The following is a 72,089-nucleotide window of genomic DNA, read 5'->3' as shown; positions in this document are numbered from 1 at the left end:
ATGCTGAGTCTGAGTCTGCAGAGGGTCCCAGTGCTGTGGAAGACATCATGCCTCATCCCTATACGAAAGACGCCACGTCTCAGTGGGCCCCAGGATTACATGCCTGTGGCACTGACCTCCCACATCATCAAGACCCTGGAGAGACTCATCCTGGGCCAGCTCCAACCCATAGTCAGACCACATCAGGATCCTCTTCAGTTTGCTTACCAGCCCCGTCTCGGTGCTGAGGACGCCATCATCTATCTGCTCAATCGTGTCTACACATCTGGACCAGCCGGCTAGCACTGTGGGTCGTGTTCTTTGACTTTTCCAGTGCTTTCACCATCAGGTCAACCCTCCTGGGTGATAAGCTAACAGCGATGCAGGTGGATGCTTCTCTGGTGTCCTGGATTATTGATTACCTGACAGGAAGACCACAATGTGTGCATCTTCACCTTGTCAGACACACAATGTTGATCAGCAACACAGGAGCACCACAGGGGACTGTCCCCTCCCCCTCCACACCTGACACCACAGACTTCAGCCACTGCACAGAGACCTCCATCTGCAGAAGTTTTCTGATGACTCTGCGGTGGTTGGATGCATCAGCAGGGTGATGAGTACCGGGCTGTGGTCGACTCCTTTGCCATGTTGAGCTACAGATGATTCTGCTCACACCACGTGACAAAGACCAATGAACGGATTTTAGGAAGCCCAGGAAACCCTTGACCCCCGTTGCAGTCAACAGGGTAAACGTGTACATTATGGAGGACTATAGAATACTTAGACTTATTTACAGACTTACGTTTGAATTTTACCCACTTACGTTTGATTTTTACTGACTTACTTACTGACTTACGTTTGATTTTTACTGACTTACTTACTGACTTGCTGACTTACTTACAGACTGACTTACTGACTTACGTTTGATTTTTACTGACTTATTTACTGACTTACTGACTGACTTACTGACTTACGTTTGATTTTTACTTACTGACTTACTTACTCACTTACTCACTGACTTACTTACGTTTGATTTTTACTGACTTATTTACTGACGTACTGACTTACTCACTGACTTACTGACTTACGTTTGATTTTTACTGAGTTTTGATTTTTAATGACTTACATTTGACTTTTACTGACTTACTTACTGACTTACGTTTGATTTTTACTCACTTACGTTTGATTTTTACTCACTTACGTTTGACTTTTACTGACTTATTTACTGACTTACGTTTGATTTTTACTGACTTACGTTTGATTTTTACCGACTTACTTACTGACTTACGTTTGATTTTTACTTACTGAGTTACGTCTGATTTTTACTGAGTTTTGATTTTTACTGACTTACGTTTGATTTTTACTTACTGAGTTACGTTTGATTTTTACTGAGTTTTGATTTTTACTGACTTACGTTTGATTTTTACTCACTTACGTTTGAATTTTACTGACTTATTTACTGACTTACGTTTGATTTTTACTGACTTACTTACTGACTTACGTTTGATTTTTACTGACTTACTGACTTACTCACTGACTTACGTTTGATTTTTACTGAGTTTTGATTTTTACTGACTTACGTTTGATTTTTACTCACTTACGTTTGACTTTTACTGACTTATTTACTGACTTACGTTTGATTTTTACCGACTTACGTTTGATTTTTACCGACTTACTTACTGACTTACGTTTGATTTTTACTGACTTACTTACTGACTTGCTGACTTACTTACAGACTGACTTACTGACTTACGTTTGATTTTTACTGACTTATTTACTGACTTACTGACTGACTTACTGACTTACGTTTGATTTTTACTTACTGACTTACTTACTGACTTACTCACTGACTTACTTACGTTTGATTTTTACTGACTTATTTACTGACGTACTGACTTACTCACTGACTTACTGACTTACGTTTGATTTTTACTGAGTTTTGATTTTAATGACTTACATTTGACTTTTTACTGACTTACTTACTGACTTACGTTTGATTTTTACTCACTTACGTTTGACTTTTACTGACTTATTTACTGACTTACGTTTGATTTTTACTGACTTACGTTTGATTTTTACCGACTTACTTACTGACTTACGTTTGATTTTTACTGACTTACTGACTTACTCACTGACTTACGTTTGATTTTTACTTACTGACTTACGTTTGATTTTTACTCACTTACGTTTGACTTTTACTGACTTACTTACTGACTTACGTTTGATTTTTACTGACTTACTGACTTACTCACTGACTTACGTTTGATTTTTACTTACTGAGTTACGTTTGATTTTTACTGAGTTTTGATTTTTACTGACTTACGTTTGATTTTTACTTACTGAGTTACGTTTGATTTTTAGTGAGTTTTGATTTTTACTGACTTACGTTTGATTTTTACTGACTTACGTTTGACTTTTACTGACTTATTTACTGACTTACGTTTGATTTTTACTGACTTACTGACTTACTCACTGACTTACGTTTGATTTTTACTGACTTACGTTTGATTTTTACTCACTTACGTTTGACTTTTACTGACTTATTTACTGACTTACGTTTGATTTTTACTGACTTACGTTTGATTTTTACCGACTTACTTACTGACTTACGTTTGATTTTTACTTACTGAGTTACGTCTGATTTTTACTGAGTTTTGATTTTTACTGACTTACGTTTGATTTTTACTTACTGAGTTACGTTTGATTTTTACTGAGTTTTGATTTTTACTGACTTACGTTTGATTTTTACTCACTTACGTTTGAATTTTACTGACTTATTTACTGACTTACGTTTGATTTTTACTGACTTACTGACTTACTCACTGACTTACGTTTGATTTTTACTGAGTTTTGATTTTTACTGACTTACGTTTGATTTTTACTCACTTACGTTTGACTTTTACTGACTTATTTACTGACTTACGTTTGATTTTTACCGACTTACTGACGTTTGATTTTTACCGACTTACTGACTTATTTACTGACTTACTGACTGACTTACTGACTTACGTTTGATTTTTACTTACTGACTTACTTACTGACTTACTCACTGACTTACTTACGTTTGATTTTTACTGACTTATTTACTGACGTACTGACTTACTCACTGACTTACTGACTTACGTTTGATTTTTACTGAGTTTTGATTTTTAATGACTTACATTTGACTTTTACTGACTTACTTACTGACTTACGTTTGATTTTTACTCACTTACGTTTGACTTTTACTGACTTATTTACTGACTTACGTTTGATTTTTACTGACTTACGTTTGATTTTTACCGACTTACTTACTGACTTACGTTTGATTTTTACTGACTTACTGACTTACTCACTGACTTACGTTTGATTTTTACTTACTGACTTACGTTTGATTTTTACTCACTTACGTTTGACTTTTACTGACTTACTTACTGACTTACGTTTGATTTTTACTGACTTACTGACTTACTCACTGACTTACGTTTGATTTTTACTTACTGAGTTACGTTTGATTTTTACTGAGTTTTGATTTTTACTGACTTACGTTTGATTTTTACTTACTGAGTTACGTTTGATTTTAGTGAGTTTTGATTTTTACTGACTTACGCTTGATTTTTACTGACTTACGCTTGACTTTTACTGACTTATTTACTGACTTACGTTTGATTTTTACTGACTTACTGACTTACTCACTGACTTACGTTTGATTTTTACTTACTGAGTTACGTTTGATTTTTACTGAGTTTTGATTTTTACTGACTTACGTTTGATTTTTACTTACTGAGTTACGTTTGATTTTTAGTGAGTTTTGATTTTTACTGACTTACGTTTGATTTTTACTGACTTACGTTTGACTTTTACTGACTTATTTACTGACTTACGTTTGATTTTTACTGACTTACGTTTGATTTTTACTGACTTACTTACTGACTTACGTTTGACTTTTACTGACTTATTTACTGACTTACGTTTGATTTTTACTGACTTACTTACTGACTTACGTTTGATTTTTACTGACTTACTGACTTACTCACTGACTTACGTTTGATCATTACTTACTGACTTACGTTTGATTTTTACTTACTGAGTTACGTTTGATTTTTACTGAGTTTTGATTTTTACTGACTTACGTTTGATTTTTACTCACTTACGTTTGAATTTTACTGACTTATTTACTGACTTACGTTTGATTTTTACTGACTTACGTTTGATTTTTACTGACTGAGTTACGTTTGATTTTTACTGAGTTTTGATTTTTACTGACTTACGTTTGATTTTTACTTACTGAGTTACGTTTGATTTTTACTGAGTTTTGATTTTTACTGACTTACGTTTGATTTTTACTCACTTACGTTTGAATTTTACTGACTTATTTACTGACTTACGTTTGATTTTTACTGACTTACGTTTGATTTTTACTGACTGAGTTACGTTTGATTTTACTGAGTTTTGATTTTACTGACTTACGTTTGATTTTTACTCACTTACGTTTGAATTTTACTGACTTATTTACTGACTTACGTTTGATTTTTACTGACTTACTTACTGACTTACGTTTGATTTTTACTGACTTACTGACTTACTCACTGACTTACGTTTGATTTTTACTGAGTTTTGATTTTTACTGACTTACGTTTGATTTTTACTCACTTACGTTTGACTTTTACTGACTTATTTACTGACTTCGTTTGATTTTTACCGACTTACTTACTGACTTGACTTTTTACAGACTGACTTACTGACTTACGTTTGATTTTTACTGACTTATTTACTGACTTACTGACTTGACTTACGTTTGATTTTTACTTACTGACTTACTTACTGACTTACTCACTGACTTACTTACGTTTGATTTTTACTGACTTATTTACTGACGTACTGACTTACTCACTGACTTACTGACTTACGTTTGATTTTTACTGAGTTTTGATTTTTACTGACTTATTTACTGACGTACTGACTTACTCACTGACTTACTGACTTACGTTTGATTTTTACTGAGTTTTGATTTTTAATGACTTACATTTGACTTTTACTGACTTACTTACTGACTTACGTTTGATTTTTACTCACTTACGTTTGACTTTTACTGACTTATTTACTGACTTACGTTTGATTTTTACTGACTTACTGACTTACTCACTGACTTACGTTTGATTTTTACTTACTGACTTACGTTTGATTTTTACTCACTTACGTTTGACTTTTACTGACTTACTTACTGACTTACGTTTGATTTTTACTGACTTACTCACTGACTTACGTTTGATTTTTACTGACTTACTGACTTACTCACTGACTTACGTTTGATTTTTACTTACTGACTTACGTTTGATTTTTACTCACTTACGTTTGACTTTTACTGACTTACTTACTGACTTACGTTTGATTTTTACTTACTGAGTTACGTTTGATTTTTACTGAGTTTTGATTTTACTGACTTACGCTTGATTTTTACTTACTGAGTTACGTTTGATTTTTAGTGAGTTTTGATTTTTACTGACTTACGCTTGATTTTTACTGACTTACGCTTTGACTTTTACTGACTTATTTACTGACTTACGCTTGATTTTTACTGACTTACGCTTTGATTTTTACTGACTTACGTTTGATTTTTACTGACTTACGCTTTGACTTTTACTGACTTATTTACTGACTTACGTTTGATTTTTACTGACTTACGTTTGATTTTTACTGACTTACTTACTGACTTACGTTTGATTTTTACTGACTTACGTGACTTTTACTGACTTATTTACTGACTTACGTTTGATTTTACTGACTTACGTTTGATTTTTACTGACTTATTTACTGACTTACGTTTGATTTTTACTGACTTACTGACTTACTCACTGACTTACGTTTGATTATTACTTACTGAGTTACGTTTGATTTTTACTGAGTTTTGATTTTTACTGACTTACGTTTGATTTTTACTCACTTACGTTTGACTTTTACTGACTTATTTACTGACTTACGTTTGATTTTTACCGACTTACTTACTGACTTACGTTTGATTTTTACTGACTCACTGACTTACGTTTGATTTTTACTGACTTACTTACTGACTTACGTTTGATTTTTACTGACTTACTGACTTACTCACTGACTTACGTTTGATTATTACTTACTGAGTTACGTTTGATTTTTACTGAGTTTTGATTTTTACTGACTTACGTTTGACTTTTACTGACTTATTTACTGACTTACGTTTGATTTTTACCGACTTACTTACTGACTTACGTTTGATTTTTACTGACTTACTGACTTACTCACTGACTTACGTTTGATTTTTACTTACTGACTTACGTTTGATTTTTACTCACGTTTGACTTTTACTGACTTACTTACTGACTTACGTTTGATTTTTACTGACTTACGTTTGATTTTTACTCACTTACGTTTGACTTTTACTGACTTATTTACTGACTTACGTTTGATTTTTACTGACTTACGTTTGATTTTTACCGACTTACTTACTGACTTACGTTTGATTTTTACTGACTTACTGACTTACTCACTGACTTACGTTTGATTTTTACTTACTGACTTACGTTTGATTTTTACTCACTTACGTTTGACTTTTACTGACTTACTTACTGACTTACGTTTGATTTTTACTGACTTACTGACTTACTCACTGACTTACGTTTGATTTTTACTTACTGAGTTACGTCTGATTTTTACTGAGTTTTGATGTTTACTGACTTACGTTTGATTTTTACTTACTGACTTACGTTTGATTTTTACTGACTTACTGACTTACTCACTGACTTACGTTTGATTTTTACTTACTGACTTACGTTTGATTTTTACTCACGTTTGACTTTTACTGACTTACTGACTTACGTTTGATTTTTACTGACTTACGTTTGATTTTTACTCACTTACGTTTGACTTTTACTGACTTATTTACTGACTTACGTTTGATTTTTACTGACTTACGTTTGATTTTTACCGACTTACTTACTGACTTACGTTTGATTTTTACTGACTTACTGACTTACTCACTGACTTACGTTTGATTTTTACTTACTGACTTACGTTTGATTTTTACTGACTTACGTTTGATTTTTACCGACTTACTTACTGACTTACGTTTGATTTTTACTGACTTACTGACTTACTCACTGACTTCACGTTTGATTTTTACTTACTGACTTACGTTTGATTTTTACTCACTTACGTTTGACTTTTACTGACTTACTTACTGACTTACGTTTGATTTTTACTGACTTACTGACTTACTCACTGACTTACGTTTGATTTTTACTTACTGAGTTACGTCTGATTTTTACTGAGTTTTGATTTTTACTGACTTACGTTTGATTTTTACTTACTGAGTTACGTTTGATTTTTACTGAGTTTTGATTTTTACTGACTTACGTTTGATTTTTACTCACTTACGTTTGACTTTTACTGACTTATTTACTGACTTACGCTTGATTTTACCGACTTACTTACTGACTTGCTGACTTACTTACAGACTGACTTACTGACTTACGTTTGATTTTTACTGACTTATTTACTGACTTACTGACTGACTTACTGACTTACGTTTGATTTTTACTTACTGACTTACTTACTGACTTACTCACTGACTTACTTACGTTTGATTTTTACTGACTTATTTACTGACGTACTGACTTACTCACTGACTTACTGACTTACGTTTGATTTTTACTGAGTTTTGATTTTAATGACTTACATTTGACTTTTACTGACTTACTTACTGACTTACGTTTGATTTTTACTCACTTACGCTTGACTTTTACTGACTTATTTACTGACTTACGCTTGATTTTTACTGACTTACGCTTGATTTTACCGACTTACTTACTGACTTACGCTTGATTTTTACTGACTTACTGACTTACTCACTGACTTACGTTTGATTTTTACTTACTGACTTACGCTTGATTTTTACTCACTTACGCTTTGACTTTTACTGACTTACTTACTGACTTACGTTTGATTTTTACTGACTTACTGACTTACTCACTGACTTACGTTTGATTTTTACTTACTGAGTTACGTTTGATTTTTACTGAGTTTTGATTTTTACTGACTTACGTTTGATTTTTACTGACTTACGCTTGACTTTTACTGACTTATTTACTGACTTACGTTTGATTTTTACTGACTTACTGACTTACTCACTGACTTACGTTTGATTTTTACTTACTGAGTTACGTTTGATTTTACTGAGTTTTGATTTTTACTGACTTACGTTTGATTTTTACTTACTGAGTTACGTTTGATTTTTAGTGAGTTTTGATTTTTACTGACTTACGTTGATTTTTACTGACTTACGTTTGACTTTTACTGACTTATTTACTGACTTACGTTTGATTTTTACTGACTTACGTTTGATTTTTACTGACTTACTTACTGACTTACGTTTGACTTTTACTGACTTATTTACTGACTTACGTTTGATTTTTACTGACTTACTTACTGACTTACGTTTGACTTTTACTGACTTATTTACTGACTTACGTTTGATTTTTACTGACTTACTTACTGACTTACGTTTGATTTTTACTGACTTACTGACTTACTCACTGACTTACGCTTGATCATTACTTACTGACTTACGTTTGATTTTACTTACTGAGTTACGTTTGATTTTTACTGAGTTTTGATTTTTACTGACTTACGTTTGATTTTTACTCACTTACGTTTGAATTTTACTGACTTATTTACTGACTTACGTTTGATTTTTACTGACTTACGTTTGATTTTTACTGACTGAGTTACGTTTGATTTTACTGAGTTTTGATTTTTACTGACTTACGTTTGATTTTTACTTACTGAGTTACGCTTTGATTTTTACTGAGTTTTGATTTTTACTGACTTACGTTTGATTTTTACTCACTTACGCTTTGAATTTTACTGACTTATTTACTGACTTACGTTTGATTTTTACTGACTTACGTTTGATTTTTACTGACTGAGTTACGTTTGATTTTTACTGAGTTTTGATTTTTACTGACTTACGTTTGATTTTTACTCACTTACGTTTGAATTTTACTGACTTATTTACTGACTTACGTTTGATTTTTACTGACTTACTTACTGACTTACGTTTGATTTTTACTGACTTACTGACTTACTCACTGACTTACGTTTGATTTTTACTGAGTTTTGATTTTTACTGACTTACGTTTGATTTTTACTCACTTCGCTTGACTTTTACTGACTTATTTACTGACTTACGCTTGATTTTACCGACTTACTTACTGACTTGCTGACTTACTTACAGACTGACTTACTGACTTACGCTTGATTTTTACTGACTTATTTACTGACTTACTGACTGACTTACTGACTTACGCTTGATTTTTACTTACTGACTTACTTACTGACTTACTCACTGACTTACTTACGTTTGATTTTTACTGACTTATTTACTGACGTACTGACTTACTCACTGACTTACTGACTTACGCTTGATTTTACTGAGTTTTGATTTTTACTGACTTATTTACTGACGCACTGACTTACTCACTGACTTACTGACTTACGTTTGATTTTTACTGAGTTTTGATTTTTAATGACTTACATTTGACTTTTACTGACTTACTTACTGACTTACGTTTGATTTTTACTCACTTACGTTTGACTTTTACTGACTTATTTACTGACTTACGTTTGATTTTTACTGACTTACTGACTTACTCACTGACTTACGTTTGATTTTTACTTACTGACTTACGTTTGATTTTTACTCACTTACGTTTGACTTTTACTGACTTACTTACTGACTTACGTTTGATTTTTACTGACTTACTGACTTACTCACTGACTTACGTTTGATTTTTACTGACTTACTGACTTACTCACTGACTTACGTTTGATTTTTACTTACTGACTTACGTTTGATTTTTACTCACGTTTGACTTTTACTGACTTACTTACTGACTTACGTTTGATTTTTACTTACTGAGTTACGTTTGATTTTTACTGAGTTTTGATTTTTACTGACTTACGTTTGATTTTTACTTACTGAGTTACGTTTGATTTTTAGTGAGTTTTGATTTTTACTGACTTACGTTTGATTTTTACTGACTTACGTTTGACTTTTACTGACTTATTTACTGACTTACGTTTGATTTTTACTGACTTACGTTTGATTTTTACTGACTTACGTTTGATTTTTACTGACTTACGTTTGATTTTTACTGACTTATTTACTGACTTACGTTTGATTTTTACTGACTTACGTTTGATTTTTACTGACTTACTTACTGACTTACGTTTGATTTTTACTGACTTACGTTTGACTTTTACTGACTTATTTACTGACTTACGTTTGATTTTTACTGACTTACTGACTTACTCACTGACTTACGTTTGATTATTACTTACTGAGTTACGTTTGATTTTTACTGAGTTTTGATTTTTACTGACTTACGTTTGATTTTTACTCACTTACGTTTGACTTTTACTGACTTATTTACTGACTTACGTTTGATTTTTACCGACTTACTTACTGACTTACGTTTGATTTTTACTGACTCACTGACTTACGTTTGATTTTTACTGACTTACGTTTGATTTTTACTGACTTACTTACTGACTTACGTTTGATTTTTACTGACTTACTGACTTACTCACTGACTTACGTTTGATTATTACTTACTGAGTTACGTTTGATTTTTACTGAGTTTTGATTTTTACTGACTTACGTTTGACTTTTACTGACTTATTTACTGACTTACGTTTGATTTTTACCGACTTACTTACTGACTTACGTTTGATTTTTACTGACTTACTGACTTACTCACTGACTTACGTTTGATTTTTACTTACTGACTTACGTTTGATTTTTACTCACGTTTGACTTTTACTGACTTACTTACTGACTTACGTTTGATTTTTACTGACTTACGTTTGATTTTTACTCACTTACGTTTGACTTTTACTGACTTATTTACTGACTTACGTTTGATTTTTACTGACTTACGCTTGATTTTTACCGACTTACTTACTGACTTACGTTTGATTTTTACTGACTTACTGACTTACTCACTGACTTACGCTTTGATTTTTACTTACCGACTTACGCTTGATTTTTACTCACTTACGCTTTGACTTTTACTGACTTACTTACTGACTTACGCTTTGATTTTTACTGACTTACTGACTTACTCACTGACTTACGTTTGATTTTTACTTACTGAGTTACGTCTGATTTTTACTGACTTTTGATGTTTACTGACTTACGCTTGATTTTTACTTACTGACTTACGTTTGATTTTTACTGACTTACTGACTTACTCACTGACTTACGCTTGATTTTTACTTACCGACTTACGTTTGATTTTTACTCACTTACGTTTGACTTTTACTGACTTACTTACTGACTTCGCTTGATTTTTACTGACTTACTGACTTACTCACTGACTTACGTTTGATTTTTACTTACTGAGTTACGCCTGATTTTTACTGAGTTTTGATGTTTACTGACTTACGTTTGATTTTTACTTACTGACTTACGCTTGATTTTTACTGACTTACTGACTTACTCACTGACTTACGCTTTGATTTTTACTTACTGACTTACGTTTGATTTTTACTCACGTTTGACTTTTACTGACTTACTTACTGACTTACGTTTGATTTTTACTGACTTACGTTTGATTTTTACTCACTTACGCTTGACTTTTACTGACTTATTTACTGACTTACGTTTGATTTTTACTGACTTACGCTTGATTTTTACCGACTTACTTACTGACTTACGTTTGATTTTTACTGACTTACTGACTTACTCACTGACTTACGTTTGATTTTTACTTACTGACTTACGTTTGATTTTTACTCACTTACGTTTGACTTTTACTGACTTACTTACTGACTTACGTTTGATTTTTACTGACTTACTGACTTACTCACTGACTTACGCTTTGATTTTTACTTACTGAGTTACGTCTGATTTTTACTGAGTTTTGATTTTACTGACTTACGTTTGATTTTTACTTACTGAGTTACGTTTGATTTTTACTGAGTTTTGATTTTTACTGACTTACGTTTGATTTTTACTCACTTACGTTTGACTTTTACTGACTTATTTACTGACTTACGTTTGATTTTTACCGACTTACTTACTGACTTGCTGACTTACTTACAGACTGACTTACTGACTTACGTTTGATTTTTACTGACTTATTTACTGACTTACTGACTGACTTACTGACTTACGTTTGATTTTTACTTACTGACTTACTTACTGACTTACTCACTGACTTACTTACGTTTGATTTTTACTGACTTATTTACTGACGTACTGACTTACTCACTGACTTACTGACTTACGTTTGATTTTTACTGAGTTTTGATTTTTAATGACTTACATTTGACTTTTACTGACTTACTTACTGACTTACGTTTGATTTTTACTCACTTACGTTTGACTTTTACTGACTTATTTACTGACTTACGTTTGATTTTTACTGACTTACGTTTGATTTTTACCGACTTACTTACTGACTTACGTTTGATTTTTACTGACTTACTGACTTACTCACTGACTTACGTTTGATTTTTACTTACTGACTTACGTTTGATTTTTACTCACTTACGTTTGACTTTTACTGACTTACTTACTGACTTACGTTTGATTTTTACTTACTGAGTTACGTTTGATTTTTACTGAGTTTTGATTTTTACTGACTTACGTTTGATTTTTACTTACTGAGTTACGTTTGATTTTTAGTGAGTTTTGATTTTTACTGACTTACGTTTGATTTTTACTGACTTATTTACTGACTTACGTTTGACTTTTACTGACTTATTTACTGACTTACGTTTGATTTTTACTGACTTACGTTTGATTTTTAATGACTTACTTACTGACTTACGTTTGACTTTTACTGACTTATTTACTGACTTACGTTTGATTTTTACTGACTTACGTTTGATTTTTACTGACTTACTTACTGACTTACGTTTGATTTTTACTGACTTACTGACTTACTCACTGACTTACGTTGATTATTACTTACTGAGTTACGCTTTGATTTTACTGAGTTTTGATTTTTACTGACTTCGTTTGATTTTTAATGACTTACTTACTGACTTACGCTTGACTTTTACTGACTTATTTACTGACTTACGCTTGATTTTTACTGACTTACGTTTGATTTTACTGACTTACTTACTGACTTACGTTTGATTTTTACTGACTTACTGACTTACTCACTGACTTACGCTTGATTATTACTTACTGAGTTACGCTTGATTTTACTGAGTTTTGATTTTTACTGACTTACGTTTGATTTTTACTCACTTACGTTTGACTTTTACTGACTTATTTACTGACTTACGTTTGATTTTTACCGACTTACGCTTGATTTTTACCGACTTACTTACTGACTTACGCTTGATTTTTACTGACTTACTGACTTACTCACTGACTTACGTTTGATTTTTTACTTACTGACTTACGCTTGATTTTTACTGACTTACTGACTTACTCACTGACTTACGTTTGATTTTTACTTACTGACTTACGTTTGATTTTTACTCACTTACGTTTGACTTTTACTGACTTACTTACTGACTTACGTTTGATTTTTACTCACTTACGTTTGACTTTTACTGACTTACTTACTGACTTACGTTTGATTTTTACTCACTTACGTTTGACTTTTTACTGACTTACTTACTGACTTACGCTTGATTTTACTGACTTACTGACTTACTCACTGACTTACGTTTGATTTTTACTTACTGAGTTACGTTTGATTTTTACTGAGTTTTGATTTTTACTGACTTACTGACTTACTCACTGACTTACGTTTGATTTTTACTTACTGAGTTACGTTTGATTTTTACTTACTGAGTTACGTTTGATTTTTACTGAGTTTTGATTTTTAATGACTTACGTTTGATTTTTACTGACTTACGTTTGATTTTTACCGACTTACTTACTAACTTACGTTTGAGTTTTACTGACTTACTGACTTACTCACTGACTTACGTTTGATTTTTACTGAGTTTTGATTTTTAATGACTTACGTTTGATTTTTACTGACTTACGTTTGATTTTTACCGACTTACTTACTAACTTACGTTTGAGTTTTACTGACTTACGTTTGATTTTTACTGACTTACTGACTTACTCACTGACTTACGTTTGATTTTTACTGAGTTTTGATGTTTACTGACTTACTTACTGACTTACGTTTGATTTTTACTGACTTACTTACTGACTTACGTTTGATTTTTACTGACTTACTTACTGACTTACGTTTGATTTTTAATGACTTACGTTTGATTTTTACTGAGTTTTGTGTTTTACTGACTTACTTACTGACTTACGTTTGATTTTTACTGACTTACTGACTTACTCACTGACTTACGTTTGATTTTTACTGAGTTTTGATGTTTACTGACTTACTTACTGACTTACGTTTGATTTTTACTGACTTACTTACTGACTTACGTTTGATTTTTACTGACTTACTTACTGACTTACGTTTGATTTTTAATGACTTACGTTTGATTTTTACTGAGTTTTGAGTTTTACTGACTTACTTACTGACTTAAGTTTGACTTTTACTGACTTACTTACTGACTTACGTTTGAGTTTTACTGACTTACGTTTGACTTTTACTGACTTACTTACTGACTTACGTTTGATTTTTAATGACTTACGTTTGACTTTTACTGACTTACTTACTGACTTACGTTTGATTTTTAATGACTTACGTTTGACTTTTACTGACTTACTTACTGACTTACGTTTGATTTTTAATGACTTACGTTTGATTTTTACTGAGTTTTGAGTTTTACTGACTTACGTTTGACTTTTACTGACTTACTTACTGACTTAAGTTTGACTTTTACTGACTTACTTACTGACTTACGTTTGAGTTTTACTGACTTACGTTTGACTTTTACTGACTGACTTACTGACTTACGTTTGATTTTTACTGAGTTTTGATTTTTACTGACTTACGTTTGATTTTTACTGAGTTTTGATTTTTAATGACTTACGTTTGACTTTTACTGACTTACGTTTGATTTTTACTGAGTTTTGATTTTTACTGACTTACGTTAGATTTTTACTGACTTACTTACTGACTTACATTTGATTTTTACTGAGTTTTGATTTTTACTGACTTAACGTTGGATTTTTACTGACTTACTTACTGACTTACGTTTGATTTTTACTGAGTTTTGATTTTTACTGACTTACGTTGGATTTTTACTGACTTACTTACTGACTTACGTTTGATTTTTACTGAGTTTTGATTTTTACTGACTTACGTTAGATTTTTACTGACTTACTTACTGACTTACGTTTGATTTTTACTGAGTTTTGATTTTTAATGACTTACGTTTGATTTTTACTGACTTACTGACTTACGTTTGATTTTTACTGACTTACTTACTGACTTACCGACTTACTTACTGACTTACGTTTGATTTTTACTGACTTACGTTTGACTTTTACTGTCTTACTTACTGACTTACCGACTTACTTACTGACTTACGTTTGATTTTTACTGACTTACGTTTGACTTTTACTGAGTTTTGATTTTTACTGACTTGCGTTACATTTTTACTGACTTACTTACTGACTTACGTTTGATTTTTACTGAGTTACTGACTTACTCACTGACTTACGTTTGATTTTTACTGAGTTTTGATGTTTACTGACTTACTTACTGACTTACGTTTGATTTTTACTGAGTTTTGATTTTTAATGACTTACGTTTGATTTTTACTCACTTACGTTTGACTTTTACTGACTTACTTACTGACTTACGTTTGATTTTTACTGACTTACTGACTTACTCACTGACTTACGTTTGATTTTTACTGAGTTTTGATTTTTAATGACTTCACGCTTGATTTTTACTGACTTACGCTTTGACTTTTACCGACTTACTTACTGACTTACGCTTGATTTTTACTGACTTACTGACTTACTCACTGACTTACGCTTGATTTTTACTTACTGAGTTGCGCTTGATTTTTCTGAGTTTTGATTTTTAATGACTTACGCTTGATTTTTACTGACTTACTTACTGACTTACGTTTGATTTTTAATGACTTACGTTTGATTTTTACTGAGTTTTGAGTTTTACTGACTTACGTTAGATTTTTACTGACTTACTTACTGACTTACGTTTGATTTTTACTGAGTTTTGATTTTTAATGACTTACGTTTGACTTTTACTGACTGACTTACTGACTTACGTTTGACTTTTACTGACTGACTTACTGACTTACGTTTGAGTTTTACTGACTTACTTACTGACTTACGTTTGAGTTTTACTGACTTACGTTTGACTTTTACTGACTGACTTACTGACTTACGTTTGATTTTTACTTACTGAGTTACGTTTGATTTTACTTACTGAGTTACGCTTGATTTTACTGAGTTTTGATTTTTAATGACTTACGCTTTGATTTTTACTGACTTACGCTTTGATTTTTACCGACTTACTTACTAACTTCACGCTTGAGTTTTACTGACTTACTGACTTACTCACTGACTTACGTTTGATTTTTACTGAGTTTTGATTTTTAATGACTTACGCTTTGATTTTTACTGACTTACGCTTTGATTTTTACCGACTTACTTACTAACTTACGCTTTGAGTTTTACTGACTTACGCTTGATTTTTACTGACTTACTGACTTACTCACTGACTTACGTTTGATTTTTACTGAGTTTTGATGTTTACTGACTTACTTACTGACTTACGCTTGATTTTACTGACTTACTTACTGACTTACGCTTGATTTTTACTGACTTACTTACTGACTTACGTTTGATTGTTAATGACTTACGTTTGATTTTTACTGAGTTTTGAGTTTTACTGACTTACTTACTGACTTCACGCTTTGATTTTACTGACTTACTGACTTACTCACTGACTTACGCTTTGATTTTACTGAGTTTTGATGTTTACTGACTTACTTACTGACTTACGTTTGATTTTTACTGACTTACTTACTGACTTACGCTTGATTTTTACTGACTTACTTACTGACTTACGTTTGATTTTTAATGACTTACGCTTTGATTTTACTGAGTTTTGAGTTTTACTGACTTACTTACTGACTTAAGTTTGACTTTTACTGACTTACTTACTGACTTACGTTTGAGTTTTACTGACTTACGCTTGACTTTTACTGACTTACTTACTGACTTACGTTTGATTTTTAATGACTTACGTTTGACTTTTACTGACTTACTTACTGACTTACGCTTTGATTTTTAATGACTTACGCTTTGACTTTTACTGACTTACTTACTGACTTACGTTTGATTTTTAATGACTTACGCTTGATTTTTACTGAGTTTTGAGTTTTACTGACTTACGCTTTGACTTTTACTGACTTACTTACTGACTTAAGTTTGACTTTTACTGACTTACTTACTGACTTACGTTTGAGTTTTACTGACTTACGTTTGACTTTTACTGACTGACTTACTGACTTACGTTTGATTTTTACTGAGTTTTGATTTTTACTGACTTACGTTTGATTTTTACTGAGTTTTGATTTTTAATGACTTACGTTTGACTTTTACTGACTTACGTTTGATTTTTACTGAGTTTTGATTTTTAATGACTTACGCTTGACTTTTACTGACTTACGCTTTGATTTTACTGAGTTTTGATTTTTACTGACTTACGTTAGATTTTTACTGACTTACTTACTGACTTACATTTGATTTTTACTGAGTTTTGATTTTTACTGACTTAACGTTGGATTTTACTGACTTACTTACTGACTTACGCTTTGATTTTTACTGAGTTTTGATTTTTACTGACTTACGTTGGATTTTTACTGACTTACTTACTGACTTACGTTTGATTTTTACTGAGTTTTGATTTTTACTGACTTACGTTAGATTTTTACTGACTTACTTACTGACTTACGTTTGATTTTTACTGAGTTTTGATTTTTAATGACTTACGCTTGATTTTTACTGACTTACTGACTTACGCTTGATTTTACTGACTTACTTACTGACTTACCGACTTACTTACTGACTTACGCTTGATTTTTACTGACTTACGCTTTGACTTTTACTGTCTTACTTACTGACTTACCGACTTACTTACTGACTTACGCTTTGATTTTTACTGACTTACGCTTGACTTTTACTGAGTTTTGATTTTTACTGACTTGCGTTACATTTTTACTGACTTACTTACTGACTTACGTTTGATTTTTACTGAGTTACTGACTTACTCACTGACTTACGTTTGATTTTTACTGAGTTTTGATGTTTACTGACTTACTTACTGACTTACGTTTGATTTTTACTGAGTTTTGATTTTTAATGACTTACGTTTGATTTTTACTCACTTACGTTTGACTTTTACTGACTTACTTACTGACTTACGTTTGATTTTTACTGACTTACTGACTTACTCACTGACTTACGTTTGATTTTTACTGAGTTTTGATTTTTAATGACTTACGTTTGATTTTTACTGACTTACGTTTGACTTTTACCGACTTACTTACTGACTTACGTTTGATTTTTACTGACTTACTGACTTACTCACTGACTTACGTTTGATTTTTACTTACTGAGTTGCGTTTGATTTTTTCTGAGTTTTGATTTTTAATGACTTACGTTTGATTTTTACTGACTTACTTACTGACTTACGTTTGATTTTTAATGACTTACGTTTGATTTTTACTGACTTACTGACTTACTCACTGACTTACGTTTGATTTTTACTTACTGAGTTGCGTTTGATTTTTTCTGAGTTTTGATTTTTAATGACTTACGTTTGATTTTTACTGACTTACTTACTGACTTACGTTTGATTTTTAATGACTTACGTTTGATTTTTACTGAGTTTTGAGTTTTACTGACTTACGTTAGATTTTTACTGACTTACTTACTGACTTACGTTTGAGTTTTACTGACTTACGTTTGACTTTTACTGACTGACTTACTGACTTACGTTTGATTTTTACTGACTTACGTTTGACTTTTACTGACTTATTTACTGACTTACGTTTGACTTTTACTGACTTATTTACTGACTTACGTTTGATTTTTACTGACTTACTCACTGACTTACGTTTGATTTTTACTTACTGAGTTACGTTTGATTTTTACTGAGTTTTGATTTTTAATGACTTACGTTTGATTTTTACTGACTTACGTTTGACTTTTACCGACTTACTTACTAACTTACGTTTGAGTTTTACTGACTTACGTTTGATTTTTTACTGACTTACTGACTTACTCACTGACTTACGTTTGATTTTTACTGAGTTTTGATGTTTACTGACTTACTTACTGACTTACGTTTGATTTTTACCGACTTACTTACTAACTTACGTTTGAGTTTTACTGACTTACTGACTTACTCACTGACTTACGTTTGATTTTTACTGAGTTTTGATTTTTAATGACTTACGTTTGATTTTTACTGACTTACGTTTGACTTTTACCGACTTACTTCCTAACTTACGTTTGAGTTTTACTGACTTACGTTTGATTTTTACTGACTTACTGACTTACTCACTGACTTACGTTTGATTTTTACTGAGTTTTGATGTTTACTGACTTACTTACTGACTTACGTTTGATTTTTACTGACTTACTTACTGACTTACGTTTGATTTTTACTGACTTACTTACTGACTTATGTTTGATTTTTACTGACTTACTTACTGACTTACGTTTGATTTTTAATGACTTACGTTTGATTTTTACTGAGTTTTGAGTTTTACTGACTTACGTTTGACTTTTACTGACTTACTTACTGACTTAAGTTTGACTTTTACTGACTTACTTACTGACTTACGTTTGAGTTTTACTGACTTACGTTTGACTTTTACTGACTTACTTACTGACTTACGTTTGATTTTTAATGACTTACGTTTGATTTTTACTGAGTTTTGAGTTTTACTGACTTACGTTAGATTTTTACTGACTTACTTACTGACTTACGTTTGATTTTTACTGAGTTTTGATTTTTAATGACTTACGTTTGACTTTTACTGACTTACTTACTGACTTACGTTTGACTTTTACTGACTGACTTACTGACTTACGTTTGACTTTTACTGACTGACTTACTGACTTACGTTTGAGTTTTACTGACTTACTTACTGACTTACGTTTGAGTTTTACTGACTTACGTTTGACTTTTACTGACTGACTTACTGACTTACGTTTGATTTTTACTGACTTACGTTTGACTTTTACTGACTTATTTACTGACTTACGTTTGATTTTTACTGACTTACTTACTGACTTACGTTTGACTTTTACTGACTTATTTACTGACTTACGTTTGATTTTTACTGACTTACTCACTGACTTACGTTTGATTTTTACTTACTGAGTTACGTTTGATTTTTACTGAGTTTTGATTTTTACTGACTTACGTTTGACTTTTACCGACTTACTTACTGACTTACGTTTGATTTTTACTGACTTACTGACTTACTCACTGACTTACGTTTGATTTTTACTGAGTTTTGATTTTTAATGACTTACGTTTGATTTTTACTGACTTACGTTTGACTTTTACCGACTTACTTACTAACTTACGTTTGAGTTTTACTGACTTACGTTTGATTTTTAGTGACTTACTGACTTACTCACTGACTTACGTTTGATTTTTACTGAGTTTTGATGTTTACTGACTTACTGACTTACGTTTGATTTTTACTGACTTACTTACTGACTTACCGACTTACTGACTTACGTTTGATTTTTACTGACTTACGTTTGACTTTTACTGAGTTTTGATTTTTACTGACTTACTGACTTACGTTTGATTTTTACTGAGTTTTGATTTTTAATGACTTACGTTTGATTTTTACCGACTTACTTACTAACTTACGTTTGAGTTTTACTGACTTACTGACTTACTCACTGACTTACGTTTGATTTTTACTGAGTTTTGATTTTTAATGACTTACGTTAGATTTTTACTCACGTTTGACTTTTACTGACTTACTTACTGACTTACGTTTGATTTTTACTGACTTACTGACTTACTCACTGACTTACGTTTGATTTTTACTTACTGAGTTACGTTTGATTTTTACTGACTTACGCTTGACTTTTACCGACTTACTTACTAACTTACGTTTGAGTTTTACTGACTTACGTTTGATTTTTACTGACTTACTGACTTACTCACTGACTTACGTTTGATTTTTACTGACTTACTTACTGACTTACGTTTGATTTTTACTGACTTACTTACTGACTTATGTTTGATTTTTACTGACTTACTTACTGACTTACGTTTGATTTTTAATGACTTACGTTTGATTTTTACTGAGTTTTGAGTTTTACTGACTTACGTTTGACTTTTACTGACTTACTTACTGACTTAAGTTTGACTTTTACTGACTTACTTACTGACTTACGTTTGAGTTTTACTGACTTACGTTTGACTTTTACTGACTTACTTACTGACTTACGCTTTGATTTTTAATGACTTACGCTTTGATTTTACTGAGTTTTGAGTTTTACTGACTTACGTTAGATTTTTACTGACTTACTTACTGACTTACGTTTGATTTTTACTGAGTTTTGATTTTTAATGACTTACGTTTGACTTTTACTGACTTACTTACTGACTTACGTTTGACTTTTACTGACTGACTTACTGACTTACGTTTGACTTTTACTGACTGACTTACTGACTTACGTTTGAGTTTTACTGACTTACTTACTGACTTACGCTTGAGTTTTACTGACTTACGCTTTGACTTTTACTGACTGACTTACTGACTTACGTTTGATTTTTACTGACTTACGTTTGACTTTTACTGACTTATTTACTGACTTACGTTTGATTTTTACTGACTTACTTACTGACTTACGTTTGACTTTTACTGACTTATTTACTGACTTACGTTTGATTTTTACTGACTTACTCACTGACTTACGTTTGATTTTTACTTACTGAGTTACGTTTGATTTTTACTGAGTTTTGATTTTTAATGACTTACGTTTGATTTTTACTGACTTACGTTTGACTTTTACCGACTTACTTACTGACTTACGTTTGATTTTTACTGACTTACGTTTGACTTTTACCGACTTACTTACTGACTTACGTTTGATTTTTACTGACTTACTGACTTACTCACTGACTTACGTTTGATTTTTACTTACTGAGTTGCGTTTGATTTTTTCTGAGTTTTGATTTTTAATGACTTACGTTTGATTTTTACTGACTTACGTTTGATTTTTACCGACTTACTTACTAACTTACGTTTGAGTTTTACTGACTTACTGACTTACTCACTGACTTACGTTTGATTTTTACTGAGTTTTGATTTTTAATGACTTACGTTTGACTTTTACTGACTGACTTACTGACTTACGTTTGATTTTTACTGACTTACTTACTGACTTACGTTTGATTTTTACTGACTTACTGACTTACTGACTTACGTTTGATTATTACTTACTGAGTTACGTTTGATTTTTACTGAGTTTTGATTTTTACTGACTTACGTTTGATTTTTACTCACTTACGTTTGACTTTTACTGACTTATTTACTGACTTACGTTTGATTTTTACCGACTTACGTTTGATTTTTACCGACTTACTGACTTACTCACTGACTTACGTTTGATTTTTACTTACTGACTTACGTTTGATTTTTACTGACTTACTGACTTACTCACTGACTTACGTTTGATTTTTACTTACTGAGTTACGTTTGATTTTTACTGAGTTTTGATTTTTAATGACTTACGTTTGATTTTTACTGACTTACGTTTGACTTTTACCGACTTACTTACTGACTTACGTTTGATTTTTACTGACTTACTGACTTACTCACTGACTTACGTTTGATTTTTACTTACTGAGTTACGTTTGATTTTTACTGACTTACGTTAGATTTTTACTGACTTACTGACTTACGTTTGACTTTTACTGACTTACTTACTGACTTACGTTTGATTTTTACTGAGTTTTGATTTTTACTGACTTACGTTAGATTTTTACTTACTTACTGACTTACGTTTGACTTTTACTGACTTACGTTTGATTTTTACTGACTTACGTTTGATTTTTACTGACTGACTTACTGACTTACGTTTGATTTTTACTTACTGACTTACTGACTTACTCACTGACTTACTGACTTACGTTTGATTTTTACTTACTGACTTACTGACTTACTCACTGACTTACTGACTTACGTTTGATTTTTACTTACCGACTTACTTACTGACTTACGTTTGATTTTTACTTACCGACTTACTTACTGACTTACGTTTGATTTTTACTGAGTTTTGATTTTTACTGACTTACGTTAGATGTTTACTTACTTACTGACTTACGTTTGATTTTTACTTACCGACTGACTTACTGACTTACGTTTGATTTTTACTTACTGACTTACTGACTTACTCACTGACTTACTGACTTACGTTTGATTTTTACTTACTGACTTACTGACTTACTCACTGACTTACTGACTTACGCTTTGATTTTTACTTACACCGACTTACTTACTGACTTCACGCTTTGATTTTTACTTACCGACTTACTTACTGACTTCGCTTGATTTTTACTTACCGACTTACTTACTGACTTACGTTTGATTTTTACTTACCGACTTACTTACTGACTTACGTTTGATTTTTACTGAGTTTTGATTTTTACTGACTTACGTTAGATTTTTACTTACTTACTGACTTACGTTTGATTTTTACTGACTTACGTTTGATTTTTACTTACCGACTTACTTACTGACTTACGTTTGATTTTTACTTACTGACTTACTGACTTACTCACTGACTTACTGACTTACGTTTGATTTTTACTGACTTATTTACTGACTTACTGACTTACTCACTGACTTACTGACTTACGTTTGATTTTTACTTACCGACTTACTTACTGACTTACGTTTGATTTTTACTTACTGACTTACTGACTTACTCACTGACTTACTGACTTACGTTTGATTTTTACTTACCGACTTACTTACTGACTTACGTTTGATTTTTACTTACTGACTTACTGACTTACTCACTGACTTACTGACTTACGTTTGATTTTTACTGACTTATTTACTGACTTACTGACTTACTCACTGACTTACGTTTGATTTTTACTGACTGACTTACTGACTTACGTTTGATTTTTACTTACTGACTTACTGACTTACTCACTGACTTACTGACTTACGTTTGATTTTTACTGACTTATTTACTGACTTACTGACTTACTCACTGACTTACGTTTGATTTTTACTGACTTACTTACTGACTTACGTTTGATTTTTACTTACTGACTTACTGACTTACTCACTGACTTACTGACTTACGTTTGATTTTTACTTACTGACTTACTGACTTACTCACTGACTTACTGACTTACGTTTGATTTTTACTTACCGACTTACTTACTGACTTACGTTTGATTTTTACTTACTGACTTACTGACTTACTCACTGACTTACTGACTTACGTTTGATTTTTACTGACTTATTTACTGACTTACTGACTTACTCACTGACTTACGTTTGATTTTTACTGACTTACTTACTGACTTACGTTTGATTTTTACTTACTGACTTACTGACTTACTCACTGACTTACTGACACGTTTGATTTTTACTTACTGACTTACTGACTTACTCACTGACTTACTGACTTACGTTTGATTTTTACTGACTTATTTACTGACTTACTGACTTACTTACTGACTTACGTTTGATTTTTACTGACTTACTTACTGACTTACTGACTTACTCACTGACTTACGTTTGATTTTTACTGACTTACTTACTGACTTACGTTTGATTTTTACTTACTGACTTACTGACTTACTCACTGACTTACTGACTTACGTTTGATTTTTACTGACTTACTGACTCACGTTTGATTTTTACTGACTTACGTTTGATTTTTACTGACTTACTTACTGACTTACGTTTGATTTTTACTTACTGACTTACTGACTTACTCACTGACTTACTGACTTACGTTTGATTTTTACTGACTTATTTACTGACTTACTGACTTACTCACTGACTTACGCTTGATTTTTACTGACTTACTTACTGACTTACGCTTGATTTTTACTTACTGACTTACTGACTTACTCACTGACTTACGTTTGATTTTTACTGACTTACTTACTGACTTACGTTTGATTTTTACTGACTTATTTACTGACTTACTGACTTACTCACTGACTTACGTTTGATTTTTACTGACTTATTTACTGACTTACTGACTTACTCACTGACTTACGTTTGATTTTTACTGACTTACTTACTGACTTACGTTTGATTTTTACTTACTGACTTACTGACTTACTCACTGACTTACGTTTGATTTTTACTGACTTACTTACTGACTTACGTTTGATTTTTACTTACTGACTTACTGACTTACTCACTGACTTACTGACTTACGTTTGATTTTTACTGACTTATTTACTGACTTACTGACTTACGTTTGATTTTTACTGACTTACTCACTGACTTACGTTTGATTTTTACTGACTTACCGACTTACTCACTGACTTACGTTTGATTTTTACTTACTGACTTACGTTTGATTTTTACTGAGTTTTGATTTTTAATGACTTACGTTTGATTTTTACTGACTTACTTACTGACTTACGTTTGATTTTTAATGACTTACGTTTGATTTTTACTGAGTTTTGATTTTTACTGACTTACGTTTGACTTTTACTGACTTACTGACAGGGTTCAGAATCAATTAATAAAAAATGTATTAATAAATCAATTCATCTGCTTTTTAACTGTGTGTACATGAAAACTGAGTGTTGGAGTTTGTTTCTCTTCACATCTTTTATTAGTGGGTCAAAATCTGAGAGCCTGAAGTGATCGGCGGGCAGATTTTCAGGTCTGGAGATTCAATACTTTACTTTCTGTTGAATATTCTTAATGCTCTGCTGGACAATAGAATGTACTTTTAATATTTATGTATTTATTTTTCTTTTCTTTTGTTTCTACTTATTCTTTTCTCTTGTAGCTACTTCACATCTTATTTGGAAGGTTAGTGCTTGCCCCACCCTCATTAGCATCACATGTGTGATTGCCTTCACCTGTTCCCGGCTGGTTCACTGATGGTTTATAGGTCTGTCTTTTGGGAGTGCTTCAGTTTGTCCTTCTCACGCTCTTGGTTATGTCTGACTCTGCTCTAGAGCTTTGTCAGTTCTTCATTTTAATACTGAGTCTTTGTCTCCCATCACGGGCCTAGCTAGGGGGGAATATTGTGAACTATCTTGGGGCTATGCATGCTGCAGTGTTTTACATGGTAACCTGCTTTTCCAGATTAGTCAAGATGGGTTTACTAGAACTTCAAACATTACAGGAAAAGACTGCAGCAAAACCATGCAATGAACGTTTGATCTTGTTGAATGATCGCTCTAAAGACAAAACGGGGGCACCAACACTGCAATCAGTTTGCAACTGTTTTGTCTAATTGTTTGGCTAATAAAATAAACTGATAAATGAGTAAAAGACAATTTGCGCATGCAGATGGAAAAAACACTTCACACTAGCTCACATTCAGTTGACTGCTACGTGTCCACAGAGCTGCTGCTTTTCAGCTCATCTTAATTTTAGGAATGAGTAGATTTCAGGAAGGACGATAAACAGAGCCATCAAACCCCAACCCGAATCTAATTCAAGAGTTGAATCGTTTGGTTTTTGTTAATGTTTTTGTGATTATACTACAAGTTTTAACGGGGCCAGGGTTAAAACAATGACTTGTTCAACATGTTGATTTTCAGAGGGGCTGTGGGAGGTGGCCCTGAGAAACATGACCCACGTGGTTTCCTCTTTCCTCTGGAATCAGTTTGCAGGTTTTTCCTCCAGCTGTAACTCAGCACAAAGCATCAGGGAATATTAGATGGATGTTTTGAGGTTACTGACTTGATTTGAATCAGCTGAGGATCACAGCTGGAGAGGTTTCTTCAAATTGATCCCAATATTCTTCATTGTTGGTGATAATCAGTCATCAGCTGGCAGGGGACACTTTGCACAACCTTGGAGTTGGAAAATGAACTAGAAAATAAAACCTAAAACTGGTGACTGTGTTTTAGAGTGGTTTCAGCCTTATCAGCTGTGATGGGCTGTGACTAAACTCAGCCTGAAAGCAGGTGTAATGGTCAGAAAGGTCCTGGAATGAATGTTTGGCACAAAAAGCCAGAAAGTGTCCACCAGATACTTGATACTTCTTACTTGAAGGACTGCTTCTCTTGGCACAGCAGTACAACTGTTTGTGAAATGTACTGCATTTGTGTTGTATAAGCTCCTTTTCTTTATTGGCACAAATAAAGAAATGTTGGTTACACGAGTATTTGACTTTATCCACTGCTACTTTTCTGGCTCTGTCATGTTTTTACAAAAGTCTTCCCACTGCCGCTCGGCCCCACAGCCTGAAGTGAATATGGCAGCTGAAGTTGGATCAAATATTTCAATATTCAAAATGACCTTTGAGCAGCCGCCTGTTGTCATACACAACCCTAAACCTCTTCTGGAATGAGTAACTCAAGAGAAAGCATTTAAGTCACACAGGATTATACTGCGGAGGTTCAACCTCCAATTTCTGAATGTAACTCAGCGATATCTTTGAAAATTCACTTTCTGAACACTGTCGGGTTTTGAGGTGAAATGCAGAGCTTTCTTTGACCCCGCTGAACAACAGCCACTGATCACTGACAAAGAAGAAATATCTGAGTTTTATTTGCCTGAAAACATTAAATTGAAAAATTCCTCGGGCTCAGACTAATTTGCTTTGCATTAAATTATTTCTCTGACCAAAATTTATTTAAACAGATCTTGGGAACTTTTTTGTTTTTGCCTTTCCCTTTTGGTTCCGTAGCACTCATCAGAATTGTTGAAGGCCAAGAGAGGTGCCCAACGGATTTACTTTACCAAGTCGATCATCACTTTCCATGTTGGTCCATTTGATTGACCTTTGTTGTTTTTACTTATTTTTATTAAGTTATTATAGACATTACTGGGGGATGGAAAAGAGAAAGGGAGGGGAAGAAAAACAGGGGAAAAGGGACAGTGAGGGAAGACGCTAAGAAAAATCGGCTGGATCACCTGTTGAAATGGGGGGGGAAGAGAGCAACCCAAGAAACGCAACACTGCAGTAACCTAGACAAGTATAAGTAACAGTAAGTACTAAATATTGAATGTTACTATGCAGCACGCAAGATCAACAGCGCACAGTGTGCTTTGAGATGGCAGCCAAGAAAGAAATGGTTTGTCTGTGAACACCTGTGTGTGAATAGGGCCGCTCGATGGCCACTGTCCTGAAACTTTTCCATGTGTCCCTGCTGAAACACACCTGAATACAATTAGCAAGACTCTGTAGAGCTGCATGCTGAGGTGGTAATTCAGCCATTTGATTACAGCAGCTCATGAATGAATGAACACGGTGCAATAAAAGTACATTTTTCCAAACACTTGGATTTACTTAAATTTATTCACCCCCAGCGGAGCAATCTGCCCCCAGACCCAAGAGATGTTATCCTTTTTCCCTGGGGTGGAGACGAGCAGACCATCCCTGGTCCTGCAGCAGCAGGGAGGCCCAGCATCCCAGACCCCGACCAGATGTTTAACTCCTCCTCCCAGCCCTCGGCCACCCGCCCCCGATGGGGTGTGAAGACCGCACACCTCTCTCCCGTTCATGTGTAGTGTCTCCCCCATCTGCAGAGTGAGTTCCTGCAAGGATGAAATGACCTCCCTGCCAGTTGAAGAGGCAGCAGTTTGGCTGATGCACCAGGGGCCCCCTGCGTCAGGGCTCAGCCCCTGTACACTCATCCACCCACAACCTCGGCAACACACCAACTAGGACCCAAGGCCCAGCCACAGCTCCAGCCCGGAGACCACTCCCAGACCCACCCAGGGGCAGCCAGGCTACCAGGCCAGTAACCTACGTCCGCCAGCATAGTCCCTCCCCCAGTCCTGCTGTATGCAGTCACCAGGAAAACACCAAGAGCCACCAGAGCCTTAACCACGTCAACCCCCGGGTTACGCCCTCCAGGGAAAATGTTCCAAGGGAATCCCCAGACACCCCAAGTCCGTACCAACCCCCACATCAACCACAATAACAAAGGCGTGACAAAGCTATGACTTCCTTTGACAGAGCCAATCAAAGGAGCCCAGAGGGACTGATCTGATGATTTGGCAGAGGCTGTATCAAGACTAATGTGATCTATTAGATGGTTTCTGTATTGGTTACAATTAAGATTATTTTTATTTTTCCAGTTAATGAGGACTGTTTTCTTGGTGATGCATAGGGCAGTGAAAACCATATGGGCTATATTCTTTTCTGTAGTGACATAATCCAAGTTGCTCAGCAAACACACTAAAGGGGAGGCTGGAATGTTACATTTCAGACACTTTGATAAGTCTTCAGATATCCCCCGCCAAAACTTCTGAACTGGTGGACAGAACCAAAGAGCGTGGATGTAATTGTCCAGTGTATTGCCTTGACAGTGTGAGCAGTTGTTGGAGGACAAAGCCCATCTGAAACAGCCAATGACCTGTATAGTGCACTCTATGTAGTGTTTTGTATCGTATTAATTGAAAACTGGGATTTCTAATTAAATGAAAGGTTAAGCATACCTGAGACCAGAAGTTTTGTCTAAGCTGACTGATAAAGCTGCTTCCCATTTTGCTATAGGAAGGGATATTGATTCATCTATTTTCGTGACTCAAAAAGTTTGTCATGTACACCGCAAAATACAAATGGTTACGCAAAGCAATGAAATTCTTACTTTGCAGGTTCCCTTCACACGAGCAAGAGAAAGTAATAAGTACAACAGTAAAACAGTGCTTTGTAGATCTTGTAACTTATGTGTGCAAGTAGTTTCAACACTGTCACAGTGATAATATATACAGACTAGGGATGCAACGATACCAATTTTTTCAAACCGATCCGATACCGATACTTGGATCTGAGTACTTGCCGATACCGAGTACAAAAACCGATACTTCTACCACACACAAGTTAAACTTAACCAGTAGTAAAGAAACGACCCCAGACAACTCTTTAACACAAACGAAACGTTTACTGAACGTAAGGGCAGAGACAAATACTGTACAACACATCCCTTTTTTAAACTCAAATGATATTCCAATTCCTTAACCAAATGAAATACACTGTATAAATGAAATAATTCCCTTTCAAATTATATTAAACAACCCAACTTATGTTATCACCTTTTGGTAAGTGACTCACTAATATACACTCCAAAACACGTTATATAAATCCACTAAACATACAATATTCACACATGGGCCCCCCACACACTCACATTCACACTTGTTGCAGGCCTGTTTGCTGCTCACGGCGGACGATGGAGAAAAATCCTCTTCTCCCCAGTAAGAGCACAAAAGTCTGACTTACAGTTCCGTTGCTCGGTAGGTCGCCATTCACCAGTCCCACACTAAATCCACTCCCTGCGGACCCGATGCTGTCTCTGCTACAGCGCGTTAGCCAGTCACTGTCCAGCTCTCCGACAGTCCATAGCAGCTGCCTCCGTGGCGCAACCAAGCAGTCCGGGCTAGCCTTTAGCCTCGGCGGTCATGGCTAGAAACACAGTTTTCCACGGTGGTGCGACCGTTGAAACAAAAAGTCACTTCACCCACACTCTGTTGCGAAGCTCTCACACGGTTAGCTTTCTAGTCACACACTCTTTTGTGCTAGTTAACCTCAGTAAAACTAGCCGAGTCTCTCACTTTGGTTCAGCTAACCTCGTGCATCTCTCCATGCCGTTCTCTTCTGTGAACTGTGAACACCTTATGTGGCGTTCAAGTCCATGGGAATTATGCGTATCTACTCCCAAATTCCCATCCGGGCTACATTAGTATCGGTTCATGGTATCGGTTGACTTTTACGAGTACGAGTACGCACACATTTTACAGTATCGGCCCCGATACCCGATACCAGTATCGGGATCGGTGCATCCCTAATACAGACTGTGCAATATTAAGGTGTATATGTAGAGAGATGTACAAAAATTGCAAATTTACAGGTTAGCGGTAATTACAGTTGTATTTTCGGTATACATGTACAAAATTTACAGTTATGGATAAACAGTTAAACATAGTCATTGATTCAGTGGCCTGATGGCCTGTGGATAGAAACAGTTTTTAGTCTGGTTGCCCTTTTACACTCCTGTAGCGTCTGCCAGATGGTTGGAGTGTGAACAGTGTGTGCTGTGGGTGCGGTCCTTGATATTGTGCGGCATTTTCCTGACCAGAGTGTTCGAATGTCCTGTCCTCATATGTGGATCACATTTTTTTTTTTTTTTTTTTTTTTTTAGAAACAAAAATTAGGTAAAAAAAAAATCTGGTAATTCTTTTTTACGTTCATCAGGTCCCAATCAACCCAAAGGCAAAGTAAAATTAAAAATGCATGCCAGGACCCTAGTTCGGGTCCTAGAGGATAATCAGGGCCATGGTGTAAGGCCGATAAATAATTATTGCATGTACAAAAGTTGCAAACTAAACATTCTAAACTGGCATCTGGTATTTGTATAATAATCAGATGTCAAACTGTCTGCAGTGTACAAACCAACGCCACCATGCGGTTGGCTTTGTATCCCAGTCAGTGTTGATTACTGCTAGTGTAAGATGCACTTTGGCGATTACAGGTTTCAACAGGATCCAGTGTTTACAGTGCCTAATGTCTGCAGGCATCCATGTCTCTGTAACAGCAATACAGTTATGCTGCAAATGCTGTGCGCACAATACCAAATCAGCTACATGTAGACTTAAATTCTGCATTAACACTACTGTGAAATCATGTCTCATTATTTGCTGTATTTTCAGCAAGTAACACCTTTACAGTAAATAGCTTTTTCATCAAAATCCTGAATGATCAGACCTGACAAACTCTTAACACGACTTAATGCAACACATCCCTTTCCTGGTGCAAACACTTTCTTAGACGCTACAGTAACTCCTTGCACCTTATGTACTGTACATTACACTATCCACCTTTCTCAGTGACCTTTTCCTCTTCTGGTTCAATACACGTAGAGCTGATTGTAACTGCTGCCTAACTTTGTGCACCTATGTGATCATCATCAAATTTCACATAGATGGTTTTAGGAAGCTACTTCTCCTCAGTAACATAAACTGTTACCGTACCACATACACCATCCATCACAATGGTCAATGGTAACTTTATTATCCCCAACGGGAAATTGATTTGCAGTATGTCCATACAGAAATTTACATTTTTACACAACATTACTCGAGCATCTTTCCCCAAGAGAAGCTTTTTATCCAGGCATGTTATGTTCTGGCACGACGTCCAGTTTTTAACTCCAGTTTCCTACTGTTATCTCAACATAATCAGAACAAGTCTTAAACAACTGCTGCACATTATGCTCACTTACACATTTTTCCAACAAACAAGTAAAGCTGAACTAAGTTAACTAGTTTCAAGATTTCACTGTCCTTTGCTAACATTGGGGCCCTTTTAACATGAGTCCTTAACCTGTTTAATAATTCTGCAAACTCAACATTGCTTACTATTTTTTTTTTTTTTTCACTTCTACAACAGTAAATAGATTAGACCACCACGTCTTCAACATACAGGGGTTTCCCTTTTACTGGCGGCAACTGAAAAAAAGTCTCCAACAGCAATAACACTGAGATTTCCAAGAGGCGAAAGGTCTCCAGTTTGTTTACTCTACCATGGATGTAAGCCATTAGTCTCTGATCAACCATGGAAATTTTATTCATTATCAACATCTGCAGATCACAATATTTACACGTAAGCAATTTAACTGTCCCTGACCCAGAGGCATGTAAGGTAAGCGGACATCTTTACCAATGCTAAATGTGCTGTGAACTATCGCAGCATGTATTTTATATGCGGCAATCGCAGCAGCTGCAGTTAAAACACAAATAGGATGATGTCAGGATGACAATAACCTCACTGCTTCATACTGAATTGCTTTAACTAAACGGCTTTTCCCTGTTCCTGGCCTTCCTGTAATAAATACATGCCTTATCCAAGCATCGCTGTCTAATCTGATAAAACATTGAAAGTTGTCTCATTCAGAGATTAATTAAACCCAAACCATCACTTCTGTGCATGATGCCATTTCTCTTTTCCAAATGTAAAACCTGTTGGCTGCACACACCTAAGTCTGGAATATTCTCATCGTCTTGTTCCACTATTGGCCCTTTCGCTGTCCATTGCTGCTCACGCTCTAAATGCTCCAACTCTTGTTTTGGACACAGCTCACACCAGCATTCACATCATAGTTGTTTTAGCAGAAATCAAAGAAAAATTCATTATTTTGCTGTATTAAAAGGGAAAAAAAACAACATTCTAGTTATAAAAGGTCTGAATTCAAAAATCCAGCCACTGAACAGGACCCCTTTTTATTTTTTAATGTACTAAGCCGTGACAGTCTGCTCTGCGTATTCTTGTTCGGGGTGTGATGGTGTGTGATCAGCTTTATACATAGCGATGGTCTTACATGTGCTTGTGTTGGATTTGGCTGATAACAGAATGTTTAACACTAGATTTACTATCCTGCGCAAATTTGCGTAACTTCCCTAAACCCAATACCCCCTAGAATTACTGGCTTTTTTATTTTCTGGTGCAAGTCCCGAGGTGTTAAGCACCCCTGCTGAGATTTTCACAGGTCGTCAGCTTGTTTCTCCTACAGCTTTTGTTGTGCAAACCACCCATTGTCCTTGAGGCCTGGCACATTTGCATTTGCTCACTCAGAGTTGCTCAGATCCAAGGCAGGCCAAACCTCTGTTACAACTTTCAGAAATGCCTGATAGAAATGCTTCAACTTACTCATGAGATTTTGACCACATTTTTTGCGGAAGTCACAACTATACTGAATGCATGACCGTTGTTGCCAGCTGCAAGAAATGCTGTTCCCTACCAAGGTTCGTTTCAAAGTTTGAAAGACTTTGAAATAAAACAGACTTAATGTACCCATATATTGTGAATGTCTGTCTTTTGTATGTAGGTTGTAACACAGAGGTTTGGCCTGCCTTGGATCTAAGTAAACAAATGCCAATGTTGCACACACACACACACACACACACACACACACACACACACACACACACACACACACACACACACACACACACACACACACACACACACACACACACACACAAATCTGCATTTATTTGTCCCACAAGTGGAAAATCTGCATTGTCATTGCAAAAAGTGGACAGAGCACAGTATAGAAAGTGCACTATACAAACAATCTGGAAACATAAATATGGACACGTGTATTCAAAAATATTGGTGTATGTATACACACACACATATCTATCTATCTACGTGTGTGTGTGTATGTATATATATATATATATATACACACACACACACACATATATATATATATATGTCTGTGTGTATAACTAGACTTTATGGTTTAAGTTCATGAACTTATGGCATTCATTTCAATCCTGTTTGTAAGAGCAATCATGTGTCCTGTTGGTGCCATTGTGGATTGCTGGTCAGAAAGTTTTCTGGTGCCACAAATCAAAGAGACAATGCCCGAGATAGATTCATTTCAATTATGCAACACCTTCGATTTGATGACAGGGACACGCGGGCAGAACGGGTGAAAACAGACAAATTTGCAGCGATCTCCGACATCTGGACACGCTTCAACGAGAACTGTGCTAAGAGTTTCACTCCAGGGGAACACATGACCATAGATGAACAGCTGTTCCCTACCAAGGTTCGTTGTCCATTCACCCAGTATATTGCAACCAAGCCAGACAAATTTGGGATCAAGTTCTGGATGGCCACGGATTTGGACACCAAATATGTCTGCAGTGCATCTCCTTACTTGGGAAAGGACCCCAGTCGTCAGAAGGGAGAGAGGCTGGCAGAGAACATGGTCATGAAACTGATGGAGCCGTTTTTGGATGATGGGAGAAATGTCACAACGGACAATTTCTTTACTTCACTGTCACTGTCGCACAGACTGCTGCAGCGCAAAACAACATTACTGGGCACGGTGAATAAAGTCCGGCGTGAACTTCCTCAACTTGCAAAAGATACTGCAAAGCGAGAGGTATTCTCCACTTCAGTGCTTTTACAGTGTGGTGTAGACGTGTTGGACCAAATGGCACGGATGTATTCTGTAAGATCAGCAACACGCAGGTGGCCAGTAGCGGTTTTCTACAATATGCTGGACCTGGCGCCAGTGAATGCCTACATTTTGTACAAGGCATGTACAGGGTGGACAGGCAAAGAAGATTGTTTCTGCGTCTTCTAGCTCGGCAACTTCGTTGCCGATTCATGCAGCACAAGGAAATCTTAGCACAGAGGCAGGCTGCTGCAGCTGCTGTGCCAGGGACTGTAAAGACAACACAGTGCCAGGTGCAAGAGAGCTGCAACAGGAATCGCAGCAGATTTACCTGTGCAACATGTAAGAAATTCACCTGTGCCAAATGCAGGGATGATGGACACTGGGTCTGCAAACCCTGTAAAGTTTGAAACGCTTTGAAATAAAACAGACTTGTGTACCCATATATTGTGAATGTCTGTCTTTTGTATGTAGGTTGTAACACAGAGGTTTGGCCTGCCTTGGATCTGAGTAAACAAATGCCAATGTTGCGCACACACACACACACACACACGCAGCAAATCTGCATTTATTTGTCCCACAAGTGGAAAATCTGCATTGTCATTGCAAAAAAGTGGACAGAGCAAGGTATAGAAAGTGCACTATACAAACATTTTATATATATATATACATATACATATACATACATAGTTATACACACACATACATAGTTATACACACACACATCTATATCATATACACACACACACATATATATATATATATATATGTGTGTGTGTGTGTATATGATATAGATGTGTCTGTGTGTATAACTAGACTTTATGCATATTATATAAGGTGTGGCTATATAAATATATAAATATATGTACAACTCTGTGTATATATGTTTATGGACAGGCATGCAGGCAGGTAAGGAAGGAAAGCAGCCTTGCAGGGAAGGAAAAACTTGAATCTCTCATGGTTAGGGGTTGGGGAGGTGTGTTTGCACAACAAAAGCAGGAGAACAATGGAGCTGACGACCTGTGAAAATCTCAGCGGGTGCCAAGAGGTGTTAAGGTCGGGGAATTTACGCAAATCTGCGCAGGCCAGTAAATCTAGTAGTAGGGACTTGCACCAGGGAAAAAAGGCTCAGTAATTCTAGTGTTAAATCTGAAACAGCCTTTAAAAAATCTGTCCAGCCGATAGGTCTCAGAAATGTTGCTGCTTTAATTGTGTCATAAATGTGTGAACCTGGTATGGTGTGTTTATCAACAACAATTTCACCTTTGTCATTGTAAGAAACCAAGTCTGGCGAACGGTTCAGCGCTGATAACATAAGCTCTGCATTCCTCATGCTCCTTAAGTATTCAATTCAATTCAACTTTATTTATATAGCGCCAAATCACAACAAAAGTCGCCTCAAGGCGCTTCATAGATACAGAGAAAAACCCAACAATCATGTGACCCCCTATGAGCAAGCACTTTGGCGACAGTGGGAAGGAAAAACTCCCTTTTAACAGGAAGAAACCTCCGGCAGAACCAGGCTCAGGGAGGGGCGGGGACATCTGCTGCGACCGGTTGGGATGAGAGAAGGAAGACAGGATAAAGACATGCTGTGGAAGAGAGACAGAGATTAATAACAGATATGATTCGATGCAGAGAGGTCTATTAACACATAGTGAGTGAGAAAGGTGACTGGAAAGGAAAAACTCAATGCATCATGGGAATCCCGGCAGCCTCGTCGATTGCAGCATAACTAAGGGAGGATTCAGGGTCACCTGGTCCAGCCCTAACTATATGCTTTAGCAAAAGGAAAGTTTGAAGCCTAATCTTGAAAGTAGAGATAGTGTCTGTCTCCTGAATCCAAACTGGAAGCTGGTTCCACAGAAGAGGGGCCTGAAAACTGAAGGCTCTCCCTCCCATTCCACTTTTAAATACTCTAGGAACAACAAGTAGGCCTGCAGTGTGAGAGCGAAGTGCTCTAATAGGGTGATATGGTACTACAAGGTCATTAAGATAAGATGGGGTCTGATTATTTAAGACCTTGTATGTGAGGAGCAGGATTTTGAATTCAATTCTGGATTTAACAGGAAGCCAATGAAGGGAAGCCAAAACAGGAGAAATCTGCTCTCTCTTTCTAGTCCCTGTCAGGACTCTTGCTGCAGCATTTTGGATTAGCTGAAGGCTTTTCAGGGAGTTTTTAGGACATCCTGATAATAATGAATTACAGTAGTCCAGCCTGGAAGTATTTCTAATTTTAGAGATGTTGCACAAATGGAAGAAAGCAGTCCTACATATTTGTTTAATAGGTGTGTTGAAGGACATGTCCTGGTCAAAAATGACTCCAAGGTTCCTCACAGTGTTACTGGAGGCCAAGGTAATGCCATCCAGAGTAAGAATCTGCTTAGATACCATATTTCTAAGATTTTCAGGGCCGAGTACAATAACCTCAGTTTGATCCGAATTAAGGAGCAGAAAGTTAGCGGCCATCCAGGTCTTTATGTCTTTAAGACATTCCTGCAGTTTAACTAATTGGTGTGTGTTACCTGGCTTCATGGATAGATAGAGCTGCGTGTCATCTGCACTGCACTGAAAATGTATACTATGTCTTCTAATGATGCTGCCTAGGGGAAGCATGTATAATGTAAACAGAATTGGTCCTAGCACTGAACCCTGTGGAACACCATAATTGACCTTAGTGTGTGAAGAGGACTCTCCATTTATATGAACAAATTGGAGTCCATTAGATAGATATGATACAAACCACTGCAGTGCAGTACCTGTAATACCTACAGCATGTTCTAATCGCTCTAATAGGATATTAGAATAGAATAGAATAGAATAGAATAGAATAGAATAGAATAGAATAATCCTTTAATTGTCATACAAGGGGAAATTTGGTTGTAACAGCAGCCAAAAAGACACATATACAAACAAACAGTACACAGGACACAGAACAGAAACGTACACAGTTTTTCTTACATATTTACATTAAGGACAATGGTTACTATATACAGAGTACTGTACAGTTATTAAATTAAATAAAAATAACTGCAGAAAAGAGGCAAACCAAGTTGTAGTGTGAATCGGTTGATTAACTTATTGCAGTTACAGCACAGATGTAAACATCTATGATTGTTGGGAGCAGTTCTGATTGTACAGTCTGACAGCTGCAGGGAGGAAGGACCTGCAGAAACGCTCCTTCATGCATCTAGGATGCAGCAGTCTCTCACTGAAGGAGCTCTGCAGTTCAGCAACATTTCCATGCATGGGCTGGGAGACTCTGTCCATCAGAGATGTTATTTTGGCCAGAGTCCTTCTGTCTCCCACCACCTGCACTGGGTCCAGGGTGCATCCCAGAACAGAGCTGGCCTTCCTGATGAGTTTATCCAACCTCTTCTTCTCAGCTGCCGATAAACTGCTGCTCCAACATACCACACTGTAAAAAATGACAGATGCCACCACAGAGTCATAGAAGGTCTTTAAAAGCGCTCCCTGTACTCCAAATGACCTCAGCCGCCTCAGCAGGTAGAGTCTGCTCTGACCCTTCCTGTAAAGAGCATCAGTGTTGTGGCTCCAGTCCAGTTTATTATTCAGGTGAACACCCAGGTACCTATAAGAGTCCACTCCCTGGATGTTCACCGGTGTCAGTGTGGTGGGTCTGCGTCTCCGGAAGTCCACCACCAACTCCTTGGTTTTCCCGGCGTTGATCAGCAGGTGGTTCTGCTGACACCAGTCAACAAAGTCCAGAGTCCACTGTCTGTACTCTGAGTCGTCCTCACCTGTGATGAGGCCGACTATGGCAGAGTCGTCAGAGAACTTCTGCAGGTGGCAGTGTGGGGAGTTGATGGAGAAGTCTGCAGTGTAGAGGGTGAAGAGGAACGGTGCCAGCACAGTTCCCTGTGGGGCCCCCGTACTGCAGACCAGCGTGTCAGAGACACAGCCCTGTGACCTCACATACTGTGGACGTTCTGTGAGGTAGTCCAGTATCCACTGGGACATGTGATGGTCCACTCCCGATAACTCCAGCTTGTCTCTCAGAAGTCATGGCTGGATGGTGTTGAAAGCACTGGAGAAATCAAAGAACATGATCCTCACAGTGCTTCCAGGCTTCTCCAGGTGAGTCAGAGCTCGGTGCAGGAGGTAGATGATGGCGTCCTCCACCCCAATGCCAGGCTGGTAAGCAAACTGCAGTGGATCCAATGAAGACCTCACCAGGGGGCGCAGATGGTTTAGAACCAACCTCTCGAGGGTCTTCATCAGATGCGATGTCAGGGCTACCGGCCTGTAGCTGCTGAGGTCCTTGGGATGGGAGGTCTTTGGTACCGGTACCACACAGGTCGTCTTCCACAGCTGTGGTACTTTCCCCAGTGACAGGCTCAGGTTGAACAGATATCCTAGGATGCCACACAGTTCATCTGCGCAGCACCTCAGGAGCCTGGAGCTGATGCCATCTGGACCTGCAGCCTTCCGCACCTTAATCTTGCGAAGCTCGTTCCTCACTTGAAGTGCTGAGATAGAAAGAGTGGATTTTGGGGGAGAGGTGTGTATGTTGGAGTCCACAGAAGCCGGGGGTGGGTGTAATGACTGGGAGGTGGGAGGTGTGAAGCTGAGAGGTGTGAAGTCCTGAGATGAAGGACAGGCAGTCCCTGAAGATGAAGGAGATTGCAGCAGGGGGGACGATGCTGTGGAAGGGGTGGGTGGTTGATCAAACCTATTAAAATATTTATTTAGGTCATTCACCCACCCCAAGTCTCCTGCAGCCTGGGGGGTTGGTTTTTGTCCTGAGATTGTCTTCAGGCGGTTCCAAACCCCTCTGAAGCTGCTCTTCCATCTTCCTCCTGTAGTTTTCCTTTCCTTGCCTTATCTTCCATTTCAGCTTCTTCTGAACAACTCTCAGCTCCTGTTTGTCTCCAGATCTAAAGACTCTCTTCTTCTCCTTGAGGAGAGCCTTAATTTCAGGATTTATCCATGGCTTGTTGTTAGAAAAACAACGTACCTTTTTGATGGGTACGGTGTTGTCCACACAGAAGTTCAAGTAATCCGTAATGCAGTCTGTGATGCTGTTGAGGTCATCCTCCAGGGGGCTGCAGAGGTTGTCCCACACAGTAGAATGGAAACAGTCCCTCAGGGCCTCTTCAGTCTCTGCCGACCATTTCCTTACTGCGTGTTTCACTACTGGTTCTCTGTGTACTAGAGGTTTATACACAGGCTGGAGAGCGCAGTTAGCCACGACTCTGTGAAGCACATCAGGCTGCACTCCCTGTAGCTCCTCTGATGTCGGGTAAGGGCTGCCAGTTCGTCTACTTTATTGGGGAGAGATCTCACATTCCCCATAATAATAGATGGAATCGCACCTCCTAACTTTATTGCGACGCCCGATCCCGGCCCGAGTACCGCGTCTCTTCCTCCTCACCTCGCGGGGGATGTTAGCTTGCTCGGCGGTAGGCATGGCAGCGGAGGCTCCGAGGGCTAACAGCTGATCCCTGCTGTAAACAATGGGAAGTCGGACCTCCACGCACTCTCCGGACAAAGACGCCGTAAAAAATGTAATAAAGAACACGATTGTCCATAGAATTCTGAGCTCCATCGTGGGGGACAGCAGTCCACAATAGAAAAACAAAAACAATAAACACAAAACACCAGAGAAACATATATTAAAGAGAAAAAAGGACTCGGTCAGGTCTGTGCTGCTGATACTGGCTGCCAGCTCGGCGCGGTGCCGGAAGTATGATGATATTATGGTCAACAGTATCGAACGCTGCACTGAGGTCTAGCAGGACAAGCACAGAGATGAGTCCACTGTCAGAGGCCATAAGAAGATCATTTGTAACCTTCACTAAAGCTGTTTCTGTGCTGTGATGAGCTCTGAAACCTGACTGAAACTCTTCAAATAAGCCATTCCTCTGCAGATGATCTGTTAGCTGTTTGACAACTACTCTTTCAAGGATGTTTGATATGAAAGGAAGGTTGGAGATTGGCCTATAATTAGCTAAGACTGCTGGGTCTAGAGATGCTTTTTAAGTAAAGGTTTAACTACAGCCAGCTTGAAGGCCTGTGGTACATAGCCGATTATTAGAGATAGGTTGATCATATTTAAGACTGAAGAATTAATTAATGGCAGGACTTCTTTGAGCAGTTTTGTAGGAATGGGGTCTAAAAGACACGTTGATGGTTTGGAGGAAGTAATTATTGAAGTTAACTCAGAAAGATCAATTGGAGAAAAAGAGTCTAACTTAACATCGATGGTACTAAGAGTAGCTATAGATAATATTACATCTGTGGGATGATTATTGGTAATTTTTTCTCTAATGATTAAAATTTTATTTGTGAAGAAGTTCATGAAGTCATTACTAGTTAACGTTAAAGGGATGGTTGGCTCAGTAGAGCTCTGACTGTTTGTCAGCCTGGCTACAGTGCTGAAGAGAAACCTGGGGTTGTTCTTATTTTCTTCAATCAGTGACGAATAGTAAGATGTTCTGGCTTTGCGGAGGGCTTTCTTATAAAGCAACAAACTATTTCTCCAGGATAAATGATGATCCTCTAAATTTGTGACACGCCATTTCCTCTCCAGCTTACGAGTTATCTGCTTTAGGCTACGTGTTTGAGAATTATACCACGGAGTCAGGTACTTCGGATTTGAGGCCTTAGTTTTCACAGGAGCTACAGTATCCAGAGTCGTACGTAGTGAGGAGGTAAAATTATTAACAAGATGATCGACCTCTGTTGGAGTAGCATTCAGATAGCTGCTCTGCTCTATGTTGGTACAGGGCATTGAAGATGATAACAGTGGGTGGATTATATTCTTAAACTTAGTTACAGCACTTTCAGAAAGACATCTACTGTGATAAAGTCTACTCTCCACTGCTGTGTAATCAATTATTGTAAATGTAAATGTTATCAGGTAATGATCAGACAGCAGAGGGTTTTCAGGAAACACTGTTAAATGTTCAGTTTCTATGCCATATGTTAAAACAAGATCTAGAGTGTGATTAAAGTGGTGGGTGGGTTCTTTTCCCACACCACCAACACAGTGGTAAAACATGTGCTCAGAGGCGGCGAACAGCGGTTTGGGCTGTATTTTGTGCACGGTTTTGACCCCACAAGTAATACGGCTTATGAATTTGTGGGATGTTTTCACCACGGTTGTGTTAAATGCTACCCCGAGAGTGAAGTTAATCCTGTCAGCAAAGCATCCTATGGACTGCTGCATCGCATGTTTTGTGACAAAGTGGATGCAGTGAGAGCACAACACAGTGTGAGCATGGTCGTGATGTGGGAGTGTGAATGGGCGGCCTTGAAGCAGACAGACCCCACAGTTGTGGCTTTCATGCACACATACAGAAAGCCTGAACACCTGAATCCATGAGATGCCCTCTTCAGAGGGCGCACCAATGTTATAAAACTGTACCGCAAGACTGCATGTGATGAAAAAATATTTTACTATGACTTCACCAGTCTCTATCCCACAGTGCAGTCTAAAAAAGATTATCCTGTCGGACACCCACAAATCATTTACAACAACTTTGACAGGCTAGAAAATGATTTCGGCTTTGTTAAATGCTCAGTACTCCCGCCGAGGGGTCTTTTTCACCCTGTCCTTCCCTACAGGTGCCACGGCAAACTTATGTTTCCACTCTGCAGCTTGTGTGCTGAAGACCAGAATCAGCACACATCATGCGGGCACAGTGACGGTGAGTGGGTGTTGTCAGGAACCTGGGTCTCATTTGAGCTTGAAAAAGCTGTTGAGAAAGCATACAGGGTTGTTTCTATTGACGAGGTGTGGCATTTTCCCAACAAGACTGAAACACTGTTTAAAGACAGGAGGCTTCGGGGTATCCAAAACACGTGAAAACACCTGATGAGCAGCAGAAGTACATTGATGAGTATTATGAGAAGGAGGGAATAATGGTAGATCCTGCAAAAATAAGTGTAAATAAAGCTGTTAAAAACTGTAACAAGCTGTTGCTAAACTCGTTATAGGGTTGTTTCAGCATGAGAGCAAACATGGCCTCATCTGAGTTAATCACAGACCCTTCGAGATTCAGCCAATCAATGTTTAGCGACCAGTACGACGTGCGTCAGTTTTGTTTCATCTCTGATGTCGCCATGGTGCAGTGGCGCCACTCTGATGGTAGAGCATCCCGTGTGAGGGATGTTAATGCCTTTGTGTGGGCCATGACCACTGCACACGCCAGACTCGTGCTGTATGATTTGTTAGACAACTTGCAGCAGCCCGTGCTGTATTGTGACATGGACAGTGTAATTTTCATGGCATGCCCTGGCGACTGGATGCCTCCTCTCGGGCCATCTGCTGCGACCGGTTGGGGTGAGATAACAGACTTTCAGGAGAGAGACTTAATATTTAACAATCCACATTTCACTGTTTTACTCTTTGGTTCATATGTGGATTCTGTATTGTTCTTGCTTTGTGATTGTTTATGTTTAAGTTGTTTGTTGCTGGCTTTTAGTTTGTTTTTGTCTGTTTGGGAGCTGACATAGTCTCTATGGAGATGGGGTTTTGCCAGGGGTAGCATCAGGAGAGAAGCTCCAGAGAGGCGTGTTCCATGTTAAAAGCTAAAATATAACAAAAGAGATTATGCTAAACAAACAAAACCTTTCAATTGCCCAACCCTATCTGTCCCCTCAACGGGTTGTATGTTTTCAATGTTTCCTTATTATTTTGTCATAAAAATAAATCAAACAAATAACTTAAGCTGTGAGACAGCACCTTGCGTTTACGCCGGGCTGTGAGCTGCCCTAAATCTACTTCCTACACCCCCTTTTCACCCAGTTTAAAACTATTCCTGACTTCCCTCAGTGCACACTGTAAAGTCTAAACAGATACAATTAGCATTTCCTGGTAAAAGGTCCTAGATTATTTTGTCAACCTTTGGAAACATCCTCTATAGAGTTAACCCATTTCATCTTTAAAACTTAGGCCTGGTTTCTTCGCCTCCTTTAACGGGTAGCGCATATCCAGTCTGAACACTGTGTTTGGGCAATTTACATAACATAAAAATCCTGCAGCTATTCATAAAGTCCCTCTCATCACTTTCATGCTCCCATTATAACCTGTGTCTAACAAGCTTTTGATCTTCTTTGCAATGTAAACAACTCGGTGTCTTTGTGCTCTGTTCTTCTCCTTTCTCTGGTTGGTTCTGTTCGGTCTCGGGCTTCCAGGATTCTCGGCACCCCTGTGGTCACTGTGGTCCTGAAATCTTCTCCTGTAAAGGATAGAAAACAAAAAGCCTCTCTCTGCTACAGCTCACTAATCTACTGTGTTCATCTAATGTTCCCTTAATCATTCAAAGTTGTTTCACCATATCATGTTCTGGGCTCTGTCCTTTATATTAACTTTACTTAATCTCAATGCTCTTCATGTGTGTGAGCAACACTTTTAGTTTTATTAAACACACCCAGGGTAAGATATAAACATCACCATCTGAGCATAAAAACAGACAGATCTTCTCCGAACAGCTCAATTCAGAATGGTTTCATTCATCAAGGTTACGCCCCTTCATGCGTCACAAATGAACATAATATGCATCAGTTACAATAAATGGTCAATCTTAAACCCCTAAAATTAGACAGAGAGGTTCCTCTTTCTATCACACCTTCCATACAAGGCAATAAGTTTCAAGCCTACATGGTCCCTGAGGCGGATGCTCTTTAACTAATCTCCTGTCATCTGTTACCAAGTAGACTAAAATGCAGTTAGAAGCTAAATGAGTTTCAGGCCTTTGGCCTGGCAGGTTTATGGATTCTATGTGTTTGTAAGCGTGTATGTGGTTTATCCTTCTATGCTCCAAGTCACTTACACAATAGATTGTCTGGACATTACACCAAACAAAGCTTAAGACCCTTTGTAGACCAAGCAACAACTCTTTCATGAGCACAATCACAATGTGTATAAAAATCACTTCTACGTATATAATCTTCAATGTTATTCATCTGGGTAAGCAACACTTTTAACACCCTCTTAAGAAGCTCTCTTCTTCTCTCATCTGATCATCTCAAGCACGTCCTGTACAAAACTTACTTCCTCTTTTCAAGCCCACATACAAGCTCTACCACCTTTGCCCTATATGGCTGTCTCGACATGTTTCCTATCAACTTATTCATGGCATGTCTATCTTTACAGCTTCTGCATCACCAGTTCCTACACAAAGACAAAGCAAACTGTGTTTCACCTCTACCCTAGAAATAAATCTATGTAATATCTCTTTGTGTAAGCCTGCATTATAACCACTTATTCTAGAAATCAAAAAGAACATGAAAATAACAATTTCTGCCTCAGTTTTACCATATCTAAATGATCAAAAACCCCAAAAGTCATAAAATGATCCTAAAACCCATTTCAAATTAAACCTTAAATCCCCCCTTTTGTGACACATCTCATGTGTCACAAACTCAAAATGCTTCACCCGGGCTTAGGAAATTAAAACAATAAGGTTAGTCATCTCGTTTCTCAAAACACCTCAGCAATCCTCCTCTCAGGTATATCTGCTCTGGCCCTGCAAACCTGTGTTTAAGGAATGAAATCAATTTAATCATCATGTCAAATCTTTTCGAACTCCTGGCTCCATCCAAAGCCTGCATCCTTGGAACTTCCTAGAAACAAAACCTGTGTTTTAACCTGAACTTCACATTTCATAGTCAGGTTTCCCCACTTATGATCCAATCTGTGTTATAAAAAGGAAACTTAAAACAGAACAATTATCAGTCATGTGTTTAACCTTAGTCCAGTCTTTACCTCAGTGTCCAGTCGGTCCAACCTTTAGTCCACATCGTCCGTCCAGTGACCGTCCATTTACACACATTCACTCACATGCATTCACACCAGATATTGCTGATAGTGGAGACTCCCGCGCAAATAATCAGATTCTCCACCCTCAGCAACATGAGCTCATTCATTTGTTTTATTTTGTTTTTTAGGAAAATAGTTCTTTATGCTTTTGGACTGGATTGGCTCGCTGCAATCCTTTTAGACAGGGACTTAGGACTTGATCAGGTCCCCACAGGTAGCCTTTTCCTCCGCCCATTGTAATCTGGAAAGCCCACCTTATGTTTGTTCTCCCGGAAATTATTACAGCGCTGTTATTCACTCTTGCAGGCCTGCTTAGAACAAAAATGAGAAAAAAGAGAGCTGATTATTAGCTCATCAAAACACAAAACAAAATCACCTGCCTGGTTTTCTCTAAGTGCACTGTTACAAAAATAATGGGCCCCTCTTAGACATGTTCATGTTTAATAAAACTCCCTCTATTAAAAACAAGACAACCCAAACCAAACTGACCGAATCAACCCATCACTACAACAACAGCCTCAAAAATCTTAAACACAGAAAATTTTCTTATTAATCTATCCATATGCTGTTGGGATTAGAACTTCAGGGCCACAAAAGTTTTGCCCTACTTTTGGCTTGACTAATACTTAGTCTGAAATCAGACTTAAATCACTCTCTCTGTTCATTTTCCCCACATCATATTTCAGTGGCCTCAGGTACTTCAGCATCCTGACAGTCTGAGGTCAACTGACATAATTTCACCTGCTCAATACACAGAAAATCTTGTTAAACGCCACACAACTTGCACACCATCATCACTAAATTCTAAGTTTCTTTTCTAAAAACTACCACACACTAAGCCGATTTGGACAAGATGATAAACAGACTCACACGCTGAACATGCTGTTTAATCTTCATGAGCTCTCTTGTAATTCTAAGGTCAATGCATTTTCTGTTTCTGTGTGTGAGTTTGTATGTTTCTTTTGGCAGTGTTTCAGACTCCTTCACAATTTTCCACTTAAACAGTCAGATTTCTCTTTCCCAAATTTGCTAACCCAAATTTTGATTCCCCACATTAACAGTATTCCTCTGTGTTCTCACCTCCTGCTCCGCTGTCCTCTCTCACTTCAACAGTCCAAAACAGGCAGTTCTCTTTCCGAGACCGAATCCACTCTTGGGTTCGGTCTCCTCTGTGTACACCTGGCTGCCGTTAATGCACAGGTTGTTCGGGTCACTGTTGCTCTGCTTAGAGCGGCCCACCAGGGAGAAAGGACTCAAAGAGACCTTCCTGTCAGAGCTGCCAGTTCGTTTGTGCCCCAATTTGCATTTCTCAACATCAGGAGAGTTGACATTAAGACCAGATGAGTGGCTGCTACTCAGAGATGAATTCTTTTCGGGCAGCGTCCCCAGTGTGGACATGGACTGTGAGATGTTACACTGCAAGTTTGATTTTTGGGCAAAGAGCCTTTTTTAGCTTAGATTTCTTTTTCTCATCCATGTTATTGCTCTTTGGAGCTGCATTCCTTGTCTTCAGCCGGGAGTCAGAGCTTGCTTGTGAGGTTCAGTAACACATGGCGCTGTAAACACTTCAACCAAAAACTTGGCCTGAATGTTTCTAATAATGTTAACCTATAACTTTCTTCCGACCGCTGCATGTGGAAAATTGATCCAGGTCTGCTTTGCGCCTAAAAATAACAAACTGAGACATTTTTGTTATTATCATCAGTGCTTAAACGACCCATTTCTCTCTTTCCGGTCAAAAATACCAATTATGTCATGTATACAAGTGTAAGCTGTTTCTTCATTGCATTCTTGTGTATTTTATAATCAGGTTTAATTCATGCATCTTTTCACTGAGCTGTGGATTCAAACTGTCTCACTTCTGATTCTTTCCAAAATAATTTCACATGTAACAATTTGTGTATGTGTTTTCTATTCATTCATATAATTGTTAGTTCATGTATTTATTTTCCTCGGTCTTTTCTTTTTTCTTTTCTTCTTTTGATGTGGTGGACATTTCTAAACCTCCATGATCTCAGCTTCCATTTTCAATCCAATTATATCCTGTACCCTCACAGTCGAACTCGTCCAGGCTTGACCTCCGACTGGTCCCTGTCCCTTTTTCAGTGTCCTGTACAGTGTTGGGCAAGTTACTTTGAAAAAGTAATTCAATTATAGTTACTAGTTACTACTTCAAAAAAGTAACTGAGTTAGTAACTGAGTTACAATATTCTAAAAGTAATTAATTACTTGGAAAAGTAACTATTGCGTTACTTTAAAAAAAACAAAGAACGTTTAACCCTCTGGGGTCCAGGGTATAATTGGCCATTTTTTTTACTACTCTTGATTTTCCCTCCACATTTTACCTTTAAAAACTATTTACTTTGCCTTGTTTGGTATCATTCTTTTCAGCACAACCTCACGTGCCTGAATTTACAGTCATGTTCTCATTTTGTCATACTGTATAACCAGAATTGATCTAAAATCAGACAAAAAACATAAAATCAGAGTAGAAAAAGTTATATTTTTACTGTAACAACCACAAACATGTTTATTGAATCATATTTCATAACTTCAAATGCAAATATTAATTGTCAATTTTAAAATCCTATGCACAAGTTTTGCAAACAACAAAGTTATTTGCATTAATTTACCTTTTACCCTTTTTTTTAAAATAACCATTTCAAACTATTTAAAGAACAATCAGCCGTTCTTCAATAAGATGCCGCACAAATTATTTGTGCCAATCCAAAAAAATATTTTCTGTCCACTATAAAGGAGAACATCACAGCCTGATACCTGCAGGTCTGACAGCAGCAGGTGTATCACCTCTGTTTCTACCTGGAGACAGCAGTCGCCTCATTGTTCTGACACACAACACAAAACTATCCACAACACTACACACTAACTACACAAGACAACACATTAACTACACACTCCAAACACGCTAAACGTCACAAATCTCACATCTCAAAACTCGCTCTCTCTCTTTTCCTGCTCTCTCTCTCTCTCTCACTCGTATATCCTGTTTATCATGACTCTGGTTTTACGTGGCCTATCAACACAATTTAAAAACTGGTATATATCACCTTGTTGCTTTGTCTTTAAGTGATCGTGTGATTGACTTACCACGACTACTTTATTCTTCCTCAGTCAAACAGCAGCACTCATGCGATTGTTTTGCCCCCTGAGCTCCAGGTGTTGTGCTAGACAGTGATCGTGATTGCCGTCTGCGGGAGCACGCAGCTGCTTAAAGCTGTAGCGTCCAGATTACTTACAGCTACTTCCGTGCAGCTGATATAAGATGCGGTAAGCTGAACACAGCTTCAATCGTCTGTTTGTTGAAAAATAGTAATGGACAGCGTTTCCTTGTTAGTAACTGTAACGCCGTTGTAACGATAGGAATAGTAATTAGTTAGATTACTCGTTACTGAAAAAAGCAACGCCGTTAGTAACGCCGTTAGTAACGCCGTTACTTGTAACGCCATTATTCCCATTACTGGTCCTGTATGGCCTTCAAAGCTCCACCAAACACAGTCAGCTGTGTCTTCTTCTGTTATCTTTTCAGTCTTCTTCTTCTTTTTAGGTTAAGTCTTAGCCCGGCAAAATATCACATTCAGTGCCTTCAAACAGTCATGTCACACTGTTCTTACCAGCCTGCAGTTCACCATGCATGTTTTCATCACGTGCTTTCTTTCATGCTGCTTCTGGAGTCGTCAGTGTTCAGTTGCACTGTCTTTTGCCTGCTGTTAATTCTTCAAGTCCACGATGTTCTGTCGGTCTTCATCAGGAGATTAACTGTCCTTTGAGCTTCTTCTCAGGGTCGGGACAAAGTAAGAGGTCAAGCTGTAAAATTTTAGCCAAAACCTGGCCTGTTTTTCCTCCCAATTCTGTTAATCTATCCTTTTGCCGCTGTTCTCATGTTTTCAGGTTGAGGAGAGTCCACCTGTATTGACACACTAAAACATGTAATTAATATAATTTTCATTTCTTTTCTTAAAACCTCCATTCGCTTCATCTGCCCAGAGTTTAACTCGTCTGTTTCTCTCTCTGGGTGCTCCCTTGACACAGTAAGTTCCTTTTATGGGCATGCAAAGTTCCTGTCACACACACACACGCAGCTACTCAGAGCCATATTTTCTGTTCCTCTCCTGTTTTTTTTACAGGCTAATCAAACTCTTGTTTTTTGTATTTACATTCTACAAACCCTCTTCAGTTCTACTAAGTCTTGATCTAAAAACAATACACCCTTATTCCACGCACACACACTTTTAACTAGAGCTCTTTCAGACATCAGGAATCGTCTCACACACACCACCTTTTCTCTCAAACTTCCACTTTTTCACTCACTCTTCTATGAACCTTCGTAGTGTTATTATTACTTATTTATTATTTGGTACAAATCACACAGAATCATTCAAATCCAGTACTCACAACATTCACACACTTAGAATCACTCAAAATACGCTTTCCTAAGTATTTTATCAACCATGCTTTTTAGAATCAGAAAGAGGAAGTAGACAACGCCCAGTTAAGTGCGTCTGTCCTCTTAAAAGAGAAGAGAAATAAACACATATGGGACAATTCTCCCCATCTTAGACAAAATGTGACCTTAAATGTCCTTTTCTAAGTCATGTTCTTCTCTACACACGATAAATGACCTCCAGGTCATAACCTTTGGACTTATAACTCTGATATAAGTCCACACAGCGCACCAAGCACAGAGAAAATTCAACCTCAGTGCTTCAGAATTCTCCTCATAATTCAGAAACTGTTTCTGTCATTTATCTGCCCAAGAACTTCATCAGATGGACCTCGCTGGGTCCAGTAATCTTCAGCACATGTATATCAACTGCAGCCAGTGAAGATTTAAAGCAGTGTCTTGTCTCAGTGCACCCAGTATTAACTTATCAGATCGACCGTAGCCAATCAATCAATCTCAACACAATTGTGTGTCCACATGTACACAACTTATTCTTCACTTGTATCACAGCACATCTAGTAATATTTTCAGAAGTACTTCACCATGGTAAACATTGATTTTCCTTTAAAATCAATTTACCATTAAAACTCAAGATCACAGCTGACTCGATTCTCTGAAATCCTGAATCAGTTAAACACCTTGCTCAACTCAAGGTGTCCTTTTCTCAGACTTCCTCATCTGAGCTCACTCTTTTCGTAACATTCCGGCATCTCCACCGGAATGTTACGAGATCTTCCACTCGTACTTGGTGAAAGAAGGTAACTTCGTAAGATCTCTCCACTGTCTCGCAGTAGCAAACAACCTGCACATTCAGAAGATCCCCTTCCCACTGTAATTCAATTTTCATAGACTCAAAAGTAAGCATATTATTTCCCTAGTCAAAAGTGAAACCGTTCCGCACACAGTAATTCTTAATCCAACCTTAAAGTGAATCCAACAGCCTTCGTGTTTTGAAACTAAAGAGGAAGGAACAGCGCCCAATTTTTAACTGCACATCTTGTTACTGAACAACACACACACACACACACACACACACACACACACACACACACACACACACACACACACACACACACACACGGCAATTCTTCCTGGATCATTTATCAACATCCAAACCAACACAGTCCGCATTGATTATTCTTCTGGACCTCAACGGATCCACCAAAATTCATGTAAGTATATCAATCACTCACTGATTTATTTCTTTTCCTCAGACCACGCCGGATCTGTTAATATCAACAAAGCTGCACACTCAGAATTGTACAGCTGATTCTTCCCGTCAGACCGCGCCGGATCTGTTACTTCAGCACAATAAACACTGATCTTCCTTCAAAATCAGTTTACCAAGAGCCACAAAACCATTTCTGACTTGATTTTCTGAAATTCTGTGTCACTTAAACATCCTGACAGCACCAGGTGTTTTCTGTCGGACTTCCTCGTCCGAAATTACTCCTTTTACTCACAAATAAGTGTCTCTCAAAATGATCCTCTGATCATAGCTATTCCTGAGGCCACAACTCTCAGTGGCGCCACCCAAGTAGGTCTTCAAGACCACCTAGAAAACGTCTTTCCTAGGGAGGAAGTTCTTCAACTTCGTGACTAACACTTATTGAACCATAAACTGACCAATAACTCTTATATTCTTCTTTATTCTTCAACTACATTGGTCTCTTTTCTCTCTTATTTCCTTAAAATGACATCTCATGTTATTTTTATCTCAGTACTGTCTTTTTCTCAAAGTTTTATTATCCTTACTTCAAAGCTTCTTTATTCTCAAGAATTCAGTTTTACCACTACTCAGCCAATTTGATAGTTAAGATCATCTACTCAGCGAACAGATAATTTAGAATTCAGCCAATTTGCACAAATTTGCTTATTGAACAGGTTTGTGCCTACCTTTAAATCTTTTTAGACTGGTCCTCTGTTCGCCTCATATCAGATCCAAACTTCGGCCACATTTGTTCTCTCTGTTGCACGAAGAACCGGGCAGAAACACCAACTATTGAACCCCGATCCTTTTTTCCCCATGACAGAACAGAGAAAACCGACTCATAGTGTGTTAAAACAGATATATTTCTTTTATTCAATCATCTTCCAGAGAGAGACCCCTGCACAGCTCAAACGCCAGTTGCAAGATCTCTCTAACATTAGAATCATAAGCTGTCTTATATGGTGTTATTTCAATACTTTACACGTCACACAGTCTCGCACATTGCTTATATGGAAAGTTCCTCTTTTCTGTGTCTTGATTTATTAATATGGCTGTGCACTAAAACTTCCTGTTTTTCAGTCTGGCTGAGCACTTAGGTTGTGAGTCAAAGGTGGCCTTGCTCTAGAAGCCTTCATTATTAAAGTACATAAAACAATATAATGAGCAGATACACATTAAAAATATTTCTTTTATTCCTAACATGGGCCAAAATGCTATGTGTATCACACATTGCTAGGCAAGACACAGGTCAAATGTAAAGGTGTAACATTGAATGCGCTAAACTCAAGTTGTCACCCACGACTCCTTGAAAGGATTAGTCCACACGTTTGTAGCCAATCAGACACACACCTAGTTGCTGTGTCTGACGGTATCAGACGTGATAAAAAGAAGCTTCATCTGAAGAATGAAACTGTTGTGAAGAAGGTCAAAGCGGTCTACAACAAGCGCCGTGTGTTTCCAGACTATACTACACATCTTTATGGATATTAAATTAGATCAGGGGTTTGACGCCAGGCTGCAGCACCCTTTTAGCATGGTGGTCAGCCGTCTCAGTAACTGCGGAGACTTTAGTCAAAAACGTTGAAAATGCTTCCAGGATTATTTCACATAGTATTGATAACGTTGTATATATACACTCATGCTGGCAGCTGCTATATAACCAGCTTCTACAGGTAAGAGACATAATCAGCTGAATAAGGTGACATTCTCCAAAGAAATCTCGCGCCTGTGAGACAAGGTGCCCGTGAAAAGAATGTGTTGTCTTTATCCCCACCTGAACAATTTAACAGGGATGCCCCACCCCCCTGGCGGACACCCAGCCTGTTAATGGCGATGCAGGAGTGAAGGATTTTGTTTTGAAGGATTTTATTGCGGAGAATGTTTTGACACACCTACCAAAGAGGAGCATGAGGAATGCAGAGCTTATGTTATCAGCGCTGAACCGTTCGCCAGACTTGATTTCTTACAATGACAAAGGTGAAATTGTTGATAAACACACCATCCCAGGTTCACACATTTGTGACACGATTAAAGCCGTCACAACCATGCACACACCTTCTGAGGGTTTGAGACCTATCGGCTGGGTTTTTAAAGGCTGTTTCAGATTTAAACATTACGTTATCAGCCATATCCAACACCGGCGCATGTAAGACCATCGCTATGTATAAAACTGATCACACGCCGTCCTGGTTTTAAAACACGCTGCGAATTAGTACATTAAAAAAAAATAAAATAAAGGTGGGTCCTGTTGAGTGGTTGGATTTTTTAATTCAGACTTTTTTTTTTTTAAATCACAGCTGAAATGCTTTTTTTTTTTTTTTTTTTTTTAAATTTCTGCTAAAATATTTGTTGATTGTTTTTTTTGTACTGTAATGTTTTTAAGTGTGCCTATGCCAAGAGGCACATATAACTTCCCGTTATAACATCGAGGCCCGTCTCAATCTTTTCACTGTGTTGCTTTTTACGTTGAGGTCCCCGACTGCATACGCCTGTAGACGTACCTAGAGCGGCTGCTTGGGCGATGTCCTGGCTGTTCGTCATGGTTGATAGCGATGACATCCTGTGCAAGCAAAAGTGCCTCCTTATTACTACTATCTAGATAGTAACTGCTGATACCACGCACGATATGCATCAGTGTGACATTAGATCGGACGGTAACGTCCATCGCCACCTGCTGGGCATAGGTGTTTGTGACTCGACGAGGGCCCTCTCATCACTGCTTGCAGCTTTAATTCAAATTATATCCATAATCCACTCCCCTATTTGCTATTACAGTAGACAAAGATACACATTTACATCCTTTTGTTAATTCTTTAGGGGTACTATCGTTATTAGCTCACCTACATTGATGAATATGAGAAACCTCACTATTGGTCCCACATTTGTATCTTTCTTCTTCTTGGAGCAACTGTAACCCACATTATTTCCTTAGGGATTAATAAAGTATTCTGATTGTGATTGTTTCAGGATGACCTGCCATTATCCAATGACACATCTGCTTACCTGTCTCTTTTGCTAGTTTCTCCTTCTCTTCTTTTCTCTTTTTTCTAAACTGAGCACCTGATGGCTTTGAACTTTTCTTGTCCATCTTCATTGGTTTTAATTTTTCACTCCAGTATGAACACCCACCTCCCAGCCCGAGGATCACCACAACATAACCTAACAGACCTACACCTTATTTCACAGATTCACTTTGTCTAAGGTGTATTTCTGGGATTTCGCACAACCCAGGATTCAGATCATGAATACATAATGGGCTTGGATTTACAACATTATGAATGAAATGTGCTCTATTTGGAAGCAGCAGGTCTCCCTCCCCTTTCGACAGATTGTGTGTGAGACTTTAAATCATCAAACTGTAAATTATAAATTTTAAATTGTTATTGATCCCTTTACCCCGAGTCCTAAAGTGTATATTTATTTTTTTTATTCTTCTTATATTTATTGTTTGTTTACTTGAACTGCTGTAACTGGAGCCTCGTCGTCTCGTCTCTCTATATACTGGACTGTATGTAGCGGAGATGATAATAAAGTTTACTTTGACTTCAGCAGCGAGCAGGCGCACCGAGGGCTCTCGCGCTCACTTTTCCCGTATAGAATTTCTGAAAAACATCAGTGCAAATTATAAGTCTGTATCATGATGTCTGGTGTTTTCGTGTTTGTTGGTTTGTTTTTACTTTGTTTTATTTTGCGAGTTGGTTATTAGATGCTGCTCCAAGCAGCCAGAAAATCCCCCCCCCAACCTCCTCCCTGTGCCGAAGCAGCAGGCGCACCTCGCAAACAGAGGGCGCCCTTACTCCCAGCAAATGGGCGATAGAAAACCGATCGGTGCCCATGCCATTCCCAATATGTGCTGGCATGACGTCGGGGCAGCATGAGTTTTTTGCCGATGCCCATGATGCCGCCCCCCACCACTATGCCGCCCCGGGCAACCGCCCGTGTCGCCCGTATCAAAAACCACTACTGCTTGTCAGTACAGACCTGTTAAACTCTGTTTTCCGTGTAAAGTATTAGTCTGTCCTAGAGATGGCATGATACCACTTTATGTCCGATACTGCTATCATAAATTTGGATGCCTGCCGATACCGATATGAATCCGATATAGTGTATTTTATAATCAATAAAACGGTTTTTGTAAATACCTTGCTACATTTTGTATAAGTTCATACTCAAGTTTAAAAAAAAAAACACTAAAGCTATTCTTTTATACCTGTATGCAAAAAATACACTGCACCCAAAATATTTCATAGTTCAGCAAAACTGATCAATCTAATAAACTTAAACCTGCTTCATCCTTCCTATTCTGGTATTTTAAAGAGTACTTAGCATAAATATTAAACAACCTAACTAATAGGGTTGCCTCTTGCCTCTGGTTTCCTCTTTCAGGTGCAAAGTGGGCCAAAAACAAACAAGAGAGATGGACTCGCGACAGTCGCTCCATAAACCGGTTGTTAAGCTTAACGTGGGAACGCTTTACAAACATTCAGAAATGAACTTACACACTTGCTTTACTTATCTGGGATACCTTTCTCGGAGATGAAATGCCGCTTTGGTAGCGAGGCTCCAAATGCTTACCGCCACAGATCTATCACGTGATGCGCTAAATGTATACTTTATACTTTATTGATCCCCGTGGGGAAATTCCTCTCTGCATTTAACCCATTCACTCAGTGAAGCAGTGGGCAGTCATTAAAGCCACTGAGCAATGTGTAGGACGGTACCTTGCTCAGGGGTAGCTCAGGGAAGTCGTTCAGTGGATTTGAACCCTCGACCTTCCGATAATGGGGCCACCCCTCTACCTACTATCCCTGCCTGAGCTGGGTTACGCCATGTCGCAAGTTTTGTCATATGTTGTCATACGTTCTGCTACTTTCCAGGAGTTGCAGCGTGTGGTGCAGAGCTACTGCTGTTGCATCATCCACTGATCGATTGCAGCAGTATGCAAACTGGAGGGGGTCAATAGTGTCCGGGCCATGTGGTCGATGTGTGTGAAAACCATTTTTTCTAGATACTTCATAGTGTGAGTGCCACTGGTCTGAAGTCATTCAGGGTGAAGTGTCTGAATTTCTTGGGAACTGGTTTGATAATAGAGGATTTAAAAATACGAGGGACTACTGCCTGGATAGTGACAGGTTGAAGATGTCAGTGTACACACCAGCTAGTTGTTGCCCACAGGCCTTCAGTGCTCTGGGAGGAACTCCATCGGGTCCCACAGCCTTGCAGGGATTCACCTTTTTCAGAGCTTTCAGGACCTGTGTGTGTCACCTGGAACACGCTGTCTGTGGGGTCACGGGGGGTCTTTGAGGGAGAGTGTGTGTTCAGCCTGTCAACCCTGGCATAGAAGGTGTTGAGGCTGTCTGGAAGGGTGGTGTCTCGGGGGTCTGTGGTTGTTGTGGTTCCCCTGTAGCTTGTGACAGCTTGAACACATGCTGCACGTGTTGTTGTTGAGATAGCAGGCTTGAAGTTTTTTTGAGTGCATCCTCTTTGCTGCTCTGATGGACTTCTGCAGTTCGTAGCAGGCTCTCTTGTACTCCCCCTGATCTCCTGCCCTTAAGCCTTCCCTCCTCTCCATGATTTTCAGTTTAATGTCTCCATTAAACCGAGGGTTTTGGTTGGGGAACCAACGCACAGTCCTGGGAGGGGCACAAACAGACGCACACCAATTTATGTAGTCACTCACAGTCTCTGTGTATTCGTGGACATCGTTAGCGGCTCCTTTAAAGGTGCTCCAGTCTGTAGCCTCTAAGCAGCCCTGCGGGCTGGCTTTTGCACTGACAGTCCAGGTGTTAATAGTCTTGACTGTGACTGGGTTTGTCTTGAGCTTTTTGTTATAAATGGGTTTCAGCAGGATTGCCAGGTGATCAGACTTTCTGAAATGAGGTTCTGGTTCAGCTGAGAAGGCATTTCTGATGTTGGTGTTACAGTGATCCAGTATTTTATTTCCCCTGGTGGGGAAGGTTACAGACTGATGCAGTTAGGCATAGTTTTCCAGATATTAAAATGATTAAAGTCTCCCAGAACAATTACAGAGCCAGAGGTTAATAATAAGTAATAATGAAATGCAGAGAGGTGTATAAACACACACTGGGTGTTAAAGGTTGGTGGAGAAACAATACATCATGGGACTGCCTTTTCACTGAACATTTAACATGACTGGTGAGATGAACTCATTTTCAGCTTTAACACCTCCGGCTGTGGTAGCAAAAGGCAAATTAACCACAGATTGTTGTCTTGTATGCAGCCCACTTTTATTCAGACTCATTTCATTCATGCATTGTGCTGAAGGCCAGCATGAAGGCACTTCAACTGCATTCAAACACGTTAAAGTTTCATCTGTTCAAACTTTGAAAAGTTGGTTATAACACACCAAATCTTTGGATTACAGTTCTTTGAAAAGATATGCCTCTATTTGAAATAAAGCCGCAGTTTGAGTCGTGTCCTTTCTCGGAAGAATAATTGTGGTCATGTCTGCACGCTTTTATACCAGCTGTGATTGAGTACAGCAGTACAGATGTTCCCATATGAAGCCAGTCTTTCATGTTCTGCACATTCCTCTGCTGTCTGCCTGAATACAAGGTTTGTGTGTGTGGATATCTATCTAGATCTATAAATAATGTGAGAGAGCAAGGATGCATGCCAACTAAACAAGACTCTTTTCTTAGAAAAGGCAATTCTTTGTTCCTACAAGCAGAAACTAAATTGTTAGTCTTGCAAATTCCTGTGAAAGTCAATTTATTGTCCTGTATATGTCCTAGGTATAGGGTAAATAGGAAATAAGGAAAGTCATGCTTGTCTTTAGTCTGACTGAGAGTCTCTTGATTTAGGGCTTCCACATGTGCTGGTCAAGTTATTGTGCACTGTTCATATTCTGCAACAGCTCGAAGCATCTCCTCCTAAACACACTGGCTGACTTCAGTGTGCTCTTATCTGCTTCCCCCAAAGCCCACCCTGCAGATCGTAGTCATTGCAGGGCACAGAGCCTACAATATTTGAAAAATCCCCAACAGGCTCAGGTAGGGGGATCCATCTGACTCGACTGATGGGAATGTTGGGAAAAGAAGGGGGGAAACCATCAAAGACTATGGCAGACCAGCAACACTGGTGTGCAGCAGTGGCATATAAGCACTCGAGGAGCGAAGAGGTGAAGTGAAATCGGCAACGTATTATGGGATGTTCCCCAGGGTCAGGGTCACCTTATTCAGTCCAAACCATAAGCTTTTATCAAAAAGGAAAGTTTGAAGTCCGAACTTATGTCACGGTGAGTTGTGTGGCTGTCAGTGGCTGGACCCACGTGCAGGACTCGGAGACAAAGCATGAACTTAAACGGCAGCTTTATTTGCTGGAGAATCACGCTTGGCGTTACATAAACAACAACTTAAACTTAACTAGACCGGAGATGCTGACGGTAGACGACAATGAACACACACACAACCAATGTGGAGGACGCAACAACAGGCAGGGAAAAACACAGGGCTTAAATACATACTGAGGTAATTAGGGAATGTGAAACAGGAGGAGAGCACAGCTGGGACTCATCAGACATCACAAGACAAGGGGAGACAAAACTCAACACACATGAAGCATCTTTGAGTAAATTCTGAGTGAATTATTCTAAATGAATATTCTGTTTCTCACCTGGAACGAAAAGTGTCAGCATCATTCAGGTGCACATGAAAGAACTCGTCTATGCTGAGTTAGGCTGAGGCATCAGTGCGCCAGAGATAAGATGGCTGTTACAGGTGAATGGACGGCATATGAGTCACTTCAGACTGTAATAAATCACGCCGCGTGTTAGCAGTGGAGCTGAAACCAGAATCTGAAAAATGTGCTCCAGTCCACGGCCACCTGATGCTTCTCGTGCCTTTAATGGGTTTAGAGTGAAGGCTGACAGCAAGCTCAGAGCTCACTCACAGGATTGGCTTAAAATGGTGAGAAAACTGCAGAAACAAAGAATGGATTATAAATCATTATTTAATATGTGGAGCTGAAAGGCAAGCCAATTGAACCCCGAGTCTCAGAGGAAGGCTTTGCTGCTCCCGTCTCTGTCATCTCCCCTTCAGTGTTCGGGGTTAACATGAAGGTGCTCAGGATGAAATCCTGTTTTGTATTCTTTGCTGCTGCTTCTGTCTGACTCCCTCTGCGTGCAGGTTTCTCACCACCCTGAGCTGCTGCTGGAAGTTTGTATTTCGTTACAGATGCTGTACTGAGGCTTTAACTCATCAATCATTCATGTCTCCTGCTGAGCCAAACCAACACAGGAGATGTGTAGCTGATAGCTAACAGGGTGCAGCCTGTGAGTTCCACCTGTGGTTTGTGTTAAAATCATGTGTTGAGAGAATCTGAAGCTAATAAATCCCCAACAGCACCCAGAAAGATGTGCAATGTGTTTCATTTATTCTCTTCTTCTTCGTCCTGTCAGCTCTTCCAAGTGCTCCTCCTATCCTCACACTGTCTTCAGCAGTTGGTACATCCCCATCTGTCTTTAACCTCATGCTGCGCATCCTTTCCAGCTCAGGCTCTGTCTGCCTAATCGGTACAACTTCTCTTCTTCTTCCTTAGTGTGGACACTCACGTACAACAGCTTTGCCACCTCTCAGTACTCCTCTCTTACCTCTTCCTTTGTGGAGGAATGAGAAAGTGCAGGAACGTATTCAAAGTCTCCTTGTCGTCTTTCCTCAGAGGAAACCGCAAACACCTCCTGGCAGCTGAACTTTCCCAGTCACCTGCCGACTCTTCCCTACCACTCAGCTCCTTCCTGAACTCTGTGCAGCATTAATCCTTCTTCTGCTTCCTCTTCTGGATTTCCAAATGCACCCTTTAGCAGGGGTGTCAAACTCCAGTCCTCAAGGGCCGCTGTCCTGCAACGTTTCCATGTGTCCCTGCTGCAACACACCTGAATAAAATCAGCAGGTCATTAACAAGACTCTATAGAACTTGACTGCATGCTGAGGTGACAACCCCTAACCCTACTCAAGTAAATAAAAGTGAAGTAAAGTGTTTGGACAAATGTACTTTTATTGCACCGTGTTCATTCACTCATGAGCTGCTGTAACATGAATCAAATGGCTGAATCACCACCTCAGCATGCAATCACGTGCTATACTCTTGTTAATGACCTACTGATTTTATTCAGGTGTGTTGCAGCAGGGACGCATGGAAGTTTCAGGACAGCAGCCCTCGAGGCCTGGAGTTTGAAAAATCTGCTTTAGAGTAACAATTGATGCTGACAACATTGAGTATCACCACTTGGATTTCCAGCTTCAGACTCATGATCCTGTCTGGTCCTCTCTCCTTCAGAATGACTCCGACACCCTTTATCTTCCTATATCCACCTTGGCAGAACAGTAAGCACATCATACTGTCAGCTCTCTCTCTTTATCAGTTATACCTTCACACTTCTCTCTCACTGTCTCTCTGCTTCCATTGGCCACGGTTTTCATCGGCACCCTGCTGGCTAACATCACACATCGCACCCTGATTGATCCAGTACGGAGATCTCATTGTTGTTGGTCTGCATGTTTGATTCGGCAAAGACGTTACATACCCCCCCCATGATTTTTGGTTATTTACGTGTACTAACACAGTATTAAACAGACATCTGAGATTAGTTTCACCATCAACCCCGAGCTTAAAGGCCAACATGAGTCAGAGATGACTGCAGCAGTCGAGTTCTTCGCAGCAGGAAAAGAAACGCTGTGCACTGTTCTCAGGAACAGCTCCACGTTCCCAAATTGTCTCTTACTGTTCGCTGTTGGGTCAAAACAAGACAAAACAAGTGGCCAATAGAAACCATCACAGTGACAAAAATGACAGTGGTGTGATGAATCTGTGCAAGTTTGTGCTCAAACAGGGCCAAAACTTTCATCCTGCCTCCTCTGCCCAGTTTCTCAAAGTCTTCCCTTTGCAGCATCGGTATCATCAGAATCCCAGAGTTACATTAAAGGAAGACGGAGAGGGGGAGTGTGTGTGTGTGTGTGTGTGTGTGTGTGTACATGCTTCATTAGCATCCTGAAAACACCTCCTGCTGTTCGGGATGGAGAGATCAGGTGAACTGTACAGTGCAGCTGTTCTGTGGCGAGGCCGAGCATCACAACAGCCCAGAGGAAGCTCGAGGTGTGACGAGCTGAGCGCTCTCTCGTTGCTCACCGGACCACATCCCGGAGTTCTGTGTTTCAGAACATGAAACTCTGACCAATTATATTCCAGCCTCTATGTCCAATTCAGTAGAACTGAGCATATGGAAAGGGAATGATTTTAGCTACGTTTGTGCATCTCCTCCTTGAATTTTGGAGCCCTGAAACATAATTAGGAACATTTCTTTCTATGTAATTTTTTTGTAGCCTAGTGACAAATGCAAAGTGCTAAAAGCTGTAGTTCTTCAGACGACCACTAGAGGCAACATCAGTGAGTCAGTCCCCATAGACGGATGATACAGAAGTCAGTTTGTTTTATCCGAGTCTGCCAGAGCTTTTCTTGACATTTTTACATACTGTAGACATTTTTGGAGCTTGTCAGCTGTCAGTGCATTAATACAGCTTTTATATTCCCAAAACAATATGCATAGCTAAAGCTAAAAGGAACTATTTAGTTATAGTAACTAAATAAATCGCTAAGTGCAACAAACACAAAAAATGTAAAATCAGTTTTTGCACATATGTTAGTAGACATGTGCGGACATGAAGCTCGGGATCAGGACAGTTAATCGAACGCAGCAGAACATTCATGACTGATATGGACGGATCGTCTCAGACGTTCTGTTGACTGATGTTTGGTCTGTTTTTGGCGTCTTCGTCCTGTCGTCCTCACCCTCATGTCCTCTGCAGAACCATCACATTCTGATAAAACCAAGAGGTCCTTCTGATAAAACGGGAGGTTTGATCTACAGGATAAGAGTGAAAACTAAAGCAAAGGCAGAAGGAAAACTCAGACACATTTAGAGTGAGAAATGGCCAGGAGCAAAAGGGAAAGATGGAGGCCGAAGCTTTGCAGCGAATCAGATCCTTTCGTATTTGCAATTTTGCCGCTCAGTGGGCGGCCGACTGTCAGGTCGATGGTTTCGCAGTCCCTCTGGAAATTTCTTCTGTGTGGAAGACTGACTGAAATAACCCTTTTACAGGAGGGAAATTGCCTCACTGAGCTTCCCTGATAATACTAATGCCAACCTGAACCAGATTCACTCTCCCTGCTGCTAAAGGCAGCCACCCAGGAAAAATCCACTTCACGGTGCCAAATTTAGACCTCTTTACCCTTCAGTGGTGTTGGTAATGGAGCTGTGATGACAGTTTAACAGATAAAGATGCAGACAGGTAGGTGTGTGATATCACCTTACATGTCAGTTAAACGGGAAGCAGGGTGAGTAAAAGGTGTCAGAGCTTGAAGATGGAGCCAACTGTGTCTTAATGAGGCATGACGAGTCGCATCTGCTGCTCGGAGGAAATGACGGCGAGACGCTCAGGAGCAGATGTGACACAGAGTGAGTGAAGTCCACGTCCAAAGAAACTCACAATCAATAAATGATGACAGAAAAAGACGCCTGGTGCACAGTTTGGGTCGTGTGAGCAGACTGTTGAGAGCTACAAGGTTAGGAAGCTGCCGTACGATCGAGCACCGAGGAAGCAAGACTTCTCAGAAGGAACCCATGGGGGAGGATACTCCACATAGAGGCTACCGCCGATGAGGAGATTCAGACCAGGAACCTGCCGTGGGGAAAAAGTGCTCACCGCTGCACCACCATGCCACCCAAGGTTCTCAAAGTGAGTCTTGGATCTACAGCAGTGATTCCCGGGCGATGTTGGGTTCATCTGAGAAAAGTTTGGGTGTGCCACAGAACAGTTTCAGATTTCAAGCTGTGCCAGCCACCGGAAGTTTGGGACATAAGCGCCATATGCCCAAAGCTAACTGGTTTTAAGGTGCTGGTGATCCAGCTTTTGGCTGTTGTCGTCAGTGGGAACTGTTTGATCTGTTGGATTGGTGGATGTTATAGGCTGTTTTCAGTTACATGCTATGGGTACATGCTCTTTATAGAGGAGCTTGTTCCTGTTCAAATAATTCTAAAAGACTTTCATCTTTTCTGTTGTCGTGCTTCAACACTGGTTTGTTTTGGTTTGAAGTCCAGGATGGCAGAGCAGCTATTCTGGGGGTTTCCTGCTCTTCAGGCAGGGCGCCTGTGTTTGATCGACCTCGTCATCCAAAAGAACCAGCATCCAGTCTACCAAAGAGCTGAGGAAGAGCATGTCTCGTCTTCGTCATGTTAATGTTTCCCTCCTCGTTCCTCCACAACCTCCCATATCCAGCCTGTGCACAATGAGCTCATTCGTTTCTGCTCACCCTCCGACGGCATCATCTCCCCAGGAAAATTAACCAATGATCCCACTTGTAACTCAAGTAGCTCCAAATCAGTTCCCCTTTGTCCCTGTGGAAAATCTCTGTGGATTCTTTGGAAACTGACTCACCTGGAACACCCATCTCGGTTTTTGCTCTACATTTGCTCGGCCGTGTATTAATTGTCCGAGTCGGCCAATTAATGAATCGAGTGAGGAGGTGTGAGAACAGCCGTTCCTGCAAACATAAGCTGCTGCAGATGGGAATAACTGTTCTTTCAGCTTCGGCGCTGCTAGTTGAAATTTGTGAAACTAACCAGTGTTGGTCAAGTTACTTGAAAAAAGTAATCAGTTACTAATTACTGATTACTTCCCCAAAAAAGTAATCCCGTTACTTTACTGATTACTTATTTTCAAAAGTAATCAATTACTTAGTTACTTAGTTACTTAGTTACTTTTTAAAAACACGATTTACAACCTGAATAGGTGATAAAGCGATAGATCTTTCAGCCCAATTCTACTTTTTCTGCATAATCCATCATACAAAATGTAATCAAATGGAAACGTCTCTTTTTAAAACTTTAAACTTTAAATCTTTTAACTTTATGCATCAAGCAAAAACTTAATTATATGCAACATTCTCTGACTGGAAGAAATTTGTTTAACAATTAAACCTATTTTCTGCACATTCCAGCACATAAAATAAAATATTTTTTGTGTTTACACTCACTCTTTCAAATAGATGCAAGTAAAACACAGCAGAAAATAAATAAAATCAAAGACTAGCGGTCCTGTTGCTCTATTTTCACCTGTAAAGCAGGACTGGGTTAGGCGGAGGTTTACCCTGGTGCAGGTGTGCCGCAGCGGTCAGTGGAAGAATCCGCGAGTTTCTCTGTGAATTTCACATTACGTCAGTGGCGCACTCGGTGCTTGCTTGGAAGTTTAGGGTTTTTTTCGCTGTAAAAGAAGTTTTCTTCCACGCACAACGGACACTAATGTTTTTGTCACTTTTTATGGAATCAAACTCAAAGTAAGGTCAGTACTTCCACGCTTTGAACGCTGCATGCTCATACTCTCTCGCACTCCATATATTATGATCTGCACACAGCTGTTGTCACGAACGTCGCACTCGCTTACGTCACTGTCATGAGACGTTCTCGCAAAAAATCACGGTTTTAGTAACGCAGTAACGCAGCGTTCCTACGTGAAAGTAACGGTAATCTAATTACCGTTTTTGCAATAGTAATCCCTTACATTACTCGTTACTTGAAAAAAGTAATCAGATGCCCATCTCTGAAACTAACACATGGACACGAGCAGTGTTGGGCAAGTTACTTTGAAAAAGTAATTAATTACAGTTACTAGTTACTTCTTCAAAAAAGTAACTGAGTTGGTAACTGAGTTACAAGATTATAAAAGTAATTAATTACTTGAAAAGTAACTATTGCGTTACTTTAAAAGAAATGTTTAACCCTCCGGGGTCCAGGGTAGAATTGGCCATTTTTAACTACTTTTGATATTCCCGTCTACATTTCACCTTTAAAAACTGTTTATTTGCCGTGTTTGGTATCATTGTTTTCAGCACAACCTCGTGTGTCTGAATTTACAGTCATGTTTTCATTTTGACATGCCGTATTAACACAATTGATCTAAAATCAGACAAAAAACATAAAATCAGAGTAGAAAAAGTTATATTTTTACTGTAACAACCACAAACATGTTTATTGAATCATATTTCATAACTTCAAATGCAAATATAAATTGTCAATTTTAAAATCATATACACAAGTTTTGCAAACAACAAAGTTATTTGCAGCCATTTACCTTAGCTGCAGTCTCAGCTGTTCTTCAATAAGATGCCACAAATTATTTGTGCCACTCCAAAAACATCATTTCTGTCCACTATAAAGGAGAACATCACAGCCTGATACCTGCAGGTCTGACAGCAGCAGGTGTATCACTGCTGTTTCTACCTGGAGACAGCAGTCGCCTCATTGTTCTGACACACAACACAAAACTATCCACAACACTACACACTAACTACACAACACTACACACTAACTACACAAGACAACACATTAACTACACACTCCAAACACGCTAAACGTCACAAATCTCTCACATCTCAAAACTCGCTCTCTCTCTCTCTCTCTCTCGCCGTCACTCCTAAAACTTCCCCCCTCTTCCTAAACAACCAAATGTCATGTTGCCATATCATTTTTTGATTGGTCGACATGGTGCATTTTTCCACCAAAATGAATGGGCTGTTTTTTGTTTTGTTCTTTTTCGTTCACAAGCAGAGAGTGCTCGCTGCGCTGTCCTTAGACAGTAAACGTGACGAAACTATTGAGGAGAAAACGCCGCGTATATCTTGTTTATCATGACTCTGGTTTTACGTGGCCTATCAGCACAATTTAAAAGCTGGTATATATCACCTTGTTGCTTTGCCATCTTGAAGTGGTCATGTGATTGGCTTACCACGACTACTTTAGTGTTCCTCAGTCAAACAGCAGCACTCAAGCTGCTTAAAGCTACAGCTTTAAGCAGCTTTTACTTGTAAGCTTTTACTTACAGCTACTTCCGTGCAATTGATATAAGGTGCTGTAAGCTGAACACAGCTTCAGCCGTCTGTTTGCTGAAAAATACTAACGCGACCACACCGCATTTTCTTGTTAGTAACTGTAATGGCGTTGTAACGATATGAATAGTAATTAGCTAGATTACTTGTTACTGAAAAACGTAATGCCGTTAGTAACACCGTTACTTGTAACGCCGTTATTCCAATCACTGGACACGAGGTGAAGCTCGATTGGTTTCCTGAGCCATGCTGTGCGGCGGCGATTCGGGTTATCGTGGCGCCCTGACTCCGCTGCCTTTGGTTGTGCTGAGTTCAGCTCTCGATTCAAGTTGGCAGAAGTAGCATGTGGAGCTGTGTGCTGAATTTAAATGAAGGGAAACCCACGGCCGTGTCTTTGTCTCTGCTTCCTCTGACTTATTAATGGCGGGAAACAATTTAAGATAAGAAAGAGGCAACAGTGAGGCACGGAGAGTCCGCTGGGAACCTTCGTGCAGCTATAATTTCCCTGTAAAACGCACTCAGGGGATCTTTCTCCTGCACAGCTTCCTTGCCGCGTGCGAGCAGCCTGTGTCTAATTAAAAGATGTTTGTAACCGGTGCAGAGAGGAGAATAAACCACCGAGCTGCTGCTGCTGCTGCTTTCTCAGCCCCTAAAAAGGACCAGAGCCAAAGAGATGGATGAAACTGAAGCCTTTTCAGTCATAATGCTCGGAGGCGGTGGCCAGTTTAGCTTAATTACTGCTGTGCTGTTTATCTGCTCGGCCTCGACCTCAATTTAGTTTTCTAATTATGCTGATTGGGATTCTCCTCTAAGAAGTGGCTGAATCTAAAGATGGAAACGGTCGGTGTTTTCCAGGAAGTGAGTGAACTGCAGGTGTTTCTGCATCATTAGTGATGAAGTGATTAACACTGAGCATTAGAGGAAACCTGACGTCCACCTTCGCAGACATGCTGATTTGCTAGATGTTGCTTTAGTGCGGCTTCATGGGTTAGAACCCCAAACTAATGAGATGTGATTAAGTTCTCAGCCAAGTCGGTACAGACAGCGAGGCACGTAATCCCAAACAATCCTCCTTCAGACTTGGACAAACAGACTCAGCCGAGTGTTTAAGCTCACCTTGTTGCAGGTTTAAAGCCTCAAGTTTGTTTTCAAAGATTAACAATGGAGGAAAAAGCGGCGTACTCCACGACCCTGCTGTGATGTCATACATGAAATACAGTGAAAAATGTCATTCTACATTATTTATTACTATTGTCCATTTTTCTACCACTTACCCGAGTTGTGGGTGCAGCAATCTAAACAGGTACGCCCACACCTTCCTCTCCCCAGCCTCCAGCTCCTCTGATGGGGATGCAGAGGTGTTCCCGAGCCAGCCGGGAGACACGAGCTGTCTAGCGGGGCTCCTCCAGTCCTGATGAGACGATGAAGCACCAAACCACCGCTGAGCACCAGCCTCCATGTGAAGGACATCGTGTGTGTGTGTGCGGAGCTAGCTGCCCACAGACAGTTTTCATGTCACAGAAACATTTCCACTGATGTGTATTCGTCTGTGTTCATGTTGCCTGTTTGCATAAAAGAGAGAGAGCTGATAAAGTGTCAAATTAAGATTTATGGCCCCGCCCACCAAATGATCTGAGACAGTAATAAAACTGTCATATATTTATGGTCGTGTCATAAATTTGAGTTACACTAATGAATCATCCGAGCTTTGTTAAAATGTTTAAAAACATGTCTGAAATATGTCGTGTGTCAGAAACTGGATGCATGTGCAGTTATTCATAACAGTTTCATGAAATATGGGACATTATCTTTGTTAATCACTTTGTTTTGTAATTATTTATAACTTAGTGGCTTCTTTGATGATATTATTAAGAAATGGTGAAAAATGGTGTATTTAAAAATGTTTTTATGCACAAATGTCATAATGTAGGGTCGAGGGCCAAACTGGTGATCTGTCTTCATCATCTTTGGATAAATATCTGCATCATTTTCAAAGTGATTCAGACGTGCATTCATCAAACAGTTTACGAAGGCTTTACTTTCTGCACTTAATGTTGTCAAATATGTTTTAACTGTAATAAAAATACACAAAAACAGAACATTGTGAAGCTAACGAGACACTTAAACTCATTAATCCTCGCTCACAGTTTGTTTTTTATATAAATGGGGAAACAGAATAATGAGCACCGCTGGGTTCAGGAGGACTTTTCTCAAGTTTTGTGTTTGTTTGTTTTGCAGCTCCCTGCAGTTTTCATTACTGCAGCGGTGTAATTATACACACATCATTGCAAGGATGTTTCATGCTGCAGATTTGCTGCACCAGAGGAGTGAAGCCTTTGTTTAAGTGGCAGGTAACTCTTCAAACAGCTAAAGGAAACGCACACTGACACGTGTCTGCATGCTACATGCACAGCTGCCGTGTTTCCAGGAATCAGTGCAGGTTAAACCGGTGAGTTTGCAGACCTGTTGTGATCTTTATGCTCTGTGTTGGACTAAATATACATAATGTTTAGATTCACTCAGTGAATTCCTCCTTTATACCGTCTTTGGAGCATTTAGGGTTGAAGTCACATCTGCGCATGTCTTCATAGAATACCAGGTTCCTGCCTTCACACACAGCTGCAGTGCTCATGCATGCAGAGCTGCATCTCTGTAAATTTGCATCTAGTTGGTGCCACAGATGAGGAGCGAGCATCGTCAGCTAATTTTATCAAATGCGAGCAAACAGCCACATTTTTCTTTGTGCCAGAGAAAACAGAACAGAGATGAATTTGCATTGAAGCTGATGATGCTGAAATTCATTCGCTGAATTCCAACTTTATATAAACTGTATATGCTGTAATATAGGGACAATATAAACAGTGTAGGGGACAGACATGGGCCGTGACGCCTGTCAGACTGCTCACATCTGCTCTAATTCAGGTGCGTACATCCACAAACACTAAGAAAACCTAGCTCTCATTGGGAGTTATGACTCTTGTCCCCACACTGAGCCACGACACAGGTCTTAGTGTTTTCTGATCCCTGACTCATTTTACTGTTTAGGCAAAGCTCTGAAGATGAGAGAGATTATTTTTGAAGAGAAGCTGCTCAGTATGGAAGCTGTTTATCGATATTTAAAATCCCAACAGATTCCTGCTGGATTAAAAGCTCCGTTTCTTCCTTTAGTTGGAGATGTTGGTGAGAATGATTGAGATGTTTGTCGGCTGAATATTTAAATGTTTCTCAGCTGAACCAATTTTAGTTTCAGGATATTTAATCATCATGATGAGCCAAGAGGTAAAGACCTGAATTTGTACTTAAAGTGCTCAAAACTGTCATGTATGATTAGCAATGAGCCTCTACAAGTCTATTAGGAAGGAGGCAGAAGAAAGGCACAAAGACCAAGCGGAGGATTTTTTAAGCCAATCATACTCCTCTTTACTGACGGCAGTCTGTATCAAAACAACTCTTTAGAAAAAACAATCAGAGCAAACAAAAAATCATTTACTGAGCCGACTCCGAGTCCGTCTGCAGGTAACAGCCCGGCCGTCCTGTTAGATAAGCTCCTGGCAGCAGTTTGGTCCAATTCTAGTATCTTCGGGGCCATTTCATGACGCTTGTCTGCACTCACAGGTACTGACAGACCCTCAATGTGCAGCCTGCTGATAACACCCCAAGGGTGCTTTCAGGTAGGTGAGGCAGCCTCTCACAACACGAGAAAACCATCAGAAAAGCATTTTACACCACGTTACTCTCAGCTTTTATTTGACCTTCAGGGACAAAGTTCATTTCCTAATGTTTGTACAGAGAAAAGTCCAACATGCACACGGGTGTTCGGTAAACTGATTTTATTTCGAGGGGGTGCGATGTGCATGTTCATCTCTTTGCTGCAGGTAACGTGCCCTCGTCTCCGGTCGTCTCTCGGACTAAAAGCTTTCGCCCTCCTGCTGCTGCAGACCCGCTGTTGGTCCTCTTGATGCCTCATTTCAGCCTCCGTTTGTCACCTGACAGGAAACGGCACAGGTAATGTGTTCAAGGAAGATTGCTGATCCGACTCTTACTTCCCGTGACTGGAGCGATTGCTGACGGGAACGCTGTTAGACTTAACCAGCTTTAACTAATCTTCCAGATTTAGCTGGAGCGATTAATACCATGGTAACAAATACTGCACTGTATTAAATACACAAAAACACACACGCTGTTTAACACTTTGAGTCCCGCCGTGTCGTGCTTGGACTGAGAGTCATCTGCATCACAGCCCTCCTCAGTGTGAGTCTGCAGCTCTGCCTCGTTCCACGCATGTTGCTGCCGTCTCCTTGTGCCTATTTCTGCACCTCCTGTTTTTCAACCTTTTTTATGCAGAAACAGGAAACAACAGCCCTGCATGAGCTTGGCGATCAGTCCAGGCCGGACCCCGCCTCTCGCCTCCCCTGTGGTCTGACTCATGCTGTTTGGAAGATAAAGACAGTTTGTCCCGGCATGAACTGGGCTGCTAACGTTAGCAATCATAGCAGAGAGATTTAGAAAGTTCTGACTGGGCGGCTGGACAGAGATAACCCTTTGAACATTTCTATCCAAAGCCTGTATAACAGGCTGCTGCTCTTTTCACCTCTGTGTGCTTTTCATCCTTCAAATTGGTCTGCGGTGCCTTCTCCACAAAGCCGAGCTGCCCTTTAGCTGCAGGAATGTTCTTCCTCCAGCATGCTGCAGGCCAAGCCTTGTTAGTGCGATTCTCTGTGCACAAAAACCCTTTGATTTTAGAATTCAGTGTCTATAAAAGGCAGCAGGCGATGTCTAGATTTTTAGATTAAGAAAAAAAGGTTGTGTCCACACAGGCAGAAAAAAATCAATTTCCAGAATCAATCCGGGGAACAGGATGTGTGGGTCTCTTATGGCGCTCACAGGACTCTGAAGCTGTTTCCAAACATGAACTCGGGAGAGACTCTGTCACATGTAACACGCTGCAGGAAATTGTCCACCACAGACACACTGCTGGCGCGATGACCAGCGTGAGCCGTGGAGACAGGCAGGGACACGTGATGCCCACTCACTGTGAATTCACCACTTCCTCTTCTATTCTCACACAAGTGCAAATCATAGTCTTGGGGAGACAGCAGGTTAAAGTGATCCATGTTGGAAATTTGTGCTCTCATGTGTGACTGATGTGTAGAGAAGCTGTGAGCTGCACTTCATGCATCATGAAAAACTGTTATTGTAGTCATTAGAAAACATTCAAGGGGACCCGACCAACAGGTTCACTATAACGGACGCACATATCCTGCATCAAGTCAGGGTTATGTCTAAAGCTTGGTCACCATGGTCACTCAAGTGCTGTAAATCCAAAACAATCAATCAAAGTTTAAGAAGTGAAACATAAAATGAAAAAACCTGAGTAAGAACAACACAAATGAAAGTACTCGGAGCTCATCCTGATTTAAGTGTAGGAGAGGTCCCGATGTGAAGGCTCGGAATGTCCCAACGTTTTACTAAAACCTGGAAGGACGAAGGTGAGAGAGCTGAGGTGTGAATTTCACCAGCGTTTCAGTGTTCTGATGAAAGTCATTCAAGACTTTTTTATCTTAAACTTCAATAGCAGAACTCAGTGTTATGTTTAAAAGTCAAACAGAGTATTTGCACATACACAGTGCAAAGAGAACTTCAAGGACTGGGACGAAGCAGCTGTGCAGACTTAACGAATCAGGA

Source organism: Oreochromis aureus, linkage group 7 (genome assembly GCF_013358895.1).
Source record: "Oreochromis aureus strain Israel breed Guangdong linkage group 7, ZZ_aureus, whole genome shotgun sequence".
Taxonomy (NCBI): domain Eukaryota; kingdom Metazoa; phylum Chordata; class Actinopteri; order Cichliformes; family Cichlidae; genus Oreochromis; species Oreochromis aureus.
The sequence above is the reverse complement of the archived record's forward strand: the minus strand, read 5'-3'. Positions refer to the sequence as shown.